General features: G+C 43.5%; 1 protein-coding gene across 2 annotated transcripts; it reads right to left on the reverse strand.

The window, feature by feature from the left end:
* Window positions 1–12,334: 12,334 nt before the first annotated feature.
* Window positions 12,335–53,080, reverse strand: KLHDC10 (kelch domain containing 10). 2 transcript variants are annotated; one of them, XM_069979241.1, is made up of 10 exons: window positions 52,957–53,080; window positions 33,487–33,579; window positions 26,256–26,477; window positions 24,248–24,402; window positions 21,889–22,037; window positions 18,696–18,780; window positions 18,418–18,484; window positions 17,699–17,746; window positions 16,636–16,775; window positions 12,335–13,931 (listed from the first exon to the last, which is right to left on the reverse strand). In XM_069979241.1, exons 1-10 carry the CDS (start codon window positions 53,021–53,023, stop codon window positions 13,722–13,724), a joined length of 1,236 nt encoding a protein of 411 aa, XP_069835342.1. In that variant the 5' UTR covers window positions 53,024–53,080; the 3' UTR covers window positions 12,335–13,721. The 2 variants fall into 2 exon arrangements, with proteins under 2 accessions (XP_069835342.1, XP_069835348.1); XM_069979247.1 differs by lacking the exon at window positions 33,487–33,579 and having other exon boundaries at window positions 52,957–53,079.
* Between the last annotated feature and the right edge of the window lie 10,325 nt (window positions 53,081–63,405).

Here is a 63,405-nt window from a genome sequence, read left to right on the forward strand (position 1 = left end):
AGTAATTTCTGGACTGCAGTGTTTTAGTGAAAAGCTATATGCACACACCTTTTTTGACGCTCTCAATGAGTATCAAACAAAATAAACATCATTTGTGTTGTTTTTTACAGGCAATTTAATGCTCTCTTTCAGCACTTTCACAAATTTCACAATTTTGAAAATATTTTCCCAAAACGTTTTATTTTTCAGACATACAATTGAATTTAATGTGAACTAGCAGATGTTTTAACCTTTTGCATTAAGTAGTAAAACGGCAATTTTTTTGTTATATAATTACCTAATATACTTGTTTAGTGTTGTGAAATTCATTGTCCACTTTTAAGCTCGTCGTCGACACCTAAAATTGACCGTTGTCGCTCTCTTTTCTGGCTTGCAGCACAAAGTTACATACAAGCAAGGCCAATGATGATCTCTGCATCTGATGTTCATGTGCTACTGTTGAAGCGCTGAGCTCCTGTCCTGTGATCTATTCTTAGTCTGACAGCACATATTGCATATGCTCAGACACAATGCAGACATGCCATAGATAGAGGAGATGGTTTAGGAAATTATAGAGCATATGTTTTAGGGACTTATTCAACCAATGAAAATTGCTGCTGTGTGGGAGGGATCTGTTGCAGCCAGTACAGATGCTGTGAATTGTAGTTGAGTGGTGTGCACAATGCAGAAGTAACCGCATTCATAGTCTGTGTGAGAGACATTCTGAGGAACCATAGAAAATAGCTTTTTGGGGAGAAGGACAAATTGGTAAGCCTGCCCTGCAAGTTACCTGCCCTTTTATTTTTTTATTAAAAAAAGGGTGGATAACAATCTTAAAGGATGTCTGGCGAAAATTTTTATTTAAGTATTGTATTGCGCCCCCATCAAAAGTTATACAAATCATGTACACTTATTACGGGAAATGCTTATAAAGTGCTTTTTTCCCTGCACTTGCTACTGCATCAAGGCTTCACTTCCTGGATAAAATGGTGATGTCTCCCCGACTCCCAGAGCTGTGCGGGCTGTGGCTGCTGGAGAGGACGATCCTCTCCAGCAGCCACAGCCCACACAGCTCTGGGAGTCTCGTCATGATTAGGCTTGCTCGAACATCGAAAAAAGCTGGGTTCGATCGAACTCAAACCTAGCCGAACCTTCTGCATTTGATTCCTGATGCCTTGACGGTCCGTGCGGAAGGAGGTGACATCCCGGGGACCGCCTGGAGTTCCCCGATTCAGCCTAGGTAATATGCTGTATCCCGGAATTCAGGTGGTATCCGAGATGTCTCCTTCTTCCGCACGGACCGTCAAGGCTTCAGCAATTAAATGCGGAGGGTCTGGCTAGGTTCCAGTTCAATCCAACCTAGCTTTTTCCGCTGTTCGAGCAAGCCTAGTTGTGACATCACCATGTTATCCAGGAAGTGAAGCCTTGATGCAGTAGTAAGTGCAGGGAAAAAAGCACTGTATAAGCATTTCCTGTAATACGTGTATAAGCATTTCCTGTAATACGTGTATATTGGTGACTTGTATAACTTTTGGGGCGAAATAAAATACTTTAAAGGGAACCAATCACACTAAAATTGGGCATAAAGCTAAGGAAACGTGCTGGTACATCAGCCAGCACTCTTCCTAACCATCCCCCCGTCCCATGAACATTTAGCCCGCAAAGTTAGTTTAATTGTGTCCCGCGCTCTATGCAAATTACCATACAAGTAGTCACGGTGGGCGGGATGACTGTTCGAGTAGTCACGGTGGGCGGGGTCTTCGTCAAGTAGTCACTGGGTCCTGGGCCGGCTCCTGCGCTGTAATCACGCCCCTCCGGGCGTGTTGTAAAGCGGCACCTGGTGACGTCACTCGGGGGGGGGCGGCATTGCATGTCGGCCACTCCGACGTCTTTACTAAGCTGCGCATGCGCAGTGCAGCCTGAGAAGACGCTGCTGTACTGCGCTTGCGTGGCGTAGTACAGCAGCGACTTCACCCACTGTACTGCGCATGCGCAGCTTAGTAAAGACGTCGGCGTGGCTGAGGTGCAATGCCGCCCCCCCCCCCCCCCCCCCCCCGAGTGACGTCACCAGGTGCCGCTTTACAACACGCCCGGAGGGGCGTGATTACAGCGCAGGAGCCGGCCCAGGACCCAGTGACTACTTGACGAAGACCCCGCCCACCGTGACTACTCGAACAGCCGTCCCGTCCACCATGACTACTTATATGGTAATTTGCATAGAGCGCGGGACACAAACTAACTTTGCGGGCTGAATGTTCATGGGACAGGGGGATGGTTAGGAAGCATGCTGGCTGATGTACCAGCACATTTCCTTAGCTTTATGCCCAATTTTAGTGTGATTGGTTTCCTTTAATAAAAAATTTCTTCTCCTATAAAACGACCTCCAGAGGAAAATTGTAAAAGACAATTCAGTCACCAGCTTCATATCAGGAAGGCTATTACAAATTTCCTCTCTGGGCATGACTTCTTGCAGAACTCTTAAGCCCTTATTACATGGGGCGACAAGAGGGAGCAAGGAAGCTCCCACCCGTCAGATCAGCATTCGCTCATCGTTTCTCGCTCGCTGCCGGTGCTATTACATGTGTTGGTAAGAGCTAGGAGGGCTGCCTGGGTGATGGCTAGATCGTCCTGGCAGCCCAGAGAAGATAATGGCGGTCTGCTGCTGTCACTCCTATTGCATGGAGCAACTGCAGCAGATCACTGCTATTGTGATCGTTGATTTTTCAACGTGTTGTGCATGTCGGCTGATCGTTGTCTTCTATTACACAAAGGGATAATTACTTTGTGTAATAGGGCCTTTACACTTTCCACATCTTGCACTGTTACAATAGTATCTGAGGCAGCAGCATCTTATCTCCCAGAGCTGCACTCTTCTTCTACATGAGCTTTTGCCTCCAGATCACATGCCATGTCCTCCCCAGTCTCTTCTGATGAATTGCCACCATGTTAGTTGTGATGTGCTACTGGGCACTCCCAGATGGTATGTCCATGTTCCGAGCACAGATTACATGTAACCTGTCCAAGCATCTCTCATATGGTCCAGCTTTCCACACATTTTACTGGAGGGCAAGTATATGCCAAATGTCTACCCCCACATCTATGGCACAACCTTGGTTGTCCAGGGTTATAACGTATACCCGTCAGATCCGAGATAGAAGACGTGAGCCAGATGTCTGGTAACTCAATGGTCCTGGAGGAGTTGGGCACTTTTTGAAAAGCCGCCTAGTTCTCGCCCATGGCACAAGTCTAGTTCCGAGTACTGGCCCAGCATTAAGCAATGGGGGCAGGCTCGCTGGCCCCAAGTGTGACACGGCTTTATTAGAGTCAATGGAGCCACGTCACGGAGGGGAGATCATCTCACTGGGGGGCCAGCAAGCCCCCCTAGTGCTTCATGCTGGACCAGTGCCCGGGAACCAGGGGGCAGTTTAAAAGAAAAAATTAAAATCCCTACACTTTTCTCGTAAGATATTGCTACATCCTGCCATGCGGGGAAATACTCCACTACAGAGCTTCCCTGTCCATGCTTCACAGAATGTGGGAACAAGCCCTTACTGTGTGTGGACACAATTATTTTTTTTGGAAAACTAAAATTACGTACCAATTGTTTTTCTTTGAGCCTATGATGGTACCCATGGAGAGTGTCCACCTTCTTCTTGCTAGACAGGAAACAGTCACCAGGAATTTCGCATAAGAAGGCCTGATTACCCAACCCATCATCCCCAATCATCAACAAGCAATGAAGACTCTATAAGAAAGCTACCTAGTAGAACTATCTATAACTAGAGACTAATTACTTCATTAGTTCCTAAACTAAAGGCAATCTTAAAAGGAAAATGCCACAAAATAAGACAACTAGCCCTGATCTTTTTCTCATATCTCTCTCTCTCTCTCTCTCTCTCTCTCTCTCTATATATATATATATACATACACACACACACACTATGTACAATTATACATAAAACCACCACTAGGGCAGGAATTAGGTGGGTGCGGTCATGGGCTCAAAGGAAACTAATTACCGGTATGTAATTTTAGTTTTCCATTTTTGCCCTATGACAAAACCCATGGAGATTAGACTAGGCTAATCAGGGTTGGTACTACTGTGTGCAGTACCTTCCTACCGAAAGCAGGCAGTCCTCACTAGCAGTCAGATGTAACCTGTAATGTCTAAAAAATAACGTATGTGGAGAACTCCATGTGGCCACCCTACAAATCTGGTCTATGGACGCAGAAGCCCCCTTCCCCCTAGAGGTGGCCGCAGCCCTACTAGAACAAGCTCCGAAACCAGCAGGGGAAGGAAGGTCAGAAGAAGAATAGGCTAATGGTGCGTTCACACAGAAAGATTATCTGACAGATTATCTACCAAAGATTTGAAGCCAAAGCCAGGAATGGATTTAAAAAGAGGAGATATCTCAGGCTTTCCTTTATGACCTGATCTCTGTTTATAGTCTGTTTCTGGCTTTGGCTTCAAATCTTTGGCAGATAATCTGTCAGATAATCTTTCTGTGTAAATGGACCCTAAGCAAATACAATCCTTAATCCATCTAGCAATGATCTTAAAGGGAACCAATCACCGGAAAAACGCATATAGAGCTTTTGAAATGTGCTGTTAGAGCACACAGCACACTTGCCACACGTGTTTCCATAGCCTCCGTGCCTCACCTGTGTAAGCCGCAAAGTAACTTTATAAAACTGGCGCCCTGTATGCTAATTACCTGAGGTAGTCACCTGGGCGGTGTTTGGCTAGCAGGTAGTCACGGTCCCCTGGGCGTTCTTCCGCTATAATCACGCCCCTCTGGGCGTGATTCAAATGGCAGAGTAGCTGTGACATTCGGATGCCGCCGCACATGCGCAGTGCAGCCGCTTCCATTCCGGCGGTACTGCGCCTGTGCAGAATAGCCTCGAATAGCATGTTAGCCGGAGTTCGAGGCTATTCTGCACAGGCGCAGTGCAACCGGAATGGAAACGGCTGCACTGCGCATGTGCGGCGGCGTCCGGCATCAGTACGTAAGCGCGCCGACGTTGGGCACGGCGCGCTCCCGAGTGACGCCACAGCCACTCTGCCATTTGAATCACGCCCAGAGGGGCGTGATTACAGCGGAAGAACGCCCAGGGGACCGTGACTACCTGCTAGCCGAACACCGCCCAGGTGACTACCTCAGGTAATTAGCATACAGGGCGCCAGTTTTATTAAGTTACTTTGCGGCTTGCACGGGGAAGGCACGGAGGCTATGGAAACACGTGTGGCAAGTGTGCTGTGTGCTCTAACAGCACATTTCAAAAGCTCTATATGCTTTTTTCCAGTGATTGGTTCCCTTTAAGGCCCTATTCCACGGAACTGCCGCTATCCTCTATGGGCTGCCCGGACGATCTAGCAATCACCCGGACGGCCGCTGCCGTGTGGAATAGCGGCGTCAGCGAGCGGGGAACGAGGAGCAAACGAACGCTAATAGTGCTTGTTTGCTCCTCATAGTCGCCCCGTGGAATAGGGGCTTTAGATGAAGTAGCTATACACCTGCCCGCCCTCTGGAACAACAATAACAGCTGTTGAGACTTTCTCTACTCTGTGCACCTAAATATAGAAGTAAACACTGTCTTGCATCCAACAGTCTCGCCATCATTTTGAGGGTTGGGAAAGAAAGGAAAAATAACCTCCTGAGACAAGTGGCAATCAGAAACCACCTCGGGCAGGAAGGCAGGGTCAGTAGACAGAATCACCCTTTCCTGTAACACTGACATATAGGGAGAATTAATAGAGAAAGCTGAAATTTTCCCTTCTCTCCTGGCTGATGTTATGGCTAGTAGGAAGGCCAGTTAAGGTAAGGTGGTTGTCAGAAACTTCTAAGGGCTCAAATGAGGGAATGGTAAGGGCAGCGAGTACTAAAGTTAAATACCACGGGAGAACTCTAGATTTTAAAGTAGTTCTCATCCTGGAAGCTGATCTCACAAACCTCCTAATCCAGGGGTGGTCTGCTATCTTGAAATCCTACATTGCGCTGCAAAAAGTCTAGTACCCTAGGGATATTGGGGGGGGGGGGGGGGGGGGGGGGGTCACTTTTTTCTACTGGCAAGGAGAGTGGGGATCACAGACTCTAACTAGATTTGCATTTCCAGAGAAATACATAGTGCGTGAAAAGAGCGCCCCTTTAACAGTGACTTCCCTGTAAGAGAAACTTTAACCCTTGAAACCCTCCCTTTAAGAGCAACTTTGGTACAGTCCCTTTTAAGAGCAACTTTGGTACAGTCCCTTTTAAGAGCAACTTTGGTACAGTCCCTTTAAGAGCAACTCTGGTACAGTCCCTTAAGGAGCGACTTTGGTGACAACACCTTGAGTGACCTATATACTGTTCCTTTAAGACCAGCTTAAGTAATGTCCCTTGAAGAGCACCGTCCCTATAAGAGCAATTTGGGTACCTTCCCTTTAAGAGCGACATGGGTACAGTCCCTTTAAGAGCGACTTATGTAATGCCCCTTTAAGAGCGACTTGGGTACGTCCCATCAGCTCTGCCACTTTACTGACTGAACTCTGCTACTTATAATGGTAAAGATCATTGCTCGGTTACTATGACAATCTTACTCATGTCAGTAAGACCAAATCGTTAAAGAGGAACTCCAGGTAGAGGTTAAAAAAATGAAATGTCTGCAGAAGCATAAAGCATTACTTACCTATCTTTTCCATTTTTGAAACTACCAAAAATCCATTTGTTTTGGGGGGTTTTGTTCTGTTTTGTGTTTCTGCACTTCCTGGTTTATCAGTTGTACACAGTACTACAGGTTCCAGAATGCAATGCTTTCCTTCATCTGTTCATCACAGTCCTCCACCCTGCCTATTCCCCGCCCAATGCTGTTGCAGAACATCTAGGCTGTGTTCACACATAGCAGTTTCATTGTGTTACTGAAGTATTTGCAGTAATTTATTATTTCATTGTGGTTCCACCAGCACAGCACGCTGTATTCTCTACCTGTAACACCACACAGCACGCTGTATTCTCTACCTGTAACACCACACAGCACGCTGTATTCTCTACCTGTAACACCACACTGTATTCTCTACCTGTAGCACCACACAGCACGCTGTATTCTCTACCTGTAATACCAAACAGCACGCTGTATTCTCTACCTGTAACCCCACACAGCACGCTGTATTCTCCACCTGTAACACCACACAGCACACAGAGTTGGTGAATCACTCAGGGGACTGGGGGATCCAGCCAAGCCTCCTGGGACATCATCAGCCTGATCTCAGCAAACACACACAATGTGAGACAGAGGCATGGAAGATTTGTCTCCTAAGGGGGCATAGCAGAAGGAGCAGGAGACAATGTGGACTTCCTGGATTTCTATTAGCTACAAGTGTGGCAGAACCGTACAGATACGGAAATACATTATATAGACACATATATTTAACTTTTAATGTACTTTTAATAGAAAACAAGCTTTTCTTATCCGGAGTTCCCCTTTAAGGACCTTCCATCTTCTATTGGCCAATAGTGGACATGTGACTGTGTGGATGTTGTGATACATTGACTGACAGGACCTTAGAATTTCTATTGGCTGCTATATTTCAGCTATTTAAATATGTGCTGTGATTGGCTGTTTATTTTCTATGGGAAATTAGTGGTCTTTAAACGTAAATTTCTTAAAAACGACAAAACCGATCGAAACGAAGAATAGCTAGCACACCTATCACCACCGTAGGCTTAAAAACGCAGTTTGAACGAAGTCTGTGCACAGAGGTTAGGGCTGTATTAATCGCAGAAAAATGGCTGGAAGAAGAAGAGTACTGATTACAATATAGTGCTTTTTCAAGCACTATAATAACCCCCATTCTTGCATTAACTCTCTCATTAGCCAGGCCGTCAGATTCAGGCTGCGACAGTGAGGATAATGTATAGGGCCCTAACAAAGAAGATCTGGAACTTCCGGGAAGACCCACGGCCTGGAAATAGAGAGTCTCTAGAGCCAGGAAAACCATACCCTTCTGGGCCATACCCTTCTGGAGTCATCAGTATAACCCAAGCCTTCTCTTCCCTGTTAAGCCTGACAGGAGGGAACACATCCAGAAAACTCTTCCTTCAATCCTGAACCAGTTCAAAAGAATCTCACCACCTGACGGTCGTCTCTTGTGACTAACCAGTCTATTGCAGGGACCCCCAAAGACGTATTATCTAGGAAAAGACTGAACGGCTGAACCACAACTTGACTAGGGATGGTCCGAACCTGCCGAGGTTCCGGTTCGTACGAACCTGAACTCTCGGCAATGATTCCCGCTGTCTTCCACCTCTGTGGAGAGGGTGGATACAGCCGGAGGACCGCCAGGAAAACTGGGATACAGCCTATGGCTGTATCCCAGTTTTCTAGGCAGTCCTCCAATTCAAATGGACCCTGCTGAGAGTCTGCAGCAGTATTCTCTGTCCGTTTCAGATGTAGGGCTGACATCAAGCAGACTTTCCCTTCCACTAATCTGAAGATGAAGTGGCAGATCTCAATCAGACCTCCAAAACTTGTTCCCCCCATATACCGCCTTCTTCATCCATACTGCCACTCTCAAGAGCCTCTGATGTTTTGGACATATCTGGACATGGTAATATGGATCGCTCAGGTCTAGGGTTTCCATAAAACAATTCTGAGAGGTTCAGGATGTCTGACTGAATAGTCTCCATCCTGAACTTCTCGTAAAGAAGGTGCTGGTTTAAGGACTTTATATTTATAAATTATGTCAAAGGTACTGTTGGGTGTTCTTACTAAGAACAGGGTGTCCCTGCCCCCTTTCCAAAGCAGGGACTGAAACACGCACCTTCTTTATGAGAAAAGACTTGACCTCGCAGTGGAGGTTGGCTAACTTCTTCTTATCCTGATGAAGATCTGTGACTACGAATTGATGAACTTGACAATAAAATTTCAGACCAAACTTCCCAGCACTATTGCTTGGTATCTTTTTTTTTTTTTTTTTTTTTTATCAGCCACTTTTGAGAAAAGGAGGAAACCCTTAGGGCCCTATTACACGGAGCAATCCTCTGCCCAATACGGCTGCTCAGTGTTATAAAGACAACGATCAGCCAATGAAATAATCGGCTGATCTTTTATTTAGGACCAAACCCAAAATCATTGGGTGCCCACTGCATGTAATAGCGATGCATGGCTGACGATTCTACAAACAGTATACATTACCCATCCATGCTCCATGGCTCCTCCTGTGCTCTGCTTCCTCCCTGGTCCCACAGGTAATGTATACTGTTTGGGCAAGGGCTGCAAGGATATCGGTAACAATGTCCATGCAGCCCTTGCTAAACGATTATCTGTCCATGTAATAAGCTCAGTAAACGAGTGCTGATCTAGCAGATCGCCGCTTGTTTACAGTATTCATTGGGACCCCATCGGCCTGTGTAATAGGACCCTTACTTTTTGCCTGTTCTCTCTAATCTTCTAATGTTTCTAGGAATGCCAATTTCCTGCACTCTCCCCTACTCTTGCTACGAAAGGGCATCTTAGAGAAGGCCTCAGAGAAAAAAGGGAGGGTTTCCTACTGCCTCCCCTCTTCCTAAGATCTCATCAAAGAGTGGGTCCAAATAACAACTCATCGCACACCTGGACATCCAGCCACACAGATAGGCCGCAACCAGCAACAGCACCCACCCGGACAGGAGCAGAAGGGGAACATGGCCTGAGCAGCGGGGGAGCCGAGACACTAGACTGCCAAGCAGCTTCCATGTAGAAGGCAGAGCTGGGCTAGCCAGAAAGGCAAGTAACCATGCATATACATAGGGGGCCCCAGCTAGTTTCATTCCTGTTTTTTTTCAGCAATGCAGGACTTCTGCACTGGCCACCTCCTGCTTGCCACACAGACACAGAACTGGGGATGGATAATCTGGCCTACTTATGCAAAACTCCTGGTGACTTTCATGTCTAGTGAAGAAAAGGTGGATGTTCTCCATGGGTGCTGCCATAGGGTGAGAAGGGAAAATGCCAGTTTGAAGCCCTGCTATGAGATGGTCCGGGCAGAGATAGGTGTGCAATAAAGGTGCCAACCAAAGCCTGTTTGCTGTGTGTGCATGCATGTCACCTCACATCGCTATCAACACCCCATAAGTAGCTTGGCCAAAATAGCAAATCATGCAAATCCATTCTGCTTCTCGCACTCTAAGAATGTGCTCCCTCCCAGTTTTTGAACTGTGCCTTTGAGTGCATTGTGGAAACATGTCTAGGAGTCAATGATCTCTCGCAAAAATGTACCCTACCCAAAAGTTACCTCAGAGCCTATTTTTATGCCCTTGTGGCAAGGTCCAGTGTCAAATTAGTGACCCCTGTAATCATTTCCATGTCTGCATGTTGAGTTTTGAAGCAATCTGACATTTTGGTTTCACTGGATTTTTTTTATTTGGCGGGGGGTGGGGGGGTTCAGGGAGTAAAGTGTGGTTGTCCCAGCACTGTAATTGTAACATACAGGAAAGGATTAACACTTTCCTAACTATGCAGATTTTTTTCCCCTTAAGACAGTCAATGCTGATGCTGCAAATGCCCAAAAGTTGGCCTCCTTCCATAAACTATTACATGGATACACTATGGATTACATTAGAGAGAGATGCTGTACAAGTAGTGCTCTAATGTTCTGTCCTAGTACGAATTCTTGGAATCTCTCCCAGAGGTAGCTGCAATATAGAACATGGCAGCTGCAGAAGTATCGAAGTACCTACATAGTAAAGCTATGATTGTTACATTTGATTTAAATACAACAAACAAGTCTGTAGAAATCCACAACATAAAATTTTTTTTAATTCAGTTTAAAGAAAATAAAAGACATGTAAGACAACACAATGCATTTATCATGCATGACTGACAAAGCAAAAAATATTGCACTTGAATTTTTACAATTAAAAAACATCTATTAAAAGCAGACACACGCAACTCTAACAAACTTTATACATCATGCCAAGAACATTAAAAAGAGCTTGTGTAGCAGCGAAAGGATCGGCACGTTCATCTCCTTTCACAGCAGAGTATTTCTTACCATTTGAGTTTTGTCTTGTGTGGTTCCATTGTGTTCGAGACATTTGGGTTAAGGCAGTACAGTCATTTTCAGCAAGCAAAAAGTAAAATGGTTTTAATAAAGCAATAGTGTATAAGCAGGAACATTTTTATATAGTAACTAGATGAAGTTTCCACCTCTTCATGGAATTTCATTAACTTGCTACCAAACAAGAGGCACTACATAATAAGATTCATCAAGGTTATTTATCAGGACAGACAGAAACGTCAGCATCTTAGCTTCTAGCGCTTCAAGTAAGCAGTGCTATAACACTTATGGTAGAATATTCCCAGGAAACATGGCTCCATGATGTAAGGGAAAAAATAGTTAAAACCATATACCAGCACCTCAGGAAAACACTACACTGCTATAAAACAAAGGATCATGGAAAACAATTTTAGTGCCCAGGCTATTGAAATACTGCATGGATAAGCTGCATTCTCTTTATAGTTCTAATTCGAGACATTCATGGCGTATTCATAGTTGAATGTAAAATACAGCTGAAAGGCGGTAGACATATATTTGGCTGTTTCACAGATAAAACATTATTGCTGTGACAGTGTCTTGTTTGCGATATATACAATAAAGACCACATATTTCTAAAGCTAATGAAAAAGGCACAAAAATTGTATACAAGATACATTCAAGAACTCAACCAATATAATACAGCAAGAGCTAGAACCATATGTGACGAATGGCTTCTCACATTCCTTAAAATAAGATCGTACCAAACTTAAAAGAGCTCGATAGCTGGTATATGCAGAATTAAACAAGAGCAAGAGAGACAGGGCTCCTGTAAGTTAAATCAGCATGGTCATGAAAAATATATATCTACATAACCCAAGGACAAGTGGTGCTGTTTTTGGAAGAAAGCAGCTGTTTCTCTCATCCTGGATAACAATTCAATGAATCTGAGCTGTAAAACCACACCCAAACTGAGGATAAAAGATGTGCTGATTTAGCCTAACCCATATAATCATTTAGCATTCTGCTAAATGATTTTTTTGTCTTTATGTAAACTGACATCTGGGGTAAAAGCACAAAGAATGACCTAAAGGTTTTGATTTTTCTTAGTAGCAGGGGTGCACCATTGTCAATGCTGGTATTTTAAGTGTCTGGGTAAAAAAAATAAAGCAATCATGTAAGACACACAGCTCTAAAATAAGAAAATAAATTAAGCTAAAGAGAATGCTAAATACATAGTATACAGAAGCTAAGAACACTACAAGGGATGGTGTGGCTCAATGTAAGGTATTTTCTAACAGGAGACAAAGGGGAATTCAGGAGCCAGCCAGACCACACTTTGGGTCAACTAAAAAATGTTCAAAGACTTAGTAGAAAAAACCCAGAAGGTAAGGCAACAAACATTAACCACTGGGCCTCTAGGATCTGATAAGCCCAGTTCTAGTATAATTCAGAAAGGGGTCATCCTGGATTAGGAAAAAACATCTGCTTTCGGGTAAAAGCAGCACCACCTGTTCCCAGGTTGTATTCAATATTACTATTCAGCTCCATTTACTTCAATAGACCTGAGCTGCAAAACCACACCCAAACAGAGGACAGGAAAGGTGCCGTTTCTGTAAGAAAGTAGGCTTTTTTTTTTTTTAAGCCTGGACAACCCCTTTAATAAGAGAACCAGCCAAGGTACTAAACTGAATATATAACTGCTTTCTACCTGTACAATATCATAAGGTGTGCTTGGTAAAATTTCCAACAATAATCCTCTAGATAACAACAATTGCCCCAATTTAATAATCAGGATTGTAAGAAATGAACTCTCTGCCAAAGTTGGTAGAATAAATGCATAATTTTATGACGTGGAATAGTGCACTCATCCTGCATGTGAGTGGAACGCTCTACCTTGAGAAAAGTCTGCTCTAGGTTTGCAAGTCTTCCTGTGGTCAGGAGGGAAAAAGCTAGTAAAACAACGACAGTCAGTGACATTACTTCTGAGTTCTCCTTGCTGGAGAGGCTTTGGCCAGTAGTGTAAAATACACAGACAAAGGAAGTTGTAGTGACATCTGTAGAATAGGAGTAGGCAGCATGGGCAAGACGATAAAGCTACAATTTTCACAGATTCGGCACATGATGTACCTTCTTAGTCTGAGGTTAAGGTGAAAACCTCTACAGTCAGTTTATTTTATTCTGTAGAGAAGTCCAAGTAATTCTATGAAAACAGAGGTCAGTTGAACTCCTACAGATCACGACCACGAGTGCCCAAACAAGACATGGGTCAGTCCCTTATACAAGAGAGGCTAAAGGCCATGTCAGTGAATTGGCATAACCTGCACAGATTATACCTGCTATATAAAAGGATTATGTTTCGGACAGCTGGAGCTGCTAGAACACACTTCACAATACATACATGAGTTGGCTACAGACTTCAGTTTGACAGATGGGAGCATGCAATTCATAAACAGGACTCAAGCAGAATGGTTTGTGGAATCCATCTCACACCAGCAGGGTACAAATAAGTTAAATTAAAATAGTGTACTGAGGCATCAAGATTCTTCCTTGAATTAAAAGATAGATGGCCAGTAAAGGCATTGGACTTAAAACTGCTGATGTATGTACTGGCATAGTTAAAATATGAAAAAGGATTGAAGGCCACGTATAATCTGTGCGAGTAGGGTCCAGGCATCCAGATCTCTTTAGCAGCGTATTCCTGGAAAAACTCGTAAAACACTGTGGGACTCCGGACAGGGTGCTAACAACTTCATTTCAGTCTCTCTATAAGTCCTTGTGATAGTCCAAGCTGTAGGAGCTGATTTGTTGGGAGGTGAGCAAGGTGAGGGAAATATTTTATCAAGTTCTCCCAACACAGTTCTAGAAGACTGGGGACAACAAGCCAGATTTTGAACAAAGATCCAGTCCGCTTATTCTGCTGGATATTAACCACTCCTCCATGGATATACATACAGCCAGCCTAGGAAAAAAAGAAAAAAAAACAAATAAAGCATAGATATTTTAACATCTATACCTTGGAAATCACAAAACTTTGATATTAAAAAAAATATATATCTATACTAATGAACAAAAACTACTATTTGGGGGAATAAAAAGGAGTAATTTACAAAATGTGAAACAGATGAAGTCTCCAGCACCTTTCTTTTGATATTAGTGACCCATGTTTTTAATCAAAACAGTCACTAGGATATGCTACCCCTTGTGATTGGTTGGGGTCCAGCACATTAGCACTCCAGTGCTTTCCTGAGACACACCAATCCATGCACTATGCAGTTCTGTCACCATAATGCATGAAAACACTGAAGGGGCTACAGTGTTAAAGAATCAGTCACTAATAAAAGGGAACCAGTCACTGAGTTTCATCTATCTTTTATAAAAGAGCAGCATAAACTCCAGAATCTCGGATTACAATGATTAAAGGGGTTGTCCGGCGATAAAAAATTATTCACAGAACGCGGCCACGTCATCAGCTGCTCAGCTGCGATTGGCTGAGCACAGTTATGTTCAGCCAATCGCGGCTGAGCTTCGGATGACGCTGCAGAGGGCGGCCAGCACTCGGGAAGATCCGCTGGCCGCCCGAAGAAGACGTCACTGCTGAGGATCGGAGACAGTGGTCGGCACGTGACAGGTATGTATAGCGCACCACACTTCCGGGTACACGGGTGGGGGGTGGTGGGACAAGGGGAAGGGGGCCATTCACAAACATAACATACATTACAAAGTTGTATAAATTTGTAATGTGTGTTATTCTGTGAATAATTTTTTATCGCCGGACAACCCCTTTAACATACATCTTTTTCATGCAGCCATTCTGATAAAATGGTTCTAATAACCACAGGCAGGGCCGTATTAAAGTGACTCTGTACCCACAATCTGACCCCCCCTAAACCACTTGTACCTTCGGATAGCTGCTTTTAATTCAAGATCTGCCCTGGGGTCCGTTCGGCAGGTGATGCAGTTATTGTCTTAAAAAAAACAACTTTTAAACTTATAGCCCATGCCAAACGGGCGTGGCTTAGAATATCTGTGCCCTAACTTTGCACCACCCCTCCGTCCCTCCTTATCATTAGGAATGCCACTGGAACATTTTCTCCATGCTGAACATTTGCACAGGCGTCTTAACGATCAAGCCCATGTGCCAGGCTGACACAGCTGACGAATAGTAGGAAATCTGCCTGGAGCTTTCCTAATGATCATAGAGTAGAGTGGTAGAGTGGTAAGTAACAGTTCCGGCGTCACATTTAACTCCGCCACACCATACCGGAATTATATCATACCCCCCTCAAAAGGACACCAGATTTAAATGGCAAGTTTAAAGAGGAGGTGGAAAAAAAAAAAAAGTTATTTCTTTTACCCTGCTTCCCGATGCTGCCCTAGGCAGGGGACCACAGGGGTCTAGTGGTAAATACAGCCCTGACCACAAGGAAATTAGACCTCCCCATTATGTGTATCAGTAGTCCCTGACATTTATTAACCCCTTCATGTCAGTAATGTGTATATAAACGTTCCTACCGCACATAACTGTACAGTAGGAATGTATATATACACATTCCTGACTTCAGGGGCTGACTGATGTGTGTGGGACTGCTGCAGTGAGAGTGGTCCCGCACACATCACTGTGTCCAGGGCTGAAGATGCTGCTCATTAACCCCTAAATCGCTGCGATTTATAGCAATTACGGCATTGAAGGTACTCAATGACTGGACAAGCTCCTGTCACTGAGTGATCGGGACCCCCCGACAGGCCTGTCGGATCGGCCCTCCATGCATAGAGTCTGCTCTCGGGCAGGCTCTCTGCATAGATCACGGATAACACTGATCTATGGCATAGCATAGATCAGTACATGCAATTTAATGATTGTATGTTTTACAGTAAAAGTAAAAAAAAAAGTAAAAAAAAAAATATATTTAAATTTAAAAAGTATTAAAAAACCATTATAAACCCCCCTTTCAATAAAGGTTTAAAATACCCCCTTGCCAATTATAAAACATAAAATATTTTTTTTAAATAAACATATTACATATCATAGCGTGCGGACTTGTCCCTGCACGGTAAACTGCGTAAACGGAAAGAAAAAAAACCAAAGATTAATGATTTTTTTTTTAAAATAAAAAGCGATCAATTTTTCTGTTACACCAATATAATATAAATAAAAAAGATCATGGCACAAAAAAAAAAATGACACTCCAACCAGCCCTGTAGGCAGAAAAATAAAAGCGCTATGGCTCTTAAAAGGCGGGGAGGAATATTGCATTTTTTGGACCCAAACATTTGTGCATCAATGGGCTCTGTCTTGAAGGGTTATATTACCCACAGCGGTTTGCACATACACAGTACAGACAGAAGGTTGTCAGTCAGCGGTGGGAGGGCTTAGCTTGGTTTCCTGCTTATTCTTAGAATGGCAGCATGAAATGATGAAATACATTTTTTGTAATCTGTCACTAGTATAAAACCTAGTGACAGATTCCATTTAAGGGGCTATTTCCATCTTGGAACCATTTCAAAACATTTATGCAAACTTCTACCATACACAATAACACTTGTCTTGTTATCAATATGTAAAAGCTTTGTCATTCTCGCTGCTCTCAGCACAATTGACGGTCTGTGCCAACTTGATACTTCTAGAAGTCAAATAAACCCTATAACAGAAATGGAGGACATACCGGTGTCACCGCTGCACAGTGGAAGTATGCTGGTTCGGGCATCACGGCAGGAAGTCTTGTCCACTTAAAGGTCTGCAGGTTTAGCTTCCAGAGATCACCCAGTATAACCTCTCCATTGTAACCACCACATATAAAAACCTCTAAAATGTAAAAGAACAAGAATAGCACAGTTTACCTGACCAAGATCATTGAAAAAAGGATCAGAAAAATTAGTTTTTTTCCCCATAACCACCACCACAGGTTTTGTTCTGTACTATATGAGCAGCCAGGTGTGGTGCTGTTTTTTTTTTGTATTTTCTTTATTTAAAACAAAATCAGCTATGTTGCTCTAGAGCCAGACAACCCCAAGCACAGTTCTGCAATCAGTAAAGCCCCTATTCCACAGGCCGACTTGAGGAGCAAACGAGCGATGTTAGCGCTCGTTTGCCCTTTGTTCACCACTCGCTGCAGCCGCTATTCCACGTGTCTGCAGCGAGGTGGTGAGTGCGGGAGGAGCCTCGGGGAGCTGTCCAGGTCTAGATCGTCCGGGCAGCCCATAGCATATAACAGCAGTCTGCTGCCGCCGCTCCTATTCTACGGAGCGACGGCAGCAGATCGTTGCTGTATAAGTCGTTTGTTTTTCAACATGTTGAAAAACAAATGACTGCAGTGCTGCCAAGTTAATCCGCCCCTGGGTGCCAGCACTGTAGGATCACATTACCTTCTACAGCACTGGCTATGGGACCCTAAAAAGCAAACAATGCTCACACAAAGCACAGGTATAAACAGCTTACGGAACTGTCTGCACTCGAAATGTGCTGCTATTCAGAATCATAGCCTGCTATGAAAGGCATTCAGAAACTTTATTTGCACACTTCACTGTAATAGTTTGTATACTGTGAATCCGCCTAGAAGGTGGTTTTTACCATGCCTCTTCCAAACTCAATCCACTAGTAAATAACATATCTGGCATTTAAAAAAACAAACACTTTTTTTAGGTAGAGTATATGCACCAGACAAATTTCTTGCCTGGCTAGCAATTTCACTATTGTGGGACAGAAGTTACATCAAAAGCTTTGCTTACCATGTTTTATTTGGACACAGCTATGACATCTTCTGGCAGCTGGAAAACCTGGAATGATTAGGTAGTCACATGTTCAGTACACATACACTACGATGATCTGTATTACAGCCCAACCAAGATTTTTACTGTGAAACTACATGAATCAGCCAGGCAGGGATCCCATTATGTACTTCATACACTTCAAGAAACATGGGCAAATACATACATCATTATACCCCTTGTGTCATACCTCAGGCATTTCATTTTAAAATTCCTAAATATCTGTGTCATAAACCACAGGGAGCATGAAACAGGGACACCCCTGCTATTACAACAATGTATGAAGAAGAACGTCTTAAAGCCCCATTTCCGGCTTGTGTTATTACAGTCATCCTTGTAATAAAGGAGGCTGTCCCCGTGTTTATATTGTGTGTGGTTGGGCATCATGGAACAACTAACAGGTTCCCTTTAAAGGCCATACAAAACCTAATGATAAGTAAACAGGAGATACAGTTGACATCATTGTAAGTCAGTCCTATAACAAACAGCCTTAAGTAAAAATCATATTGAGAACACAGGGTTTTTTTCCTGCCAATCTCCATTTTCAAAACATTAGCCACTGAGGTTGGGGCTGAATATCATGTGTGTTCTATTGCAGACAATGCATTGAATTTTTTTTAGCTAAGCCTCGCATTTTTTACTTTTTCAGAGAACTCTTAAATGCCAGGTGTTAGCCTTACCTAGATTTTCGTGTGGCTTGGTTGGAATGTCCTCCCAAGTGTTGGTTTCAAGGTTATACGCATGAATCTGGTCAGAATTGGTTGAAAACAAGAGAAAAACAAAGAGGCATGTCAAATCATTACAGAGGCTTTTACATTTAATTTCTTATAGAATGTTTCTATAAGATTCTGGGACACAATTAGTGATTTCCACTTCAAATACCAGCGTCAGAGACAACAAAGCCGGCTTTATTCACATTGACACATTAAGAGTCTGTGTGAAAGTAAAATAAAGTTACCTTGTCTAAAGAGTAAGCAGTCCATGATGTTCCACCTCCTAATACATAGATCCTCTGATTATCATGTGCTATTTCATGCCTATACCTGGAGAAAAACAAAGGAAAAAGTGATGGGAATGTCTGTGCCCCTGCAGAGATGCAGTAATGGTGTAGGCTAGCTAACAAATCCTCTAAACTGAAAGACGTTTGTCCTGGTATATATATATTTTTCTGTATATTTACAGCTTAAGGCTGGGTTCACACTACGTATATTTCAGGCAGTATTTGGTCCTCTTGTCAGGTCCTCATAGCAACCAAAACCAGGAGTGGATTGAAAACACAGAAAGGATCTGTTCACACAATGTTGAAACTGAGTGGATGGCCGCCATATAATGGTAAATAACTGCCATTATTTCAATATAACAGCCGTTGTTTTAAAATACCAGCAAATATTTGAAATTAAATGGCGGCCATCCACTCAATTACAACATTATGTAAACAGAGCCTTTCTGTGTTTTCAATCTACTCCTGGTTTTGGTTGCTATACAGCCTCAAATATACGTAGTGTGAACCTAGCCTTAAGCTAATCCAATATGACAATTGTGAAACCCTTCTACCTAGAAATCCATTGAATCATCTATGCTGTATTTCTTTTTGCTAAATAACAGTTATTTCTAGAAACTGCCAAACTAGGAAAAGATATCAGTTTCTGTCAGAAGGTGACAAAGTGTAACCACATACATGGGAAATGCTATTTATACTGCTTGAATGTCTTCTGTGATTTCCCCCCCATATTCAATTAATAATCTCTCCCACTAGTATTTGCGACACTAGAGACAGTCCTATTAATCTGCATACTTTCTCACACAGGGTTTTTAAGGTGGATGTTAGTGTTTTCACCCACCCCCTTCCCAAGCATTTACGAAGAACAGCTGGAGCACCCCTTTAATGTAGGTGACGGTTAAAGTCACCCATGATGATTGTGGGGGATTTCTGGTGAGAGAAGTGTAGCAGCCAAGTAGTAAACTGATCAAAAAAACTTGATGTCAACTTGACTTGATGGTCAACAAAATGGTTACACCAGCCTTATTGTTGCCTTTAAAAGGGCATAAATGTAACTACACTTTAATATATCCTTCAATAACCTCAGAACACATATCTCACACCATTCTCCTGCATCTACAACCACTCAGCAGCTGTTGATTTCTGGTTTGCTGCCACTGTACACTACTGGTATTGTACTGGGTGCTGCTGTATACTGATGGGCTGGTGTTGGCTGCAGAAAGCACCATATTTCTCTTTCCCCGCAGTTTTGTTAAAAACACCCGACAGAGCATCTATGATTTGGCGCAATTAATTTATCTAGACAATAGACCCCCCCCAAAGTTTACATCTAACAATGTCCTGGTGTCCAGACTAACATAGTGGTGGAGATTTGGCCTGTGTGCTTAACATGTGCGCTACAGATAATTGGGTTTTACAAAATACTGTACTTTCACTCATTTACAAGCCCATTTTAAGTACCCCCCTCCTTCAAGTAACTTAAAGGGGTTGTCCGGCGCTAAAAAATTATTCACAGAATAACACACATTACAAAGTTATACAACTTTGTAATGTATGTTATGTCTGTGAATGGCCCCCTTCCCCGTGTCCCACCACCCCCACCCGTGTACCCGGAAGTGTGGTGCGCTATACATACCTATCACGTGCCGACCACGGTCTCCGATCCTCAGCAGTGACGTCTTCTTCGGGCGGCCGGCGGATCTTCCCGAGTGCCGGACGCCCTCTGCAGAGTCATCCGAAGCTCAGCCGCGATTGGCTGAGCATAACTGTGCTCAGCCAATCGCAGCTGAGCAGCTGATGACGTGGCCGCGTCATCAGCCGCAATTGGCTGAGCACAGTTATGCTCAGCCAATCGCGGCTGAGCTTCGGATGACGCTGCAGAGGGTGGCCGGCACTCGGGAAGATCCGCCGGCCGCCCGAAGAAGACGTCACTGCTGAGGATCGGAGACCGTGGTCGGCACGTGACAGGTATGTATAGCGCACCACACTTCCGGGTACACGGGTTGGGGTGGTGGGACACGGGGAAGGGGGCCATTCACAGACATAACATACATTACAAAGTTGTATAACTTTGTAATGTGTGTTATTCTGTGAATAATTTTTTAGCGCCGGACAACCCCTTTAACCCTTAGAGAATCGGGCCAATTTCAATTTTTGACTTTTCGGTTTTTCCTCCTTGTGCTTAAAAGGCCATAGCAGTTGCATTTTTTCACCTAGAAACCCACATGAGCCCTTATTTTTTACGTCACTAATTGTACTTTGCAATGACAGTCTGATTTTTTTTCATAAAGTACACTGCGAAACCAGGAAAAATTTAATGTGTGGTAAAATTGAAAAAACAAAAACGCATTTCTTTTATTTGTTTTTTTTTTCGTCTTTACACCATTCGCCCTGGGGTAAAACTGACTTGTTATATATGTTCCTCAAGTCCTTACAATTACAACAATATGTAACATGTATAACTTTCATTGTATCTGATGGCCTGTAAAAAATTCAAAACCATTAACAAATATATGTTCCTTAAAATCGCTCCATTCCCAGGCGTATAGCGCTTTCTTTTATCCTGTGGTCTATGGGTCTGTGTGAGGTGTCATTGTTTGCGCCATGATATGTTCTTTCTATCGGTACCTTGATTGCACATATGCGACTTTTTGATCGCTTTTTATTACAATTTTTCTAGATTTGATGCGACCAAAAATGTGCAATTTTGCACTCTGGGATTTTTTTGCGTTTACGCCATTTACTGTGCGAGATCAGGAATGTGATTAATAGTTTGGGCGATTACACACGCGAAACATGTTACCAAACATGTTTATTTATTTATAACATGGGAAAAGGGGGCGATTCTGACTTATTAGGGGAGGGGGCTTTTTTTTTTTTTTTATCAATAAAAAGTGTTATTAACAGTTATACTAGCAGCCCCCATGGGGACTTCTAGTATAAGTACACTGATCTCTCATACAGATCTATGCTGCATAGATATGCACCATAGATCAATGGCATGGCGATCGGACCGTGCCCGCTAATAGCCGTGATCCCGGGCTACAAGCGTCACTTGGGACCACGGTGGTTCAGAGCACGGCCCTACTCTGAACACATGGAGGCGGCCCTGGACGTAAGAGTATGTATATTATGATATAAAAGTACCTACCTTTCCTCTGGTAAATCACAAGGTGGGTTGTTAGGCTTCAGCTGCACCCATTCTCTAGTAGAGAGGTCTAATCGATGTAGATCTGTACTGTAAATATAGCCAGTTGTTCCTCCAAATACATATAGGAAGCCATTTATAATTGCCATTGCCTGAGATAAACCATGCAGGGGAAAAAAACAAAACAAAAACACAACTTTAGGCACAAGAGGCTTTAAAATTTTTTTAAAAATTAAGAGGTCAACCCTTGTTTTGTGCACTGGTTTCTCAGTCATTTGCACAGTCCATGGATCACCCGCCATGGATTCCGCAGCTCGCACCCGCTGGTCCCATAAGCTTCATTCTATGACCGGATTCATTCTTTGGACAGCGCAATCTGCCAAACCATAGAATGAAGCCTATGGGACCAGTCGAGATGTGTGCGGCCGCAAAGTGGAGTTTTGGTAGGGTGCGCATATCCTTAGATCCTATTACATGAAGCTATGTGCAGCTGACAGTGGATTATCTTTTAACATGTTTAAAGTAACCTCGTTGACAGATTGCTGGTTATTACATGGGACAATATCTGCCCGATTTGACAGATAATCTCTGTTTTCATAGGACCTTATTTCTGTATGATTATCGTCCCATGTAAATCATACGAATTTAAACTATCGTCCTGTGTCAATTTAGATCTGGCCCCAAAATCATTGTTAATCGTTCGCTGTAATTCCGCATTTGTTCACTAATCGTTCAGTGCAATTCCAAATTGTTCCTTCTTTTGCTGGGATCAGATGGAGTAAAGATCGCAGTAACAATCATAACTAACTTCTATTCTGTGTAACATGGTGAACGATTTCAGGTTAACAATCTCCTTAGCAATTGTTAAAAATCGATTCATCTAATAGGACCCTTAGGCTATGTTCTCACCCAGTACTTTTGCTCAATATTTTGCAACTAAAACCAGGAGTGGATTGAAACCGCAGAAAGGCTATGCTCACACACTGTTGAAATTGAGCGGATGGCCGCCATTTAATGGCAAATAGAGATGAGCGAACCTCGAGCATGCTCGAGTCCATCCGAACCCGAACTTTCGGCATTTGATTAGCGATCTGCTAGATCGGCGCTCGTTTACTGGGCCTATTACACGGCCCGATAATCGTTTAACAAGGGCTGCAAGGACATAGTTACTGATGTTCTTGCTTAGGCTGGGTTCACACTACGTATATTTGAGGCTGTATTTTTGAGGCTGTATAGCAACCAAAACAAGGAGTGGATTGAAAACACAGAAAGACTATGTTCACATAATGTTGTAATTGAGTGGATGGCCGTCATTTAATGGCAAATATTTGCTGTTATTTTAAAACAACGGCTGTTGTATTGAAATAATGGAAGTTATTTACCGTTATATGACGGCCATCCACTCAATTTCAACATTGTGTGGACAGAGCCTTTCTGTGTTTTCAATCCACTCCTGGTTTTGGTTGCTATGAGGACCTGACATGAGGACCAAATACAGCCTTAAATATACATAGTGTGAACCCAGCCTCAAACTGTATACTTTACCTATCCACGCTCCAGGGCTGCTCCTGCGCGCTCTAGCTTCAGAGTGGCCTGTCAGCTGACAGGCTGCTCAGCCACTCACAAGCCGAGACCGCCGCAGCCTGTCAGCTGACAGGTCGCTCTGAAGCTAGAGCGCGCGGGACCCAGGGAGAAGCGGACAGCAGGAGCAGCCCTGGAGCATGGATAGGTAATGTATATAGTCAGTCGTTGGCTGCACACCGCTATTACACGTAGCGGTGCACGGTCAGCGCCCGAAAAATATAGGCTCTAACCTATATCAACGATCAGCCGATGATCGTTGTCATCGGCTGATCGTTGTATTTATTATACGGAGTGATAATGGGCCCGATTAAAACGATTATCATTCCGTGTAATAGTACTCTTCGAAAATCTGCCTTCAGGAGACTGGAGCTGGATTTCTGGCAAAAAAAAATTATAAAAATAATGTGTATATGGCAAACTTGCTTTATGTCACATGTACTGTTGATTTAAAATTTTGAAAGTTATACCGACAGGTACACTATAATACAAAACTGATTTAACCATAGCTTTTCATAACATATCCCTTGAATGGAGGCCATTTTAGCTAAGTAGTGATTGATGCATTAAACAAATGCCCCTTTAACCACAGGCAAAAATGGCATGCATTTAACACATATGACAACCGATAATGTTTATGCTAAATAAATCTCTATTTGTTTATTGCTGGAAAGACTCCACAGCCTTTGAGTCTCTGAAATGTCTAAAAGCCAATAGCTGTAGCACACTCAACACCAATGGACAAAAACAAACAAAAAAGAAAAACAAACACACAACACACCTGGCCATAAATGCGGTTGGGTTTCTTTCCATCACAGTTTAGCTTCTCCCATCTCTTATACTTTACATTACAGACATGAACATCATTACCATTGCTTTCACCAAATGGGATCCCAGTGCCTCCAAACACCAGGAGATTGTATCCATGTAAAACCACTACAAAAGTAATAGAGGGGGGGAATAAATAAAATAAAACACGTTAAATCACTGTACTATTACTAAACAATAGCAATTGGCATTATAGCTATAGTTTGATAGGATGCTATCATGGGGGCTCTGCTTCCTTGATTTAAAGAGGTTTTCCAAGTGATTAATAAAAAAACTGCCTAAAAAAGGGAAATGACATTATAAAACATACATTACTACCACTTCAGTCCTTTCTGCTGGTTTGCGTTTGGCTAGTTGCAGCAGTGATTTGCCAGTATGTAGTGTTGTTTTTCCACCTAATACGTCGAGCTAGAAATTTATTAAAGGCCGCATGAGGTGATTAGAGGAGTTTTATGGACCAGGTGGGTGATCTCATGACTTTACACAGAGATTTATCTGACTGAAAGACTGAAGTTTCTCCTATTTTCAAATCCATTCCCGGCTTTGGCTTCAAAAATCTGTCAGATAAATCTCTGTGTAAAGCCACCCTAATAGATAAATGGTGCCAGATGTAGAGGTGTAAGGTTATGTAAAAACTTCCAACTAGTCAATTCACACCAAGCAGACGCTATGGCCACCAATGATGTCCAGGAGAGCGCTCTGCATCAGTCACTGTTACCCTTGGTAGTGGTGACATTACAGTGTGGGAAGGTTTGTCTACTTAATACAGAACTGCCCTACACATCTTCATGGATGACAATGCTCCATCTCATCGAGGTTGCATCATTAGGAAACGCCTGCTGGAGACTGAAGCACCTGACATGGAGAGGCCTGCACTTTCTCCAGACCTGAATTCTATGGAAAGTGTGTGTGTGTGTGTGTGTGTGTGTGTGTGTGTGTGTGTGTGTGTGTGTGTGTGTGTGTGTGTGTGTGTGTGTGTGTGTGTGTGTGTGTGTGTGTGTGTGTGTGTGTGTGTGTGTGTAACCTCTTAAAGGACAACTCCCGCGGGACCCCCCCAAAAAAAAAACCACAGACACCATACTCACCATCCCTCCGGTGACGATCGCCACTCCATTTGCCCGCCGTCCGCCTCACCGTCACCGCCATCCGCCGTCCAGCGATGTCTCTGATTTCCGGGTCCTGGGGATGGAAAAGGCTGCCAGTGCGCTTGCGCACCGGCAGCCTTTTCATTGGCTGGAGCGCATCACATGGCTTCCAGCAACCTCAGCCAATCAGGGCTGACGAAGCTGGAAGCCATGTGATGCGCTCCAGCCAATGAAAAGGCTGCTGGTGCGCATGTGCACCAGCAGCCTTTTCCGTCCCATTCACTCTCTATGAAGACGCCGAGGAGGAAGAAGACCCGGACCGCCCCCCCGGCTCTGACGTCGTCGTCACCAGATGCCGCCTGGGAGAAGAGGACCGTGACGATCGTAATAGGCAACGTATATATTCTTTAACTTCCGGGCGGGGGGGGTCGGGGGTCCGAAAGTGGGGGAAGGGGGCCAGACTGGGTATTTAACCACATTACAAAGTTATATAACTTTGTAATGTGTGTTAAATAAGCTAAAAAATTTTTTTCGTGGGAGTTGTCCTTTAAGAATTCTGAATTTATAAACAATTGTTGTTGCCAGTAATGAAACCCATATCATCCCCATTTGTCTCCAAATGCTAAAAAAATTTTGTCTTCTAGGTGTAGCGACAGATCCACTGACACAAAAACAGTGATGCATAATAACGTGTTATTTTATCCATAAAATATGAGAAAAGGCAGCTCAGAATGAACCATCAATGTAAATAAACTTTACTGCTGGTTTAGAGTATTATACACACCCAAACACACAACTTTTACTTGAAGTGTAGCCATGCACAATTTGTTGCTTTGATGTAGTAGTCCTTTCTATTGTCACACTTTTAATACTTACATGACATGGATGCAAGTTCCCTTGGCATGTAACCATCTGTCCCCATTTGATGCCATGTTCCTGTGGCAAAGTGATATCGCCAAAGCTCTCTAAAAAGAGGGTAATCTTCATTTTCTAGGCCACCTGATTCATCATAGTCAGGGTTATAGCCACCAAATACATATAAATTAGTATTATCAGCCACACATCGGTGTCCACTTCTTGCAGGAGGTGACCTGCGACCTACGAAACACAGATCCCAAGAGAAGGTAATAAACAAGGGGAAAGTAAGAAAGGAAAAGGATGACCTAAGCTCTACAAGACACCACAGTTATTGAGTCACATATAGTACATAGTAATCAAACTGTAATGGAGTAAAAATACTGCATCATCAAATATTTCTATATATCGGAGGGCTTGGTAAGTTTATTGGTGAAAGATATACCAAGACCTGACCCATACAATAATGGACATGCAGGGTTCTTACTTCTTAAAATGTAATATTAGCCATTATTCACAATTTTCATATTTTGCATTTGTAAAGTGGGTCTAAAACACAGAACACACAAAATGGAAACATTTATAAAAATGATTCTTTGTTTTGTATCCACTCTCGCACAGAGATTCAGTTTCCCCGCTCCTGGCATTATATTGATACATCATGCCGGGCAGGGAAACACTACATTACAGGGCTTCCCCGTATATAGTGCCTGTAATATACGGGACGTGAGAATAAGCACTTACAAAGGACAGTATATTCAGGTGATAAAATCGTAAATTAAACAAGTGAATCCATTTCAAAATTAACATTACAACTCTCACAGATTGCAAGCCTAAGAAGTAAACACACCATTAGATCAGCGCTTCTTAATTCTAGTCCTCATGGCCACCAGCAGGTCAGGTTTTGGGGATTTCCTTATTATTTCACAGTTGATATAAAATTATACTCTGTGAATCAGGTATTATCACAGGCGTCCTTTGTATAGGATATCCTCAAGATATGATCTGTTGGTGAGGCCATAAGGACTGGATTTCAGAAGCACTGGTTTAAGTCACCTAGAAAAGTCATACTCTGAGTTTAACTGTAGACACTAAAGCCCCTATTCCACGGAGCGACAGTCGTCGATCGCTGCTATATTAGTTGTTTGTCTTTCAACATGTTGAAAGACAAACGACTAATGATCAGCCGACATCGTTCATGTCAGCTGATTGTTGTGTTCTATTACACAAGACGATTATCGGCTGTAACGGATAATATCGGCCAAATAGGCCAATAATCGCTGTGAGTAATAGGGCCTTAGTGTATGTAGTTTTAGGACTGCCTTTTTGTGTTTATAGATTACTCCATTATTTTAATAATTAAAGTATTCACAAGAACTGCACAAACGCTCAACACCACCATTGGATTCTATGGGGCATCCATACCATAATTCCTAAATAACATGTAAGTGAAAGCTGACCTGCTAAATTGGCGATCGCTTACCAAGCATTTACATGGATCGACACTTATGCAGCATGGGCTGCAGGGACATTGTCAGTCTGGCTTCCTTCAATTTTTCTGGTTCCTCGCACAGCCACCGCTGGCACTTCTGAGATGTCTCTGAAGCGACAAGCCGCTCAGCTAATCACTGGCTGAGACGAGAAAGAGCTGTGGCCAGTGATTGGCTGAGCGGCCTTTCATTGCAGAGACAGCTTCAGAAGTGGTTGCAGTGGGAAGGGAGAAACTGGAAAGACACCAGGGAGCGTGGAGAGGTAAAAGTATAGTTTTTATAATTTTCTCTGCACTTTCATCAGCCGCCGACCTCCTATTACACAGTGCGATGCACGGTCTCCAGCAGATTATTTTTAAACCTGCTGAAAGACAACACTCAGCCGATGATCACTATCTTTATTACACGAGGGGGATATCTGCCTGAATGGAAGGATAATCAACTTGTGTAATTGGGCCCCAAATCAGATTTTCAAACAGCTAGAGATTATATTTTAATCTCCAGTGCTGCACAGGTCTTATTCTGGCTTAGCAACATGGCTCAAACATTAAATTTGCACAATGGTTTAAAGAAAGGATGGAGTGGAGAGACCACAACATTCAGTAATATTCCAACTATACAGTATTAAAACAGAAAATTATAAAAACACAAAACCAGTCTGTAGCATATTGTACTGCACTTATAACCCCCCTTTTTAATCATCTGTTACACAGTTTTTATATACAGCACTATAAATTATGTATAATTTAGTATATACTTATATAGATACATACTTACCCAATTGGCATTGAAAGGGAATGTGTCATCAGAAAATTACCTATTGTTAAAATCATGGTTTTACATGGTGTCAGACCGGAAAGAAAATACCTGGTAAGTACTGGAAGACTTGAGATTTTTAAATAAAAGTAAATTAGAAATCTATATAAAACTTTTTGAAAACAGTTGATTTGAAAGATTCCCCCCCCCCCCTTGCTGGACAAACCCTTTTAAAGGGGTTGTGTATGTATGTATTATATGTATTTATAATTTACTTCTATTAACCCTTTGAGGACCAGGCCCAAAATGACCCAGTGGACCGCGCAAATTTTGATCTTAGTGCTTTCGTTTTTCCCTCCTCCCCTTCTAAGAGCTCTAGCACTCTCAGTTTTCTATCTACAAGCCATGTAAGTGCTTGTTTTTTTACAGGAATAGTTGTACTTTGTAATGGCGTCATTCATTTTACCATAACATGTATGATGGAATTCCAAATATATTATTTATGAAGATATAAATAGGTGAAATCGTAAATAAGAATGCAATATGGTAACGTTTGGGGGGTTCCTGTGTCTACGTAATACACTATATGGTAACAGCGACATGATACTATTACTCTATAGGTCAGTCCGAACACAACCATATGCAGGTTACACAGATTCTCTAATGTTATATATGTATTTTTTTTATGAAATCCTTTTTTTTTGGCAATTAAATATTAATAAAATGGGCCTATTGTGACGCTTATAACGGTTTTATTTTTTCACCTACGGGGCTGTATGGGGTGTCATTTTTTCCGCCATGATCTCTAGTTTTTATTAATACCATATTTGTGAAGATCGGACGTATTGATCACTTTTTATTGATTTTTTTAAAATATATAATGTAACAAAAATCGGTAATCTGCGCACTTTTTCCCCTCTTTTCGTGTACGCCGTTTACCGATCACAATGACGCTTATTATATTTTAATAGATCGGACAATTACGCACGCTACGGTATATTATAGGTTTATCTCTTTATTCATTTTTATATGTTTTATTTATATAATGGGAAAGGGGGGTGATTTAGACTTTTATTGGGGGAGGGGCTTTGGGGTAGTGTGTGTGTGTTTTGAACTTTTTTTTTTTTTTTTACACTTTTGAAGTCCCTTTGGGGGACTTTTACATGCACTACTCTGATTTTTACACTGACCATTGCTATGCCATAGACATAGCATTGATCAGTGTTATCGGCGATCTGCTCATTGAGCCTGCCTGTGCAGGCTCAGTGTAGCAGATCGCCGATCGGACCGCACGGAGGCAGGTAAGAGACCTCCGGCAGTCCGTTTTACCGATCGGGACCCCCGCAGTCACACTGCGGGGGTCCCGATCGGTAAGTGACAAGGGGACTACCCCTATCACTTACACTTAAACGCCGCGGCGTTTAAGGGGTTAATGACACGCGGCAGCGTGTCATTACCGGTGAGGTCCCGGCTGCTGTTTGCAGCCGGCCCCCACCTGCTATGAAGCGCGCTCCGCTCCGGAGCGCGCTTCATAGCGGGAAAAACACCCAGGACGTAAGGTTACGTCATGGGTCGTCTGGGGACAGACTTCCATGACGTAACCCTACGTCCAGGGTCGTCTAGGGGTTAAAAAATCTTAAGTTTTCCCATACTTATTAGCTACTGTATGTCATGCAGGAAATGCTGTTTTATTTTCAGCCCGACACAGTTCTCTGCTGACATCTCTGGCCAAGACAGGAACTGTCCAGAGCAGGAGAGGTTTTATATGGGGATTCATAGAAAACCAAGACAAGAGTTCCTGTCTCGGCCAGAGATGTCAGCAGAGAGCACTGTGTCAGACTGAAAATAAAACATTTCCTGCATGACATACAGTAGCTAATAAGTATGGGAAGACTTGAGATTTTTTAATAGAAGTAAATTACAAACCTATATAAAACTTTTTGATACCAGTTGATTTGAAAGAAAAAGTTTTTCAATGGACAACCCCTTTAATGTTAGGCCCTGAAGATGTAGCTATGTCTTAAAAGCCAAGTACAATACACTTTACAAATGTAAAATCAAATCTCACAAACAGTGGCTGTATCCACACGTCCGTAGATTTTGCGGACCTACGGACGGTGAATGCATGCAATGGATTGTTTCCCCGCTGTCACTACAGCCGCTGCGGAGATTTAAAGAGTTCCCCCCTTTGCCGGCATGATACTCACACATCATGCCAGGCCGGGAAACAATTCATTGCATGCAATCACCTTCCGTATGTCCACAAAATCTACAGACGTGTGAATGCAGCCTAAGTCAGTACTGATCTTGGTTTAACTTAGTGGGTCCAAAAGATGAACCTGAAGTCAGTAAGCTCAGCTGCAGGTTGTCACGCCTCTGTTATTAATGACAACTGTAGTTAGTACCCAAACAGCTAAAGACAGAATGGGAGATCTTTTCACTGAACTATTGTAAAAGAAAAAGTCTAGCTCCCTTTGAAAATGTAAGTAACCATATTGGTTGCTAAGGCTTTAGTATACCTTCCCAACTAAGTAAGTGTGTGTGTTTGAGTGTTTGGGTGGTAAAATCTGACCTCCAGAACATTCTACCATTGTGAGCTGCCACCAGGCCTGGCTGTCATATCTGGGAACAGGACTGCACACCTCTACCACTAGGATGGGTGCTCTTGTAGCAATGGGTTCTTCAACCTATTATCATGGATAGATAAGCCACGGCACCAATTTAGAATGCAGGTGAAGTAGTTGACTTACAGTGTATGTAGACAAAAAAGCCTTTGCTCCAACCAGGATAAGTAAGTAGTTACAAAGACATGAGACCAAAATGGGCACAATGTTTCGGTCCTAACCAGGACCTTCCTCAGGCATAGGGGTCTCTGTAATGTAGGAGAAGGAATCCGGGCTGGTGAAATCCGGTTGGTTGGAGTAAAGGCTTTTTTGTTTACTTACACTGCAAATAAACTACTTCACTTGCATTCTAAATCAGTGTGCCGTGGCTTATCTATCCTTGCTGTCATATCTGTGATTCTTTGGATCTGCACATTCATGTCTCTATAGCTCTGGCTGAGGCCAATCACCTCACCTGTGCATTGCAGGGGAGACACACAGCTCTAATGATATCACCTGTGTGTGCAGTGTGCTGGAGATTCTCCCATTTAATTTTATGCGGCTGTCTTCCCTATCCCCACCTCTCCTCTACATATGGCAAGGCCGGGAACCTTCACTCAAACCTTTCCAGGCACTCAATGTATCTATGTGCCAAATTTAGGGTCAAATGGTTCAGGCGTTATTATACAGATGTAAATGATGTAGTTTGGTGCAGTGGGGCTGGACTACCAAACCTAAGTGCACTAACCTGCTCTGGCCAGCCTGCCCATCTAAAATATTCATCCATTGCTCTTCATGAAAGTGGTCACTACAAAGTACCACCCCAATACTAGAAGGGACGGGCCACTCTGGGCAGATCGGTGCAATTAGGTTGGTAGTCCTGCCCCTGTGCACTAAAATCACCTAATTTACATATGTAATCAAACTACAAAGTTAAAAAAAAAAAAAAAAAAAAAGGTTGCACTTTGTGCGCTATAGGGACATATCAGCAGGTTAGACACTTCTACCCTGTTAATAGTTTCCCTTTAAACAATACCACTTCTATCACTTAAATGTGAAGTGTTGGGCAATTATGTAGTAACAAATGCAGTTCCCTAAGGCTGGGATCACACTTTGTTTTTGCAATCCGTTTTGCATCTGTCCTGAATTCCGGTTTTTAGAACCTTATAGGGCCATCCGGAATTCAGAACAGCTCCAGATGCACATCCGAAATCTCTTTGGTATTTTAGATGTAATGCATGGCAGCCTAGGTAAGTGTCACCAGGTGCAGATGCTGGTCCTGTAATTTTACGCATTCCTAATCAGCGGCAGGTACAACTGACCCTGTCAACCACTTTCACGCAGTGCCAAGAGAGCGAAGAAGAAGAACGAGGAGGTCACCAATGCATCAGGTGAATTTTTTTCCCCTCCGTTTTTAAAGCAAGGAAACACTTGTGAAGATTGTTCTAACAGCGACCACGTCTATATTATTGGCCAAGGTTTCAGAACAAGATGTTCATGACAAGTGGTGCTGTGAAATTCTGGTGTTCACATACATTTGGCCATGTAAAGTACTGTTTAAAAAAATAGCTGAATAACTCACTTAGTACCAACTAATTATTCCATAATTTTATGGTGAAGAGGCAGTTTAGACAAGAATGGCAAACCCCCTACTGCCATTCACAGCTAATCCAATATGCTGGTACATCATAGGGACACATGCTGATTTATTGGATAGGTTTTCTGCCTTCTGGGAGATAGTTATTTGCATACTATTGACATGTTACAAAAATACACAGGGACTAAGTATAAATTAAAATGATGGAAGATTTCCACAATATATATTGCTTTATATTTCTTGGCTATATCATTTTTCCTAATTATCTTATATGCTGAGAATACAAATGTCACTTTATACTTACCCCAAAAGTGGGGCAGCATTTTAATAAAATTTGACCAGTGCTCCTAACAAGTTAATTTGCATATTTTATAGTGTCTAATTTTACCAAAACCATGGGTCTTACAAGCTTCAGAGACCGGTGTCGATAAGAGAAAGTAAGCGGCTACCTGGAATAAGCAAGTTCTTACACACGAATACGCTGATAGTTTCCCTTTAAACTAGTGACAGGTTCCCTTTACAGGTACTGTTCACACCAGGGATTGGACGCTGTGTCTTAGGACTACATAATAAAGTCCTCCAAATGCTGATTCACCCCTGATGTTTATTGCAAATTGTAAGGTTACAAACTTTATTTGTATTAGGAATACTACAGGTCATCACAGTCATCAAAAAAGGTCAGGGAGAGGAGAGAGAACACAAAACAAAACTAAACAAAAAGACAAAAAGCAAGCTGCTTGAAGGACAGAACAATAAAAAACACCAGACAGACAAACAACTATGCGTGGCTGGTAAGCATCACCCACCTTCTCTTAAAAACCTGCTAGGAATCCTGATGCTGGGACAGGAGTGGGTGAAGAGTCGCCTAACGGGAAACCAGCGTACCTTCTTCTTAGAGCCTGTTACCACAATTACCAGCAATGAGTCAGACGTACACAACACAAGGAATCAACAGACAGCAACATGAGCAGCAGCATTAAACAGCTGGCAAACACTGATAACATTACCTCAGCTGGCAGCAACACCAGACAGCTGCTCACTTCAACAGTGCAAAAACTACATTGGATAAGCTGGGCCTCACTGGGGTAACTAGACTTCAAATATTTGGATACCAGAAATGGTGAATACCAGAAATGGTGAATATGTAAGCTGTATTGTTATATCTGCCAAGATCAATTATGGGGTCTTCCAACATAATAAAGCTCAAGGAGTCTGACCACTGATGCTGAGAAAGTGGTCCCCAGTCCTGGTTGAGACCTTGCCGAGTATAAGGGGGTGTTCCTCAGAAAGAGCTGAGGAAGTACATACATCCCTCATGGCAGGTTCAAGACTTTTCTATACACTCATCTGCTTTATGGGGTAACTGGAAAACCCCTCTGAAAGGGGATCTGTTAGCTGTAATTCACATGCCAGAGTTTGGCCTAAAGGCTCTCTAACAGCTGAAGCAGACACATGGTACCTTTCTTACATCTGTATGTGCTTCAATAATGTAGAAAAAAGTTTCTCGTACAAAGAGTCAAAGAGGCTTTTCAAAGCTCCTGAATAGCTGCAAGCTGGAATTTCCCCTTGCTTGACTGACTGACATATGGAAGTAGAATCCCAAGCAGGGTCAGGTATGGGAAGAGAAGTAAGGAGGTGTTAAATCTTGCTGCAGATCAGAGCACCATGGAATCTGTTGGCGCTATACAAATTATTATCAGAGGCCTCGGAAAGTCTTATTGACTTTGTACTATAAACGCAGACAGATATATATATATAAAAGGTATTGTTTGTCTCCCTGACCTAACAACTATTTAACAGTAAATTGGCTCGTAAATGGCAGCTGACAGATTCCCTTTAAGGGTGCCTTCACAGTAACGGATCTGCAGCGGATTTCACGCAGCGAATTTGTGAAATCCAGTGCCATTCATCCCCGTGACAGCACATACTCGCAGCGGGATTGACATCCCACTGTGAGTATGTGAGTTAACACAGAACCCCCCCTCGCAGCCGAGAACATACATTACCTGGTCGGCGATGCGGCTGCATGTGAGGCTCCCATCGATCCTGCTCATCCAATCAGTGCCGCCAAGCAGGTAATGTATGCTCTTGGCTGCGGGGGGTTAACTCACATACTCACAGCGGGATGTCAATCATGCTGCGAGTATGTGCCATCATAGGGATGAAAGGCACTGAATCCACCGTGGATTCTGAGGCGGATCAGTTATGTGAGAAGACACCCATAAGCAATCTACCCACCCACAACCACTCCCCAAAGTACTATTGATTAGCTGACATCAAGTCTTTCCTAATCCAGGTGTTCAAAATGGTTCTGGTGCCTGTGTGCTGGATGGATAAAAGACACTTTTGTAATCCAAAGGAGTAATGTCAAATCAGCCAGGGGCTAGAGTGTCTGTGCCCTAGGCCTGCAATACCTCTCTGCCTTTCTTGTCCTCAGAAACACCCCTGGGTGGGAATTCTCCTCTGAAGCACTCTTTAGATTGTGTGCAAGCGCTGTAGCAATCAGTGCTTCAGAGGTGAAATTCTGCCTGGGGGTGTTGCTAAGGACAAGGAGGGCAGAGAGGATGACCTGAGATGCATTGCAGGCCTAGGGCACAGACGCCTGTCTCATTGACACGGTTCCTTTGAATTACAAATGTGTTTTTTTACCCCAAAGGCTGCACCAAGAACAATTTGAACCCCTTGATGGTAAGGGACTTTACGGTCAGAAAACCAACAGTACCCATGGTTTTTTTTTTGGGGGGGGGGGGGGGGGGGGGTGTAGGGTAGGTCACTACAGGTTTGCTGTAAAAGGTTAACATAAGGAGGCTCTTAAATGTAATAGTGGAATGAAATTATTGCTTTTACTCTGGGGCACAGCTGTAAGGGCCCCTTTACACACACTGATATTTGAGATTATCTGACAAATTCTTGAAGCCAAAGCCAGAAATCAGTTTATAAAGAGGAGAAATCTCAGTCTTTCCTTTATGACCTGTTCCCTTTTTAAAGTCTGTTCCTGGCTTTGACTTCCAAATATCTGTCAGATAAATCTCTGTGTAATAGGGCCCTAAAACTGGAGAGACTGCATCACTCATTAGCAATCTGTACTCCAACAATCACAAGCAGAATACATACTGGCCATACTGCTCTAAAGCGAAACAAGAAGTATTTGTCATACAAATGAAAGTCGCCCATCATCCCCTACTGGCTAATGTCTGTGCAATATATTTTTTACATCAAGCACAGCACAGCTGACAATTGAGAAACAGACAAACTTCTTTCCAACAGGAACCAGCAGAGCTGTGAATCATGTATTTGGGCAGTTCACAATATGTAATGAAATATATTTACAGACAGACTTTCATTTAAATATTTAAAAAGAATGTCACTAGATTTATGCCACCCTAAATAAGGGCAGCATAAATTAGTGACAGAAATGCTGAATACACATTGGTGCATTATTTGCATTGTGTTTAGCTGTTCTAATAAGCAGGAGAATGGACTTCCTGCTGCTACCCCCCCCCCCCCCCCCCCAGCAGGTGATGGGCAGAGGAAGATGGTGCTCATTAATGAGCTAATATTGAGGACTACAGAGCGCACACACACATGTAATGGAGAGGACTAGTGTGCGGTGCTCGGGGTCCTCGATATTTAGGAGGATATCTCCAAATAAGCTACATAGAGCAATGTAAGGGTCCTTTTACAGACATTTCTCGACTGTGAGGGCGCAGACAAGCAACGATCAGCAAGATCAGAGGCCAGTTTGCAGGGCCTTAAAGGGGTTGTCCAGCAAAAACATTTTTCTTTCAAATAAACTACTGTCAGAAAGTTCTATAAATTTGTAATTTACTTCTATTAAAAAATTTCAAGTCTTCCCATACTTAGCTGCTGTATGTCATGCAGGAAAATGTTGTTTTATTTTCAGTCTGACAGCGCTCTCTGCTGACATCTCTGGCCGAGACAGGAACTCTAGAGAAGGAAAGGCTTTCTATGGGAATGCCCATAGATAAACCTCTCCTTCTCTGCACAGTTCCTGTCTTGGCCAGAGATGTCAGCAGAGAGCGCTGTGTCAGACTGAAGATAAAACACTTTCCTGCATGACATACAGCAGCTGATAAGTATGGGAAGACTTGAGATTTCTTAATAAAAATAATTTACAAATTGATATAACTTTCTGACAGTAGTTTATTTGAAAGAAAGATATTTTCGCTGGACAACCCCTTTAAACAGATTTATCTGACAGATTTTTGAAGCCAAAGTCGGCAAAGGACTTAAAAAGAGGACAAATCTCAGTCTTTCCTTTATGACCTGTTCCCTGTTTAAAGTCTGTTCCTGGCTTTGTCTTAAAGAGGTTATCTAGTGCTACAAAACATGGCCACTTTCTTTTAGAGACAACACCACTCTTGTCTCCAGTTCAGGTACGGTTTGCAATTAAAGGGGTTATCCAGCGCTACAAAAACATGGCCACTTTTCCCCCTACTGCTGTCTCCAGTTCAGGTGTGGTTTGCAATTAAGCTCCATTTACTTCAATGTAACTGAGTTTCAAAACCCCACCCAATCTGAAGACAACAGTAGGGGGAAAATGGTCATGTTTTTGTAGAGCTGAATAACTGCTTTAAGCTCCAATCACTTCAATGGAACTGAGCAGCAAAACCCCGCCCAAGCTGGAGACAAGAGTGGCACTGTCTCTGGAAGAAAGTGGCCATGTTTTTGTAGTTCTGGATAGCCCCTTAAAAAAATCTGTCAGATAAATCTCTGTGTAAAGGCATCCTTACACAGCACGAATGATCCATGTACCGCTCATGCAGCCCTGGAAACTGACAGCACAGATATGAATACACCTGTGCTGTGAGTTTCCAGATCACAAGCATCAGCTGATAATTGGGCCTGGTCTTTTACATAGGCTGATTATTGACTGCAGGAGTGTCTCTAGCAATGGTCTTGGTCCATGCAAAAGGACCCTTAGCAATACAGAATTCTGTTCACCTGCTCAGTCATAAATTTATGCTACTCTTATGGCTTTTTTATGTGTACCAGTTATTGTTGACTGTTCCTGGTTGAGTAGTGGTGGTTATGTTCCTCCCCTGCCCCTGCTTCTTCCTAAAATCATAGCAGCCCCAGACTTCTCTTTTAGCTTTTGACATGTTTGACAATATGCAAAAAGTTAATCTTTTTAATGGTAGTGCTTTAAAGTAGAACAGTCAGCACAAAAGCAGAAGTGTAAATAACTTTTTGGGTAGATACAGCAAGTCATTATGATTCTGGGCATACTTTTTTTTCTTTAGTCCTTTCCAGCGCAAAGATTTAGGCCTTTTTGTTAATATGTAAATTAGGCTGCAAAAGCCCAGGGGTTGTTCCCCAAGAAGGTTAAAGGACAGGCAAGCCCTTCCCATGTCCTCTAGTGGCTTTTAGTCAAATAAAGTAGGCAAAGGAAGTGGGTACAAAAGGCTGAGAATAGAAGTATAAGAGTTGGACTTGCCGGTGCTTTTACTGGGCTGGGGAATGTCCCCTGGGCTTTCCAGCTTCATAACATTCGCAAAAAGAATTTTATCTCTGGCTTTAGAAAAGACAATGGACATTAAAAACATATGCCTAGAATCTTATTTACACCAGTTATCCGGCTTTCAGGTCTGGAAAGGCTAACTGTAGAAGCAGTTAAACAACTCAAATGTTTGGACAATATCTGCTGCCTAGAAGATCAGCATTTCAGTATTAAAAGGGGTTTTCCGGGGACTGATGGAGCAGGATGTGTAGGAGGTGAGCGCTTGCTCCATGCAGAGGGCCCCTGCAGCAGCCGGACTAAAAATTTATGGGGAAATACTTTAGGAGACCCCCCCCGCAAGCACCTTGATACCCTCACAAGGCAGACTGCGGGTCTCTACTATAAACAGCTACCTTGTCTGGGACCCCAAGCTTGTGCCCCTCTCCTCAAGTCAAGTGAGCATGTGTACTTTCAGCCAACTACCACAGTCCTTGTGTACTGACACCGCCATTGGATACTACCTCTGCAGGGCAAGTCCCTGGGATGTCCCAGACCCATGCTCTAGGCACCATCTTGCCATGTGGCGCAGCCTGACACACGGTCCACTCTTAACCCAACCAGTGCTGAGGGATCCACAAAGGAGGGAAACATTTTAAGGGCTGATACTGACCCTTTCACAGAACCCCATAACCATACTTCTGAGGGGGGGGGGGGGGTAGGAACCTGCAGCCGCTGAGGGGGGCATGTTTACAGGCTGATTCAGCCTTTCCTGTCAGCACCTATCTCATTCAAGCACAGACTAAAGAAAATTCAGCCATGGACCCCACCTCTAAACCATGACACAAGTCTCAGCATCTAACTACTACTTCCATGGATCAGCAGCATCCTCCTTTATCGACTACTATGTCCCAGACGACTGCTCTTTCAGAAGCAGCAGACTGATTCTCTCATGCAGGGTGACTGCTCACAAGCGGCCATACGCAAATTGTTCTCGCAGTTACTTCACTCTCTGATCTCGGAAGTCAAAGATGCTTGTCGCTCAAAAATATCAGCGGTTGGAAAAGTTATCCAGCAGATGAAATGCAGGGTAGACCCTTTGGTAGAAGAGCATGATGCTACGCTTTCTTATATAGCCAAATTGCAACAGTCTTGATTTAATCATCCATGCTAAGTGATATGCAATGCCATGTGGAGGATCTGGGTAACTGTGGCAGACGTAACAAGCATCCGAAGCTTCCCTGAGGCTATTCAGGAGGACGACTTGCAAGTTACCTTAGAGGCCAACAGTATTCTGGGTGAGCCTCGATCACAAAGAGAAACTTGATAGAACATACCTGGCTTTAAAACCAAAACCTGCTTCAGGAGCGCCCTGGGATGACGTTTGTCATGTGTAGTTTTGAAGGAAAGGATTATCTCTAAGGCATGTAAACTTTCAGTTCAATCCGACTTTTCCCTGACCTTTCGTGGATCACCTTGCAGAAGGTGTCACCTGCATCCATTGCTGACCACACAGAGACAACCAAGTTCTTTGCAGATGGAGCTTCCCATTTGCTCTGACAGCTTGTAATGATGGATGTTTTGTTCTGAGGGACCTTTCTAATTTGCCTAGCTTTTGTGAAACACTGAATGTACTGCAGATAACCGATTGAACAGCGGCTCCCCTGCCGCCACCTCTCCACCCTAGTCTGGCATCCCGCACCTCAGAAGCGTTGACGACAGAAGTCCCAGAGGGCTTCTCCTAGCACTTCAACCTAAAGGACCTGCTCCTGTCTGTTATGGGACTGTGCTAAACTGTATACATACCTCTCCACAGTCCCCGGTCTTCTGCCCTTTGCTCGCTTCTTGGATGCGCCTCTGCAGCGGCTCCAGAGCGGGTCTCTGACCTGACAGGCCGCTCACCCAACCACTGTCTGGCACTGGCCGCGCTTTGCTATTACACGTAGCAATGTGTGGTCCGTGGCCTATGATTTTAGGTCAGGGCCAAACAACACGATCAGCCGATGATCTATGTCATCAGCTGATCGTTGCCTCTATTACACAGAGCACTACTCGGCCTTATCAGCCTCATGAGGCCAATTATCACTCTGTGTAATAGGACCGGTCCTATCCAGTTTACAAGGCACATTTGGTCTATGTGTGCTGTTTGATTTGGATTATACTTCAAAATTTCACCACCGATTTCATTTCTTCAAACCCCTTCATTCTCAAACCTGTGTGGACAAAGGGCTGTTTAAATTCACGGATGTGGTGGATCCATTGACACGCATTATTATCTTTTGATAGGCTGTTGTAGAGGTCCCATCTCCCTAGAACTGAACACTATACATACATACAACCACATCATTATGTGTTTATCTGGTCTGGGAGCCACTATGGTTTTCAAGCCCACAGCTTTTGAGCAGCTATGTAGGGCAGGTACTTTCACCAGAGGTCTAATTTCTGATACTTATAAGATTTTGAATTCAAAATGTGGTGACTCACTGATCAGACATGATTACATGGACAAGTGGGAAGCTGCCTTGTCTAAATCAAGTTTCCCAGAGTCCTGGCAGATTTGAGGTGGAGCAGCCACCTCCTTGATATGTACCACCTATAAAGAGACTCAGTATAAACGCATCATGCATTGGTACCACAAACCCAAATTACTGAATAGGCTAAACAATGCAATCTCCCCAATTTGTTGGAGGTGCCCCAAGATTTGTTATGTTAGCTGCTGTTCTTGCTGAAACGGCCTTTTTTGTTTAATTCATTTTACTTTGATACGTCACAGTTGTTTCAGCTATACTCCAGCTTATGTAACTAACTTATGCATATACAGTGCTATCCAAAATTATGCAAATCTTAATTCCTCCTTTTTTGTTTTGTTTTTTTTAAATAAATATTACAATTAAAAAAAGGGGGGGGGATATTTAATCCTACTTGTTGATAGGGGACAAGTAAAGTTAAATTGGAAAACCCCTTTAAGGGCCTTTACACTGGCCAATTTTTAGCAAGGGGCTTGCTAGAAATGCTCCTTTGCTTGATGGCTAACAGATATTCATTTAAGTGGCCACAGTAACAATACAGTGATTGTTTGTGCGACCCAGGCACTCATTTTATCGTGCCTTCTGAAGGCACAGCTGGTGGCTGGTGATCTATCAATGCAAAAGGATCCTTCGAATAATCTGATGCAGAAAACAAGAAGTCCAAATCATTTTCTCTCAGGTTCCCCATAGAATTATTGTATTGAGTCTGTAGTCCTCATTTCCTTAAAGCAAGATATACTAAATAAACACCCAAACAAAGCAGATTTTCTGCCACAAATCCGCACATATCACTAGCAGATTCACATTACATTTCATCCCATACATTGAAAGGAAATTGTACACTATAAAAATCTGAAACAGACAGTCAATGGTCCTTAAAAGCATTATTCAGCATCAGAATAAAAATAGATTCTTTCATCCAGAAACAGCACCACAGTGACTGCGTATGGTACTGCACTGTTTGAAACAATCCATTTCATTGTTGTTTACCATATTTAAATCTGACTTTATTAACCAGGGGGGGGGGGGGGGGGGGGGGGGGGGGGGGGGGGGGGGCGGGGGAGTCAGAGTACGGCTAGGTTCACACTGCATTTTTGCAATCCGTTTTTTTTTTTTAATCCGTTTTTTGCAAAAAAACGGATGATAAAAACAGATGCATTTGTGTAGCTGACACTACTTGTGTCCGTTAAAAAAAAACCCCAATCCGTTTTGATCCTTTTTTTTATAATGGAAGTCAATGGAAAAACGGATTGCAAAAACGCAGTGTGAACCTAGCCTAAGGTAAGAGAAGTCCAGAATAGAGTACTACAGACAAACTCCGATGTCACCACCTGAAATGGAGAGAATAAGATATACCACAGTGAAGTTATTACTGTTTTCAATTTCTGATAAAACATTTGCTTTAGTTTTGATACTACAGAACATACGAAGCTTTCTTATATGTTCTCTATGCAAGTGATCCTTTATAACACACATAGAAATAGCTTCTTTATCACATCCTAGAAAGCAAAAGTTCAATAACACATCTTTCTCACACAAGATATCACCAAGCTGACAAGAGTATATACAAAAAAACGCTCCATTCAAGAAAGAGTGATGGAGCCCAATTGGTAACAAAGTGTGAGGAGTTGTGTTACTATAGAACTGCCATAAGTGCCAGCGCTGGTGTAAGAATGGTGGTGAGAAGCAGCAATGTGCACTGCAGCAGAGACAGTATTAAAAGGTAACCGAAACACGTTTCGCCAACAGCTTGATCCCAGAGCGATCAAGCAGTCGGCGAAATGCGTTGGGGTGAGGAAAAAGGGTGACAGTACTGATGGCCACTGGGTCTGAGACATTGTGAGTATTCTGGAGTGTGCAATAGCGATTTTTTTTTTTTTTTTTAGATTTATGGAAGGGCATTGTGCAATATATTGCTATAATCATGGTAGGAGGTAAGTGTAATATCTTAGGTAGGCACTCGGCACATAGATATATTCGCTGCACTAGCAGCATACTAGTGCTGTATTACAGCCTAATAGTGTTCAGTGTTCGCTCTCCCTTTGTGGATCCTTTTTAGCTTACTTGGACTATTAGGTTATATTTCTAGGATATTTTTGTGTAATGCACAATGTAAATATTATGAACAGGTCATGTGATTAAATTATGTTGTTCTGTACACCCTGAACCTGTGACCTAACGGCTTTTTTGATACAGTAACCGGTCCCCATGGTGTTGTTTTCGAATTGATGTCATGTAATTGTGTATATGTATTTTATGGGAAATTGATTTGTGTCTAAAGTTTATGATTTTTCAAATTATTTTGGAGTATTTATTAATTCATTTGGGTTTTTTTTGTAGAAGAATTTATGGTTAAGTAACCACAGTGATCAATACTATTGTTTGCATATGTGATGTTCCTATGTAAGATCTATTTGTTTTACAGCATGATAACTACAAAAATAATGAAAGTATATGGCAAACTTGCTTTATTTCACATCTACTGTTGATTTAAATTTTGAAAGTTATAATAAAACTTCAACACTTTAAAAATCATAGTCAGTCTTGGATAAAAATAAAAAAAAACGTATTTTAACACGCCAAATCACAGCTGCAGTGAAGGTATGTATACTCTACTCATGTGATCAGCAAGGGAAACTGGCAGCACGGATATATACATACCTGTGCTGTCAGTTCCTATTTAAAGGGGTTAGCCACTTTATAGTAAAATTGTTTAGTGTACGGTATTAGTAAGTGTATTCACTGACAGCAGCTCCCGGTTACCTCATAGAGCTAATATCAGACTCCCCTCCTCTAGGCTGTGCTGTCCTGCTTTGTGGAGTCTGTCCATAAGATGGCCAACATGCAGGAGCATGTGACCATACTCGCCCCGTATCCACCACTGAGCCTGTATAGGTCTATGGAGGACACTGCGGGCGGGGCATGGTAACATGCCCCTCCATGTCGGCCATTTTATGGACAGGAACACCACAGAGCAGCACAGCCTGGAGGAGAGGAGTCTGATTTTAGCTGTATGAGGTACACAGGGAGCTGCTTTCAGTAAGTAATGTGAATACACTTACTAATACTGTACACTGAACTATTTTACTATAAATTGGCCAACCCCTTTAAAAGGGGAGTGCGGCGCTAAAAATTTTTTCACAGAATAACACACATTACAAAGTTATACAACTTTGTAATGTATGTTATGTCTGTGAATAGCCCCCTTCCCCGTGTCCCACCACCCCCACCCGTGTACCCGGAAGTGTTGGTGCATTATACATTATCTGATCCGTGTCGAGGGCCGTCCGCCATTTTGTGCCAAACGTCATCTTTGGACGGACGGCCGAGTCGCTGCCGCCCGTCCCCCCTCCGCCGCGTCACAACTGTGCTCAGCCGTGATTGGCTGAGCACAGTTATGCTCAGCCAATCGCGGCTGAGCATCGGATGACGCTGCAGAGGGCGGCCGGCATTCGGAACAGACGGAGCTGTTCGCCTGCCGGCCGAAGACGTCACTGAATGAAGATCGGAAACGGGTGTCGGCACGTGACAGGTGAGTATAGCGCACCACACTTCCGGGTACACGGGTGGGAGTGGTGGGACACGGGGAAGGGGGCCATTCACAGACATAACATACATTACAAAGTTGTATAACTTTGTAATGTGTGTTATTCTGTGAATAATTCTTTACCGCCGCACTACCCCTTTAACGATGTGTAGGTGAAAGGTGACCAATAGGAAAACAGCTTAAGATAGAAATATCCCTTGGTGCGTTCACACGTATAGCATCCGCAGCAGATTTCACCCTGCAAGATCCGCAGTGAAATCCCATTTTCTATCATGCAGCCTCTTTATCTTTAACTAATTGTCTGCCACAAGTCAGGCGCTTAAAAAGGCTCATACTAAGGATGGTCCGAACCTGCCGAGGTTCGGGTCCGTATGAACCTGAACTCTTGGCAATGATTCCCGCTGTCTTCCACCTCCGTGGCGAGGGTGGATACAGCCGGAGGACTGCCTGGAAAACTGGGATACAGCCATAGCCATTGGCTGTATCCCAGTTTTCCAGGCGGTCCTCCGGCTGTATCCACCCGCTGCACGGAGGTGGAAGACAGCGGGAATCATTGCCAAGAATTCAGGTTCATACGGACCCGAACCTCTGCAGGTTCGGACCATCCCTAGCTCATACATTACTTGCCCACGCTGTGAGAATGCAGAGACCATAGGGAATAACTGCACCATATACCGCAGCTGACCCCACTGCGGATCCCTCTTTGCATTGGGCCCTATTACAGAGGACAATTATCTGTCAAAGCAGGCAGAGTTGGGAAGGTATTGCCCTGTGTAATAAAGGCAGTGATAAAAAAGGGGCCCTATCACTTCTTTGTAAGCGAGATTCCGACTCCAACTCCTGAATTTTATCAGTGACCGACTGAGACTCCAGCTCCTTCATAAATGCCCACCAGGGGAGTTATTTATTACACTAGTGTAAAGTAGATCTGGCTCAGCAGCATCTGTGTAATGTCCTACATGATCCTGGGGTGACTTCTGAGAGAATAAGGCAAAGAAAGTAGATTCTCCTGTGTGTATGCAGCTAGTCTCCAGCCTCCATGTCCTGAAGAACTCACTACTAACTAAATATGCACCATACACAAAGGAAAGCGGCTAAAAGATATGGAGGTCAGATTTGGACCAAAATTTATCAGCTCTGTCAGCGTTTGCACACCTGAATCATTGCGGCCCCACAGGAACTACTTTCTCAGCCAGTCAGTGACTGCAGCTGTGTCCCGCCTCAGTCACCAACTGGCTGAGAGGGCATTTTTAAGTGGGGCTGTGACATCATAAGATTGGAAGCCCGGCGGGGGACCATGAGCGGTGACACTGCGCTGCCCAAAATAACCCTTTAATTTCTGCTGCGCACTCTCCAACACACTCGCAGCCTGCTGCAGCCATAACACTCTGAAGAAAAACACAATCTTCTCCCAGAGAAAAAACACCACATTGAGGACAGAGGTTACTGCTACACCACTTATGGCTTCCCCTCCTCCATATTACACAGGAAATAGTCATATTACACTGCTGCTCACATATAATCAACCAGCATCCAGGAAGAGAACAGCACAGATCTCCCCCCACACAATGGACTCTTCCAGAAACAAACTGCCAAATAGTGATCGACAACATCTCCCCGACCACCCTTATCTAAGGGTATGAGCACACTACAGAATACAAGCGGAAACTTCAAGTGGACTCCGCTGCATGGCCTCGGCTTGAAGTTCTACCTGTCCCATAGACTCAATGATGACGAATTCATCATCCGCCCAAAGAATTGACAATCTCAGACAGTGTCCCCTTGTTCTTGTGTTCAGTTTCTTATTAACAAACTAATTCCAGCAACATTGCACAGCTAGTGGTAAAGAAATAGGGGCACGGTTTTGTCCTAGTTCATAAGGCATTCTGAACACAAATGTGGAAACCACCATTTATTCTGGTCTGAAGTCGTTGCCAACACAGGACCATTGCTATGATATATGATATGATAGATAGAGGATTCCTCCCCCTAAAGAGCATTATTTTATATTTGGAAACATTAAACTGCAGTTTCCAATATTTGGACCACATATCTAGTAGAGAGAAATAATTTTCCATATTACTGACACCTCCGAGAATATCATCCCTATTGCACACTTGTGTCATCAGCCAACAGACAAACCTTACCTACCAAACCTTCTCCTATGTCACTTACAAACATACTAAAAAGAATAGGACCCAGAACAGACCCTTGTGGCACACCACTTGTAACCAGTTTCTTCTCAAAAGATACACCACTAACAAAAACCCTCTGATATCTATCCTTCAGCCAACCACAAATGCACTGAACTAACCAGGGATTAGAGGTCCCCATACACAATATATTTTTGTCAGCCATACATTCTTGGTTAGTAAGTATAAAATGCATAGGGCTCTCCCGACAGTCTACTAACAGATTATGTCAGTGAAGACAGGAGTTGGACATTATGGAAAATAATAGCAATATCTACAGCACCACCTTCATCCAACACTTTTGTGACAAAGAAATCAATGACATTGGTCTGATCGCCCTCAGTTAAGTCATGCAGCCATTGGCCACTGTATTCCTAGGAACTTTGCATGCAGTAGTGTGAAACTGGTAAAAGATAAAAATTTAAAAAAAAGTGTTCTGTCAATACAGCTAGACCCACACATCATTCAAAATAAAAGAAAAAACCTGTCCCACAATGAAATCCTCAGATGTTATTTGTATCTTATTTAGTATAAAAATTGTCTGCAGACTTTACTTATTACATCTCTAGGAATTAAATCTGGACTAAACCATATGCAGCATTTCCACAATTTGATAAGCTTTTTTCCCCACTGAGGAATAGGTTATTTTAAAACCCTATTTAGTAACGTTGTACAAGCCAAGCCAAGCTTGCACACCACCTTCTGTTACGTTTGTGAAGGGCACCAGAAAATACATAGACACCAAAAGGGGCACCATGGCTTTAGAATTGCCCACAGCAGCCAATCACAGCCCAGCTTTTTGTTTTACCAGAGCTCATTAAGATATAAACTTGGGTTTATGATCTGTTGTTGTTGACAAATCACTTGTTGCTTTAGGCAGATTGATAAATCTGAACCCAAAACTCAATCCCTCCAGGCAGTTTTAAGCCATCTGATGGCCTTGGCAGCTTATTTCTGCCCTACAAGCTTTACTTTATACATTTCTCTCTATATACCAATAAAGTGAAATTAGTCAAGGTCTGATGCGCAGAGTTAAAGTCACCAGAGCCAAATGGCTCAGAACATAGTCCTGGATCGTATATGATTTCTTTGAACACTGTACCATTTCAGAGTAAACCATTCATTCAGGAAAAAGAAAAAAAAAGCCTGTCCCGTTCCATTCTGCCTGTGGATAGGGCAGCATCAAACAAGTGTAAGGTACCTTTTAATTCAATCTAGGCAATAGTCTGCAAGGATGTTTACTTGGTAATTTTATAACTTCTTTTTGTTAATAGTCTGGATTCTTTTTGATCTCCAATAAGAGTGACAATATTGCTACATGTTTGTTTTTACACTCTTCTATACACAAAGCTTACACACTGTTTCACAAGCAATTCAACCCTGGTACTTCAATGCTTTAATTTCTGTTTTGTATGCCAAAACTTGCTGAAAAAAAACCACTTTATCTTCTCAATAAATCGTATTTCAAACTTTAAAATCTAAAAATGGACCTGTCACTACACCCTTAGGGTGCCTTCACACATAGCGAATCGCATCAGATTTCATGCTGCAAGTTCACAGCTAAATCCGCTGCGATTCCAGGCACTATCATTCTGAATAGGATACATACTTGCAGTTGAATTTTCATCCCACTGCAAGTATATAAACCCTGGCCCCCTTAACCCGCTCCAGCTTGCTTCGGGGCTCTCGGCATCCTGCTCAGCCAATCAGTGGCTGTGGCGGGGCAGTGAACAGATTAGCTGAGCGGAACATCAGAAGGCCAGAAGCCCCCAAATCAAGCTCGGACCTGTAATGTATACACCGGGCCACAGCGGGTTAAGGGGGTCGGGGTTTACATACTTGCAGCAGGATAAAAATTCTGCTGCATGTATGTAATCATATTCAGAATGACAGTAAGGGATCCACAGCAGATTCTGCCACGAACTCGCTGTGTGAAATCCACTGCGGATCAGTTACGTGTGAAGGCAAACTGAGGCTACCTTTAAACATACCGGATTTGCAGCGGATTTCACGATGCGCGTTTGCAGTGAAATCCTCTGCGAATCCTGGTAGAGTGAAGTTCAATGAGTCACATACCCGCAGCAAATCTAGTACAGGTGAATCTACCTTTGAAAGGGAAACTGTCAGCAGGTTAGAAGCAAGTAGCACACAAGCAGGAGGAGGAGTCAAGCAGTGAAAGGATTTGTAAGTGTTGGGCACCTTATTTACACATATGAAAAAAAACACAAATTGCTTACTTCACAAGCAGAAGTTCATGAAGAGAAGTTCTAAAGATATGCTTGCGAAGGGACTTAACTAGAGATGAGGGAAGCAGGCTTCATACGAAGGTAATCAACCAGGCTTTTGAATCCCATTGTCTGCCCACTCCTTAGAGGAGGTGGAAACATCCCGAAGATTACCTGTAACATGTATACAGACCTACTGCATCCATGTTTTCCAGGTGGTCCTTGGGATATCACCACCTTTGCTACTGCGGGGGTAAACAGTGGGATTTAGAAGCCCATCTATAGCCTTCATACGAAGCCCGCTTCCCTCATCTCTACTTCTAACCTCTACTTGGTATTGTTTGAAAGCTGGGATTTATACCAAGATCTACACGCTAGCCACTACATTTTATATTCCCTGACCTTTTATATACATCCCTGCATGTGAAAGGCTGAATCTTTTGGTAAATGTTTTTCCCAGAGAACACTGGCTATATCACAGTATATGTTTACATCCAGATAACACATGAGAAACACTGAGGTTTATGACATAAGACACAGCTTATTCTACAGCAGTGTAAATAAAGTACGACACATGCAAAATCTGCACAAAAATGTCAAGTATATTCATTGTTAAAGGGACATTATCAGTGGGTTAGAAGTGTCGTCACCGTTTCTATGCTATTAGCAGTTTAATCCTTATGCTATATAGATATTTTGGTGCACTGGGGTCAGGACCACCAGTGCACCGATCTAGCCCCTGTCGGCCCCACTGCTAACATTCATTAGGAGGGGCTGGCCAGCTGGGGAAGATAGGTACACTGGGGGAAGTAGTCTGCCCCCAGTACAACAAAACACCTAATTAGCATATTAAAACTGCTAATCGCACAAAAATGGTGCCGAGGATGAAGGTTAAAAAATAACAACTAACCTGCTGATTTATCTGCTAAATTTAACTTAATTTCCATCGTGTACCTATAAAAAATTATGATAAATGTGATAGCTTTGGATTTCTTTATAGGGGCCATTGCCCTGCATCTATATTACACATGTACACTCTGTTCTTTACCAACAATGGAATTCATCTGCCGCTCCAAAAACATTGTTCTCTATGCAACTTTCCAGGTGAGACAAATGCTAAGACATCTGTCCGCTCTCAAAATCCTAGTCACATAAACACCACCAATAACTATGTAAACAATGGAGACATCTGGACAAGCTCAATAGTGAAGCAGTGGTGGCTTTGCACTTCACATGCATTACTAACAATGAACAAAGCCAAATATGATAGTTCCCTCTATTCTGTTTATTAGGCTATGTTCACACCTGCGCCAGCTGCTACATTTGGACCCATAGGACATGTGCATACAGAGTTTTTATACACAGATTCTATGTGGATTTTGGCGCAAATTCAGCCTTTCGGTAAGGAATGGGGAACCTCTTGCCCTCCAGATGTTGCAGAACTACAATACCCCTCACTGTTAAATAGGTGTTAGGTCAAGGAGACACACTCTACCTTTCATGTATCTGTCTGTGCTTCCATAACATAGAAAAGTGCTTTTAATCTCTGGTGCAAAGTGTCAAAGCAGCTTTCCCAAGCTCCCGAAGTGCTGAGCGCTTCTTGTTTCCTTTCCCATCCCTGTCCTTGCTTGATTGACAGTCAGCTGGAAGGTGAGCCCTGATTCTGAATCTTGCTCCTGTGCAAAATTTGTATTGGTGGGTTCACACATACTGTATCCTTCGCGAGTTAGCAGCGAACTCCGCTGTGGATACCTTCCCTTTCACTGCAATGACATTACATACTTGCAGCAGGATTGTCATCCTGCTTCAAGTATATAAATAGCAGACCCCTTAATCCCCCACCACCCAGAACATACTTTACCTGATCCACGTTCTGGTTGCATCTGAGGCTCCCGGAGCTCCTGCTCAGCCAGTGCATCAGTGCACAGCCCCGTCGCAGTCCCCGGGAGAGAACTCCGGGAGCCTCAGATGAAGCCAGAGCGTGAATCAGGTAAAGTATGTTCCGGGCAGTGAGTTAAGGGGGCTGGCATTTACATACTTGCAGCGGGATAACAATCCGCTGCGAGTACGTAATCTCTTCGAAGTGACAGGGAAGATACCTGCAGCTGCGAACTCACATCAAGAAATCCGCTGCGTATGTGGTACGTGTGAACCCACCCTAAAACAGAGCTTCTGGCATTTTCCTCTTTTACCCAACCTACACTTGACTTTTATCCATTTGTAGCTGTACCATGGCTCATAAAGCAGCATACCCACTGTCTTGGGTTATGCTAGACCAGGGATGGGGAACCTTTGGCTCTCCAGCTGTTGCAAAACTACAACTCCCTTATCTGCCTGGACTAGCTTTTCCTGTTTAGGCATGATGGGAATTGTAGTTTTGCAACAGCTGGAGGGCCGAAGGTGCTAGACTTTGATCTTTGTTCTACACCCTCTATCCAGTTACTCACACACTCCTCAAAAACATCCCCTAAATCCACCCTTTCCTTGCAGTTGAAACAACTAAAACTCCCATTGTTGCTGTGATTCATTCTATTCGGTGCTCTTTTACATTATTGATCGGCCTTTCTAATAGGGCCCTCAGACTAATTCCCAACACTGGCAGTCTAAAAAATGCCACAAAGACTAAGGGTGCTTTTACACACAGATGTATCTGATTTGCACAGATTTATCTGACAGATTTGTGAAGCCAAAGCCAGGAATGGATTTTAGAAGAGGCGAAATCTCAGTCTTTTCCTCATGACCTGTTCCCTGTTTATAGTCTGCTCCTGGCTTTGGTTCCAAAAATCTGTCAGATAAATCTGTCTGTGTAAAGGCACCCTTACCTCTTTAGGCAAGCTTATACCATTCCCCAAATGACTACTGCCCCACCTACCCCAGCATCCTTCCTCTATGCTTCACGCACTTAATATCTGCACGTCAATTCCTTGGACGGACTGCGGAATCCGCTGACAAATATCATTGAGGTTATAAAGGGGTTGTCCAGCGAAAATCTTTTTCTTTCAAATCACCTGCTTTCAGAAAGTTTTATAGATTTGTAAATTGATTTGTATTTTTCCATACTTATCAGCTGCTGTATGTCCTGCAGGAAGTGGTGCATTCTTCCCAGTGTGACACAGTGCTCTCTGCTGCCACCTTTGTCAGAGACAGGAACCATCCAGAGCAGGAGAGGATTTCTGTGGGAATTTGCTGCTCCGGATAGTTCCTGTCTGGGACCGAGGTGTCAGGAGAGAGCATTGTGTCAGACTGGAGAGAGAACAACATTTCTGCAGGACATACAGCAGCTGATAAGTATGAGAAGACTTGAGATTTTTAAATGGAAGTAAATTACAAATCTATATAGCTTTCTGACAGCAACTGATTTGAAAGAAAAAGTTTTGCTGGACAACCCCTTTAAAGCAGAAGTCTCTGTGTGGAGTGTGAAGTACCCTTAAAGGGGTTATCCAGCGCTACAAAAACATGGCCACTTTTCCCCCTACAGTTGTCTCCAGTTCAGGTGCGGTATGCATTTAGGCTCCATTTACTTCAATTGGAACGGAGTTTCAAAATCCCACCCAAACTGGAGACAACAGTAGGGGGAAAGTGGCCATGTTTTTGTAGTGCTGGATAACCCCTTTAATGTGCTGGACCCTATGTATATACGAAGCCTGTACCATTAGACAAATAAAGCGCTTTCTGCCTTCTGTCTCCTCAGAGTGTAAGCTTTGCTACCAGGGTCCCAATTCCTCATTCCAGTAATAAGTGTGTAGTATGTGATGTCTGACTGCTGTGGAATCTGCTGGGGCTATATAAACAAAGCCTTATTCTATGGAAACATAGCAGCTAATAAGACAGGACTCCAGAAGTAGCATCCACTGCCGTGAAGTGGAAAGTGTGCAGGGGTGTCCTATGACAACCCCTACAGGACAGGGGATGTGTATGACTGCAGGGGGTCAGGCTGCTGCAGCACCCACAGCTATGGTGGCAGTGTAACAACCCCATTGCATATGAGTCCTGACCTACCAAGTGCTCCCTGTCACCAGTCACATCGGGGGGTTCAGATGCAAGGAAAGATGCCACTGGCTCCGACTGGTTGCTAGGCTGACACTGACTCCCCCTGATTGCAGGCCTGTATAGTGATAGGTGAGCGGCTCCGGCCAGCGCTGCCCTCCTCATAGGAGCCCGTATTCCTATGGAGTAACTCCCAGCAGCCTGTGCCATCCTCCCCCGGAGCAGCCGGGGACATCCGCTCGCCAGGAGCTGCCTCCTCCATGCCCCGTCCCTTGTCTCCAGCCCTCCCCTCACTGCCCGCTCTCCTCCGTGCCACCCTCACCGCTCCGCCAGCCTTACCTGCTGCTCTGCCGCTCAGTTTCACGAACCGAACCAGCGGTTCCCCTCCACCGGCTTCTGCCGCCATGATGGACCGTGCAGCACCAAACCTCCCCACCCGGAAACACAGAGACTGCACGAAGTGACCGCTTATCAGCCGTACACCGGAGGAAGTTTAATCATTGCGACATCCAAACCCAGACGTGCTTTACGGTGACATGAGTCCTTACCTGTGGGTTGCACGAGACTAGACATTTAGACAGCTTGTTCATTCCAGTTGTATTTCCTATCTAGAATACTACAAGCATCCTCATTGCCAGTATACAGTATATATATTTGTGTTATATAAGAGGCTAATATATCAGTATTAGCAGCCTCACAGTATGAGAAATGTCACTGCCTCCCTGTGTCCCCCACAATAAGACACCCCCTGAAAATAACGCCTAGTAGAGGTTTTGCTGACTTGCTAAATATAAGGCCTCTCCCAAAAGTAAGACCTAGCAAAGTTTTTGCTGGGAAGCATGCCTGACAAACAGAACCCAGAGCATGTAGCTGTTATTCTTTTTAGCCATCATTGTCCCCTACCTTCACCACCCGTTGCAGAGCAGCTGCATGCAGGACATGAAGACCGTCACCTGCCGCCACGCCGATGTTCCCTTCCATGGCTGTCACTTGTAAATGTGCAGGCAAGGCATCAAGAAGTCCATCATCTGCCACCATTCCGTTGTCCCCAACCGCCAGATGTAAGGCTGCACAGCCTGCTGTTATCCCGTAACCTGCCGCCATACTGTACCCTGTCCCTGCTGTGCTGTATGAGTGTGCTGTGGTGAACTCGCCTTGGTAGCTGGAAGCCGCCATACCGTACCCTGTTTCTGCTGTGCATGTGACATGTGATCTCTTCTTCATGAAAAATAAGAAATCTCCTCAAAATAACACCTAGTGCTTCTTTGGTAGCAAAAATTAATATACTGTATGACACTGTCTTATTTTGGGGGGGAAATAGTACGTGTGTATCCTCTTCTGTGAAGCTGCAATCTTAGAAAATATCCGTGTAAAGACTGTACATACATTTTGGAAAACTGCAGCTCTTTAGCCAAAACCAGAAGGTGGTCCAGCAGGAGGGACACACACACTTATCGTTTACAATTTGCTAGGGAGTGCTCCCATCCAGTGCTATGATTCTTCTGATTTCATACTTAATATTACACTATTGTAATAGGGCTGGATTGACATTGCTTTTATGCTGCACAGCTACCCTTTATACTGCAGTGGGCCCCATTCATTTCACCTAGTGATTACGTTTGGGCCATTATTTGCTGGTATAAACTCATTTAACTAATTTATTTGGACTCCTCCAAGCTCATTCTCCTGATTTAAACACTCAGAACCCGATAAAAATTTTGATATCTCTTCATATGTCTGACTTCTGAGACCTACTACGCTCATACCATCTGTGCTTCACTCTCTGGCCAACTAGATCCAAATCATTTGTTGACTCATTGACATCCAGGGAGTGAAGCGCAGCTGGCATGCTCTTCACCCGGTTATATCTTCTGATCACAGTGGGTCTTAGAAGTGAGACCCAGCACAATCTTTAAATGAGAAGTCTGTTGAAAATTGTTATTAAAGTATTGTATTGCTCCCCAAAAGTTATAGAAATCACCAATATACACTTATTATGGCAAATGCTTATAAAGTGCTTTTTTCCCTGCAATTATTACTGCATCAAGGCTTCACTTCCTGGATAACATGGTAATGTCACGCCGCGACTCCCAGAGCTGTGCGGGTTGTGGCTACTGGAGAGGATGATGGCAGGGGGACACTGAGGGACACAGGGCACTGGAGGGACACTGATCATCCCTCTGCCATCATCCTCTCCAGCAGCCACAGCTCTGGGAGTCGGGTCGTGGCATCACCATTTTATCCAGGAAGTGAAGCCTTGATGCAGTAGTAAGGGCAGGGAAAAAAGCACTTTATGTGCATTTCCTGAAATAAGTGTATATTGGGGATTTCTATAACTTTTGGGCGGCAATTCAATAAAATACAATAAAAATTTTTGACGGACTTTTCCTTTAACCCCTTAACCCCTTAGGGACCAAGCCTGTTTGGGCCTTAATGACCAGGCTCATTTTTCAAAATCTGACCTGTCTCACTTTATGCGCTTATAGCTCAGTGATGCTTTAACGTATGCTAGTGATTCTGAGATTGTTTTTTCGTAACATATGGTACTTTATGTTTGTGGCAAAATTTGGTCACTGTCTTGTGTGTTTTTTGTGAAAAACATCAAAATATAATGAAAAATTTGAAAATTTTGTACTTTACGAACTTTGAAATTCTTTGCTTCTAAAAAAAAAGGCACATGACAAAAATTAGTAAGTCACATTATCAATATGTCCTCTTTATTCTGGCTTCATTTCGTAAACATATTTCACTTTTTTAGGGTGTTACGGGGCTTAGAAATGTATCAGCAAATTATAAAATTTTCATGAAATTTCCAAAACTGATTTTTTTAGGGACCAGTTCTTTTTTTAAGTTGATTTAGGAGGCTTGTATACTGGAAACCCCCATAAGTGACCCCATTTTGCAAACTAGACACCTTAAAGAATTAATCTAGGGGTATAATGAGCATTTTAACCCTACAGGGGCTGGAGGAAAGTATTCACAATTAGGCCGGAAAAAAATGGAAAATAGAAATTTTCCAATAATATATTTGTTAAGATTAAAGTATCTCATTTTCATAATAAACATGAGAGAAAATGCACCCCAAATTTTGTAACGCAGGTTCTCCTGAGTACAATGGTACCCCATATGTGGGCGTAAACCACTGTATGGGCGCACAGCGGGGCTCAGAAGGGTAAGAGCGCCTATTAGCATTTCCAGTTCAGATTTTGCTGAAGAAGTTTCTGAGTGCAAGGTGCGTTTGCAGAGCCCCTGTAGTGTCAGCAGAATAGAACCCCCCCAAAAGTCATCCCATTTTGGAAAGTACACCCCTCAAAGAATACATCTTGGGGTGTGGTGACCATTTTGACCCCACAGGTATTAGAGGAAAGTATTCAAAAGAAGACAGTAAAAATGAAAAAATATAATTTTTTCAATAATATATTTGTTTAGTTTGAAATTTCTCAATTTCACGAGGAACAGGGGAGAAAACTCACCTGAATATATGTAACACAGGTTCTCCTGAGTAGAACGATACCCCATATGTGGGCATAAACCACTGTGTGGGCACACAGCGGGGCTCAGAAAGGAAGGAGCGCCAATTAGCATTTCCAGTTCAGATTTTGCTGAATAAGTTTCTGAGCGCCAGGTGCGTTTGCAGAGCCCCTGTAGTGTCAGCAGAATAGAACCCCCCCAAAAGTGACCCCATTTTGGAAAGTACACCCCTCAAAGAATACATCTTGGGGTGTGGTGACCATTTTGACCCCACAGGTATTAGAGGAAAGTATTCAAAAGAAGACAGTAAAAATGAAAAAAATTTAATTTTTCCAATAATATGTTTGTTTAGTTTGAAATTTCTCAATTTCACGAGGAACAGGGGAGAAAACTCACCCCAATATATGTAACGCAGGTTCTCCTGAGTAGAACGGTACCCCATATGTGGGCATAAACCACTGTGTGGGAACACAGCGGGGCTCAGAAGGGAAGGAGCGCCAATTAGCATTTCCAGTTCAGATTTTGCTGAAGAAGTTTCTGAGCGCCAGGTGTGTTTGCAGTGCCCCTGTAGTGTCAGCAGAATAACCCCCCTCCAAAAGTCACCCCAATTAGGAAAGTGCACCCCTCAAAGAATACATCTTGGGGTGTAGTGACCATTTTTACCCCACAGGTATTAGAGGAAAGTATTCAAAAAAAGACAGTAAAAATGAAAAAATAGAATTTTTCCAATAACATGTTTGTTTAGTTTGAAATTTCTCAATTTCACGAGGAACAGGGGAGAAAACTCACCCCAATATATGTAACACAGGTACTCCTGAGTAGAACGGTACCCCATATGTGTGCATAAACCACTGTGTGGGCACACAGCGGGCCTCAGAAGGAAGGGAGTGCCAATTAGCATTTTCAGTGCATGATTTTTCTGAAGAAGTTTCTGAGCGCCAGGTGCGTTTGCAGTGCCCCTGTAATGTCTACAGAATAGAACCCCCCCAAAAGTCACCCCATTTTGGAAAGTGCACCCCTCAAAGAATACATCTTGGGGTGTAGTGACCATTTTGACCCCACAGGTATTGGAGGAAAGTATTCAAAACTAAACCGTAAAAATGGAAAAAATTTAATTTTTCCAATAACATGTTTGTTTGGTTTGAAATTTCTCAATGTCACGAGGAACAGGGGAGAAAACTCACCCCAATATATGTAACACAGGTTCTCCTGAGTAGAAAGGTGCCCCATATGTGGGCATAAACCACTGTGTGGGCACACAGCGGGCCTCAGAAGGAAGGGAGTGCCAATTAGCATTTTCAGTGCATGATTTATCTGAAGAAGTTTCTGAGAGCCAGGTGCGTTTGCAGTGCCCCTGTAATGTCTACAGAATAGAACCCCCCCAAAAGTCACCCCATTTTGGAAAGTGCACCCCTCAAAGAATACATCTTGGGGTGTAGTGACCATTTTGACCCCACAGGTATTGGAGGAAAGTATTCAAAACTAAACCGTAAAAATGGAAAAAATTGAATTTTTCCAATAACATGTTTGTTTGGTTTGAAATTTCTCAATGTCACGAGGAACAGGGGAGAAAACTCACCACAATATATGTAACACAGGTTCTCCTGAGTAGAAAGGTACCCCATATGTGGGCATAAACCACTGTGTGGGCACACAGCGGGCCTCAGAAGGAAGGGAGTGCCAATTAGCATTTTCAGTGCATGATTTATCTGAAGAAGTTTCTGAGAGCCAGGTGCGTTTGCAGTGCCCCTGTAATGTCTACAGAATAGAACCCCCCCAAAAGTCACCCCATTTTGGAAAGTACACCCCTCAAGGAATTCATCTTGGGGTGTGGTGAGCATTTTGACCCCACAGGTATTGGAGGAAAGTATTCAAAACTAGACCGTAAAAATGAAAAAAAAATTGAATTTTTCCAATAACATGTTTGTTTGCTTTGAAATTTTCCAATTTCACTAGGAACAGGGGAGAAAAAGCACCCCAAAATTTGTAACGGAGGTTCTCCTGAGTACAATGGTACCCCATATGTGGGCATAAACCACTGTATGGGCACACAGCAGGGCTCAGAAGAGAAGGAGTGTCATTTTAGTTACAGGCAATATGTGGGTGTTTACTGGTTATCTGGAGTGGTATTGGACAATCTCGGGGTGTTTACTGGCTATCTGAGGTGGCAACAGGCAATCTGGGGTGGTTACGAGCAGTCTGTGCCAATCTGGGGTGGTTACAGTCAATCTGGGGTGGTCACAGGCAATCTGGGGTGGTTACGGGCAATCTGGGGGTGTTTACTGGCTGTATGGGGTTGTTATGGGGTGTTTACTGGCTATACGGGGTGGTTATGGGCAATCTTGGGGTGTTTACTGGCTATCTAGGGGTGTTCACTGGCTATCTGGGGTGGTGACGGGCAATCTGGTGGTGTTCACTGACTATCTGGGGTTGCAACGGGCAATCTGGGTTGGTGACGGGAAATCTGGGGTGGTGACGGGCAATCTGGGGTGGTTGCGAGCAATCTGGGGTGGTTGCGAGCAATCTGGGGTGGTTGTGAGCAATCTGGGGTGGTTACAGGCAGTCTGTGGCAATCTGTGGTGGTTACGGGCTGTCTGGAATGGTTATGGGCTATCTGGGGGGATACGGGCAATCTGGAAAGTTTACGGGCAATCTGGGGAGATTACGGGCAATCTGGGGTAGTGACAGGCAATCTGGGGTAGTGACAGGCAATCTGGGGTAGTGTTGGGCAATCTGGGGTGGTGATGGGCAATCTGGGGTGGTTATGGGCTGTCTGGTATGGTTATGGGCTGTCTGGGGTGGATACGGGCAATCTGTGGTGGATACAGGCAATCTGGGGAGATTACGGACAATCTGGGGAGATTACAGGCAATCTAGGGTGGTTACAGGCAATCTGTGGTGGTTACGGGCTTTCTGGAATGGTTATGGGCTATCTGGGGGGGATACGGGCAATCTGGAAAGATTACGGGCAATCTAGGGAGATTACGGGCAATCTGGGGTAGTGACAGGCAATCTGGGGTAGTGTCGGGCAATCTGGGGTGGTTACGGGCAATCTGGGGTGGTGATGGGCAATCTGGGGTGGTTATGGGCTGTCTGGGGTGGATACGGGCAATCTGGGGTGGATACGGGCAATCTGGGGAGTTTATGGACAATCTGGGGAGATTACAGGCAATCTAGGGTGGTTACAGGCAATCTGGGGTGTTTACGGGCAATCTGGGGTGGTGACGGGCAATCTGGGGTGGTTACAGGTAATCTGGGGTGGTTACAAGTAATCCAGGGTGGTTACGGGTAATCCGGTGCACTTGACTTTGGTGACAGGCGTAAAAAAGTGCCGGCACCATTTGGAACAAGCGATCAGTGGTATATAGTATATACCGCTGATCACTTGTACTGGGACCACACCGGGTGGTCACCGATCATTGCCCCATGCTCTCCGCCACCTCCGGAGGTGGAGAGAATGAAGCTTTGATCATTTTTAGGAATCCATCACTGTGAACAGAGTCTGTTCACAGAGATGGCGGCGGCCACCTTGGATCAGATGGCCGCCCTGGGAGGGGAGGGTCAGTGACCAAGTCACTAGGGTTAATTCTGGGGACAGGGGGGGACATGTTCTCATCTCCTCTCACTGTGGATTCACAGTGAGAAGAGATGAAAGCGTTCAGCTGCTCTGGCAATGTCTGTTACCGGCGGTCGCTGTTATACTAGTAATAACGGCGATCGCGGGTGAGGGGACTTGCCGTGACTGACCCCACACTCTGCCCCAACCCCTCAGCTACCTCCGGTAGCTGAGAGGAGGGAACTGCGGGCATTACCGGCGCCGCTGCACTATTCTGCACCATCGCCATAAAGAGCTGATGGCAGCAGAATAGAGCCCATTAGTGATCGCCGTAAAAATCCGTATCGGCGGTCACTAATAACATAATACATCTATTCTCTGGGTCACTACATACACAAAATACAGCTATTCTGGTACTGTTTTTTTTTATTTTTTTTTTACAGCGTGTGTCGTGCGATATAATTATTGATATAGTTTTATAGATTGGGTCGTTACGGACGTGGCGATACCAAATATGTATAGGATTTGTGTTTTTGATCACTTTTATGTCACGTTTTATTGGGTATAGGGAATGTAAGGCATCTTTATTATTGGGGGGGGGGGCTGTGTTGTGTTTGGTGCACACTTTTTTTTACTTTTACACTAGTGTAAAATACTTTGATCACTGATACAATACACTGCAGTACCTGATGTACTGCAGTGTATCGTATCATGCCTCATGCTGACAGGCAATAGCCACGGCCACCCCTGTCAGCATAAGGCATCTCCATGGTGACCCCGGGGACCTTCATTAAGACCCCGGGATCACCACGGAGACATCGGGACCCCAACCGGCGCCGCGGGACATCGCGATCACGTAAGTGACCCACGGCGCCGTCCGGGATCCACCGGGACCCGTTAGATGCCGCTGTCATGGTTTGACAGCGGCATTTAACGGGTTAAACTGCCCGGAGCGAAGAATCCTCAGCTCCGGGCAGTTACAGTAGGGTGTCAGCGGTCACACTGACCGCTGATCCCCCGTCCTGCAGCCGCCGCCGGGCGGTAATTTATTCCGATGCACCCGCCGTTAAAAGGCGTACGCATCGGAATAAAGCCCATTATTGGCCGCCGTGAAAAGGCAGCATGGCGGTCACTAAGGGGTTAAGGACATAGCCACTTTTCATTTTTGCGTTTTCGTTTTTTCCTCCTTGTGTTTAAAAGGCCATAGCACTTGCATTTTTCCACCTAGAAACCCACATGAGCCCTTATTTTTTGCGTCACTAATTGTACTTTGCAATGACAGCTGAATTTTTGGATAAAGTACACTGCGAAACCAGAAAAAAATTCAAAGTGTGGTGAAATTGAACAAAAAAACGCATTTCTTTTATTTGGGGGGTATTTGTACGCCGTTCGACCTGGGGTAAAACTGACTCGTTATGCATGTTCCTCAAGTTGTTACGATTACAACAATATATAACATGTATAACTTTTCTTTTATCTGATGGCCTGTAAAAAATTCAAACCATAGTTAACAAATATAGTTAACAAATATACGTTCCTTAAAATCGCTCTATTCCCATACTTATAACGCTTTTATCCTTTGGTCTATTGGGCTGTGTCAGGTGTCATTTTTTTGCGCCATGATGTTTACTTTCTATCGGTACCTTGATTGCGCATATACGACTTTTTGATCGCTTTTTAATAAATTTTTTCTGGATTTGATGCGACCAAAAATGCGCAATTTTGCACTTTGGGATTTTTTTGCGCTTACGCCGTTTACCGTGCGAGATCAGGAATGTGATTAAATAATAGTTCCAGCGATTACGCACGCGGCAATACCAAACATGTTTATTTATTTACTTTTATTAAAAACACTGGAAAAGGGGGGTGATTCTGACTTTTATTAGGGGAGGGGGCTTTTTACTAATAACACTTTTTTTTTTTTTTTTACACTTATACTAGAAGCCCCCCTGGGGTTAGGGTTATTCCCGTCCCGGAGGAGCGATCTCCGCCACTAGACACCAGGGATAAGCTGCATCCGGTAATCTTTGTCATCTTTTGGCGGAACGTGGAATCCGCCCGTGCATAGAATAGTGTCTATGGCACGGACGGAAATGCGTGCCGCCGCGTGCGGAGACAAACGACGGAATACGCCGCGGGTTATACGCGGCAATTCCGTAGTGTGCACGCACCCTTACGAAGTGTACGTACACATGTACAGTGATTTTCATGCTGCTCATTTTGTCTTTGCCTTAAAATTGCAGCTAAAAACAGGTAACAGGTAACCATCAGCATTCCACCAAGAAAGCGATACTGACATACGGTGGGTTCACACTACGTAATTCTCGCGGATAAACTCAGCGGAATTCCGTCGGCTGTCCGTGCGAACGGCTGCATGCCTTTCCGCCAGCTCTATAGACACCATTCTATGGGCCGGCATATTTCGCTATCCGCCAAAAGAAGTGACGTCACTTCTTTCGGAGGATAGCGGAATACGCTACCAATAGAGAATGGTGTCTATGGAGCCGGCAGAAAGGCGCGCGGTCATACTGCGGAATTTTACTGTGATAAAGAGTGGCATGTGCCATTCAGTGGTCTGAATGGAGTCACCTACTTACTTCTTTTAGGTTGTATACACTATTTTGCCAGGTCTTAATAGTGTGGCCTGCTGTGCTATTCAGTCCTGTTACAATGGCATATACGCCCCATATATGACTCCATTTGGGCCATTGAAATAAGTAGTACTCGCTGCTGTCTGCCATAGTATATGTCAGCATCCACTCTCTGTGGGATGCCAACGGATAGCTGTAATGGTAGAATAAAACCTATCCTACCTAGGTGAAAAAAACACAATGTTTTGGAGAAAACACCACTATGGCTGCCGTCCCCATGGCACTTTTTGTGAAAAGCTATCACTGCAGTTTTTAGCCAACACCAGAAGTAGGTCCAGCAGGAAGCAGAAGTATATAATTCCTTCCTTTATATTTCATTCCTTCTGAATCCTCTCTTAATTTTGGCTTCGAAATGCCAATGGCAGCTTTTCACAAAAACTGCTGTGTTGGCAGGCTTAAAGGGGTTATTCACCACTACAAAAAACATGTCCACTTTCTCCCAGAGACAGCACTGCTCTTGTCTCCAGTTCAGGCGAGGTTTGTATTTAAAGGGGTTGTCCAGCGAAAATCTTTCAAATCAACTGGTGTCAGAATGCTATATAGATTTGTAATTTACTTCTATTAAAAAATCTCTAGTCTTCCCATACTTATTAGTTACTGTATGTCATGCAGGAAATGTTTTATTTTCAGTCTGACACAGTGCTTTCTGCTGACATCTCTGGCCGAGACAGGAACTGTCCAGAGCAGGAGAGGTTTTCTATGGGTATTCATAGAAAACGGACATTCGGCCAGAGATGTCAGCAGAGAGCACTGTGTCACACTGAAAATTAAACATTTCCTGCAGGACATACAGTAACTAATAAGTATGGGAAGACTAGAGATTTTTTAATAGAAGTAAATTACAAATCTATATAACTTCTGACACCAGTTGATTTGAAAGAAAAAGATTTTCGCTGGACAACCCCTTTAAGCTTCATTCACTTCAGCAGAACTGAGTTACAAAACCTGCATCCAAACTGGAGACAAGAGCGGTGCTGTCTCTAAGAAAGTGGCCATGTTTTTGTGGAGCTGGATAACCCCTTTAAGGGCATAGATTTGGGTAGCTTTCCATTTGCAGTGCTCTGGCAACCTTCTGGATTTACACAAACTTGGCAACTAGTGATTCAACAT

Source organism: Dendropsophus ebraccatus, chromosome 1 (genome assembly GCF_027789765.1).
Source record: "Dendropsophus ebraccatus isolate aDenEbr1 chromosome 1, aDenEbr1.pat, whole genome shotgun sequence".
Taxonomy (NCBI): domain Eukaryota; kingdom Metazoa; phylum Chordata; class Amphibia; order Anura; family Hylidae; genus Dendropsophus; species Dendropsophus ebraccatus.

What these genes read in the sequence shown, in the direction of transcription:
- KLHDC10 (XM_069979241.1), bottom strand. Translation starts at nt 53,023, where the DNA reads ATGGCGGCAGAAGCCGGTGGAGGGGAACCGCTGGTTCGGTTCGTGAAA. An exon ending in TAGCAGGTTTTTAAGAGAAG is followed by an intron (nt 26,478 to 33,486) that starts GTGGGTGATGCT and finishes TGTGTTTCGTAG; the next exon opens with GTCGCAGGTCACCTCCTGCA. An exon ending in CCAACCGCATTTATGGCCAG is followed by an intron (nt 22,038 to 24,247) that starts GTGTGTTGTGTG and finishes GGTTTATCTCAG; the next exon opens with GCAATGGCAATTATAAATGG.